Source organism: Panthera uncia, chromosome D2, assembly GCF_023721935.1.
Source record: "Panthera uncia isolate 11264 chromosome D2, Puncia_PCG_1.0, whole genome shotgun sequence".
NCBI classification, from domain to species: Eukaryota; Metazoa; Chordata; class Mammalia; order Carnivora; family Felidae; genus Panthera; species Panthera uncia.
The window spans coordinates 28,252,892-28,324,980 of NC_064818.1; the positions used below are offsets into that span (position 1 = coordinate 28,252,892).

The 72,089-nt window shown below is 37.5% G+C and overlaps 2 protein-coding genes and 1 pseudogene across 4 annotated transcripts in view; 1 reads left to right on the forward strand and 2 right to left on the reverse strand.

The window, feature by feature from the left end:
• Window positions 1-1,010: 1,010 nt before the first annotated feature.
• DNA2 (DNA replication helicase/nuclease 2) lies at window positions 1,011-58,264 on the reverse strand. 3 transcript variants are annotated; one of them, XM_049645141.1, is made up of 21 exons: window positions 58,074-58,264; window positions 56,464-56,646; window positions 54,450-54,633; window positions 52,104-52,249; window positions 44,361-44,492; window positions 37,804-38,023; window positions 32,526-32,643; window positions 31,809-31,974; window positions 29,319-29,513; window positions 27,806-28,036; window positions 25,497-25,613; window positions 25,307-25,416; window positions 24,359-24,473; window positions 22,752-22,971; window positions 12,310-12,503; window positions 12,128-12,217; window positions 11,839-12,043; window positions 7,181-7,270; window positions 6,192-6,374; window positions 3,427-3,573; window positions 1,011-2,164 (listed from the first exon to the last, which is right to left on the reverse strand). In XM_049645141.1, exons 1-21 carry the CDS (start codon window positions 58,142-58,144, stop codon window positions 2,096-2,098), a joined length of 3,186 nt encoding a protein of 1,061 aa, XP_049501098.1. In that variant the 5' UTR covers window positions 58,145-58,264; the 3' UTR covers window positions 1,011-2,095. The 3 variants fall into 3 exon arrangements, with proteins under 3 accessions (XP_049501098.1, XP_049501096.1, XP_049501097.1); XM_049645139.1 differs by lacking the exon at window positions 1,011-2,164 and having other exon boundaries at window positions 3,286-3,573; XM_049645140.1 differs by lacking the exons at window positions 1,011-2,164; window positions 56,464-56,646; window positions 58,074-58,264 and having other exon boundaries at window positions 3,286-3,573; window positions 54,485-54,571.
• LOC125933597 (uncharacterized) lies at window positions 52,442-52,519 on the forward strand (annotated as a pseudogene).
• Window positions 58,265-66,357: 8,093 nt separating the features above from the next.
• The window catches only part of SLC25A16 (solute carrier family 25 member 16), a 51,032-nt gene continuing 45,300 nt past the window's right edge, over window positions 66,358-72,089 (reverse strand). Inside the window, exons 8-9 of the mRNA XM_049645155.1 lie at window positions 70,777-70,845; window positions 66,358-68,250 (exon numbers count right to left, since the gene is read on the reverse strand). Coding sequence (XP_049501112.1) covers window positions 68,145-68,250; window positions 70,777-70,845 — 175 coding nt within the window. The 3' untranslated portion in view covers window positions 66,358-68,144. The remainder of the gene's footprint in view (window positions 68,251-70,776; window positions 70,846-72,089) is intronic.

The following is a 72,089-nucleotide window of genomic DNA, read 5'->3' on the forward strand; positions in this document are numbered from 1 at the left end:
CATGTTGGGCTCTGCATGGACAGCCCAGAGACTGCCCATCTCCCTCTCTCTCTGCCCCATTCCCGCTGATGCATGCACACACATTCTCTCTCAAAAATACATATTTTTAAAAAATAATAAAAATTTAAAAAATTAAAAAGCTCATCACATACTGAAGTATAGCAGTGAAATTAGAGGACATCTAGAATTTGCTTTAAAACATCTCAGCAAAGGGGAAAAAGAATATTGAAAATATTGCAGCAAAATCTTCTATTACATATGGGTGATGGGTATATTACATATGGGTGATGAGTATATATATATATATACAGGAGTTTACTGTTCTACTTTTGTGTCTTTTTTTTTTTTTTTTTTGAGAGAGAGAGAGAGAGAGAGACAGACAGACAGCAGGGGAGAGGAGCAGAGGGAAAAAGGGAGAGAATCTTAAGCAGTCTCCATGCCCAGTGCAGAGCCCGACAGGGATTGATCCCACAACCCTGGGATCACGACCTAAGCCGAAATCAAGAGCCGGATGCTCAACTGACCGAGCCACTCCAGCACCCCTTTTGTGTCTTTTTTATATGTGATATACCCTAATATTTTCCACTCTTTTCCTTTAAAAGCAAAGCTGGTTGTAACCTATTAAAATTGCTTTCATGGGCCAGTATTGGGAACCATGGTCTGTAATCCATGGTCTCTAATACTTCCTTGTATGTTTCTTTTAACTATACTAAACTATTTTTGCTGTTGCCTATACATTTCTTTTCCTTTTCCCATTTGTTGTACCCTCTATCTAGATTTGTCTACAATTTATGCAATTCTACCCAGTCTTTACCAGACTTTAATAAGATACCTTCTCCAAAAAGCCTTTTCTTTCCCCGCCAAAAGAATGGTTTCCATTTTTGTGCTACAGAAGTATTTATATACAGCTTAACAGCATTATCAACATTTCACTTGTTACTACCTGAAAAAATGCTGGGCAACCCTGAACTTAATTAGTAATCAGGATTAATAATTGACATACTAAGGTCTAACAGTAGAAAACAATTTATTTAATAAAAAACTTCAAGTAATTTTTAAGGAACATGTGAGGTGAGGTAGAAGCAACAATTTTAACACATTTAACATTCATTAAAAAAAAAAATACAACCTTGAGAGAGATATCCTCCCACAGAAGATGGACACAGTAAAGTTAAAATTGATCACCATTTACTTAACTTAAGAATTTTGAGGCAATTATTTTACAAAAATATCTTTATTCCCAAGGAAAAAAAAAAAAAGAGAGAGAGAGAGAAAACTGAGTAGTGTCTCAAAACAAAGGGTCATATGAACAATAGGTGAAAATAAACTTTTTATCATCAATTCAGCAAACAAAACTTCTCAAAAGAATTATTTTCTTTTATATCAAAATCTACTGAAAATAACAAGTGGGAGATTAAGGGGCAATCAGAAATTAGGGAGAAATAATAAATTTATAATTAATAGTTTAAAAGACTAGATTTAAAGTAAAAATATACCTTATACCAAAAAGCAATAGTCAGGGGAAAAATCCTGCAAAATGGTCTTTGGATCAGAGATCTCAAAACACAGAAAAGAATCACACCTGTGTCCTCATCATCATAAGGCTGTGCTTAGGTAATAAAAACAAATAATTTTCTTTCCCTAATCTCTTAAAGAATGAGCAAAATATGATAAAAACCTATAAAATCAAATTAGTATTGAAATTTTAGACTTAAAGTTTCTCAGATCCTAGAGTTAATCCATCAATAAAGCTGGTAAAAATTTGTCAAACTCTTTCTAGGTCACACAAAAACATACTTATAGTACGTATAAACATACTTTTCAGTTTTGGGTACACTTATACTGAAACAATACTGTGTTAAATTCTGCATAGTGATAGAACTTTATGTTTAAAAGATTATACCAAAAAAAAAAAAAAAACCAAAAAACTGGAACTCTGAGCAGAGTACATTTTACATTATTTCATATCCTTGGGATAAAAGTGATCTTCATAGTCTAACCAGACACTTTTCACAGCATATCCAAATTACAAATAACAGGTAATATTTAGAGAAGATCACTATGCCAGTAAAAGAAAAGCAAGGAAAACAGTGCTTTATCTTCTTTGAAAACCACCTAATACATGACAAAGACTTTCATGTTCCTCTGATGGAAGATCCATGATGTAAAATAAATTAAGGAAGATATACTTAACACAAAATGGCATTGCAGGAAGACATTTATGACATTATTCAACATTTTGTAATTTGGTTTAAAGAACTGCTAAAAAAATTTTATGGCATTCTATGGATAATAATGTACGTAAGCAATAAGGTTTATATATCATAGCCTAAGACCTTCATATAATTTTTTAAAAGATGATTTATCTTAATAACCCATAATATGACTAGGAATAATTCTCCATTTTTTAATTCTTTTAATTTAATTTTTCCACACGAGAGCACGAGCAGGGGAGGGGCAAAAAGAGGGGACTGACTCAGAGCTCAGTCTCACAGATTGGATCTCATAATCGTGAGATCATGAACTAAGTCAAAATCAAGAGTCCAGATGCTTAACTGACTGAGCCATGCAGGCACCCCTTTTTGTTTATATTAATGTTTTGTTCCAGATTAAAGAAAAATAATTATAAATTATTGTGAGAGGATCCAGAAGGGGTAACCACTTTTCCTAGATGTGTTCTAAGAAACATGCATTCTGCTCCTAGGGCAGCAGATCAAGTCCCTTTTCTTCCCTTTCTCCCTTCACAAATCATCCTTCTCCATCACCTTCATTATTTCAGTTTTTGCTTAAAATTACTTCCTGTGACAGGGCACCTGGGTGGCTCAGTTAAGTGTCCAAACCTGATCTGAACTCAGGTCTTGATCTCAGGGTTGTGAGTTCAAGCCTCATGTTGGAGTCCACACTGGGCATGGAGCCTACTTAAAAAAATAATAATGATAAAGTAAAATAAAATAGGGGTGCCTGGGTGGCTCAGTCAGTTAAGCCTCTGATTCATGGTTTCAGCTCAGGTTACGATCTCACCATTTGTGAGTTTGAACATCACAATGGGCTCCGTTGGGCTCTGTGTGCATGGACAGTGCGGACCCTACTTGGGATTCTTTCTCTCTGTCTCTGCACCCTCCCTGCTCCCTCTCTCTGTCTCTCTCTCAAAATAAATAAACAATAAAATAAAATAAAATAAAATAAAATAAAATAAAATAAAATAAAATAAAATAATAAAATAAAATAAAAAATAAAAATAAAAATAAAATAATAAATTAAAGTAAAATAAAATAACTTCCTGACAATTGTTTTCTCTCTTTCCTTTGTAAAATCAGGTCTTTGAAATATGCCCATAGAAAACACAGGACACTAAGTTTTAATTATACAAGTACATAAAATACTCACAAAGCACAAATGTGACCATATGCAAAACAAAAAGGATATTAATTTTTCTGAGTTTAGATGATGAAGTAACTTCCCCAAAGGAGGATAGCGGTTTAGTGAGGGTACACATCCCAGAAGAATCAGTTTATGTTTGGCTCTGGTTATAGCAACATTAAGACGTCGCCAATCTCTCAGGAGTTCACCAAGCTGAAAGAAATAATTTTCAATTTATTTGAGTTTTCTTATATATTTAAGTTTGTTATAGCAAAGAACAGTTTGTTGTGAACTATTTTCCTACTTTAAGCATATAGTGCAGAAAAGATTCACAAACACATTTAAAATTCTATAGGCAGTTGGAAAAACTTGTTCACAACACCAACTTACAAATATTTTATCTTGGGTGCAATATCCTAGCTATAATTTAAGGAACTGAAGCTAAATCCACTCATTATAACATTGTTGGTTACAGCAATAAAAACGTGTAATAGCAGAAGACTCAGAGGAATGATTAAACTGACTGGGTAGCTTCGTCGGTTAAGGATCCAACTTCAGCTCAGGTCATGATCTTGTGGTTCGTAAGTTCAAGCCCTGCATCTGGCTGTCTGCTTTTTCCACAGTGGCTACACCAGTTTGCATTCCTACCAACAGTGCATGAGGGTTCCTTTTTCCCCACATTCTCACCAACACCTGTTGTTCCTTGTGTTTTTGATTTTAGCCATTCTGACAGGTGTGAGGTGATAACTCATTGTGATTTTGATTTTGATTTCCTTGATAATTAATGTTCTTTTCATGTGTCTATTGGCCATCTGCATGTCTTTGGAGAAATGTCTATTCCTGTTTTCTGCCCATTTTTTAGTTGGATTGGTTTTTTTGGTGTTGAGTTGTATACAATTTGGGTTTTTTTTGGTAACCTATAATTCCTTTATGCAAACAGATATGAATCAGTATTCATATTTCCTTTTTTTTACACAGAAGGTAATGTATATACTCTAATGGACTTTCCTTTGTTCACTTAAAAAATAGCTTACAGATCTTTCCATGTCGATACACAGAAAGAGACTTCATTCTGTTCTTACAGTTGCATAGTTTCTTATTGTATATAAGTGTCATGGTTTGTGTGTATGTGTATATCTATCAAAATATCTATCTATATAGATATATGTATATGTTTTCATGTATATGTGTTTTTAGTGTTTATTTTTGAGAGAGGGAGAGAGAGACAGCATGAGTAGGGGAGGGGCAGAGAGAGGGGGCAGACAGAGGATCCGAATCAGTCTCTGTACTCACCAGAATGGAAGTTCCTCAAAAAATTAAAAATAGAATTACCATATGATCCAGTAATTTCACTACTTACTAGGTATTTAACCAAAGAATACAAAAACACTAATTTGTATGTACCCTAATGATTAAGCATTATTTACAACAGCCAAATTATGGAAACAGCCCAAGTACCCACTGATAGATCAATGGATTGGTATATATACATACGGAATACTTGTGAGCCATAAAAAAGAAAGAAATCTTGCCATTTGCAACAGCATGGATGGATCTACAGGGTCTAATGCCAAGTGAAATAAGTCACAGAAAGACAAATACTATATTATTTCACTCATATGTGGAATTTAAGAAACAAAACAAATGTACAAAGAAAAAAGACAAACAAAAAACCAGACTGTTAACTCTTAAAAAACAAACTGGTGGTTACCAGAGGGGAGGTGGGTAGAGGGATATATGAAATAGGTAAAGGGAAGTAGGAGTACATGATCACCATGGGCACTGAGTAATGTATAGAATTGTTGAATCACTGTATCACAAATGTGAAACTAATATAACACTGTATGTTAACTATACTGAAATTAAAATTAAAAAATAAAAAACAGGGGCACTTGGGTGGCTCAGTTGGTTGAGCATCTGATTTCAGCTTGGGTCCATGATCTCATGGTTCATGGGTCCAAGCTCCATATCAGGCTCTGTGCTCACACTGTGGAGCTTGTTTGGGATTCTCTGTCTCTGCCCTTCCCCAACCACCACACATATGCATGCATGCTCTCTATCTCTCTCTCAAAATAAATAAACAAACATTAAAAAAAAATTCTGATTATCTGTAAAGGTGAGAACTGAGTGGAAGAGGAACTGGTAGAAAGGAGACTTTTTACTACATATATTTTTAGAACCTTATGAAGGTATCTCATATAATCTAGAAACAGGAATCAAAAAGAGGTAAAAATGCAAAAAACAAAACAAAACAAACAAACAAACCCTGGAATTATATATAAAATCAAGAGTATATCGAAGGATGCCTCTATGTTTAAAATGCCCCAAACACAACAGCCAAAAGATGGAAGCAACCCAAATATTCACTGATGGATGAGCAGACAAACAAAAGGTGCCCTTTCCATGCAATGCAATATTATTCAGCCTTAAAAAGGAACAAACTTCTGACATACTACACAGTGGATGAACCTCGAAAATACCACGCCGAATGAAACAAGCCAAGTACAAAAGGACAAATACTGTACAAGTCCACTTAAATGAGGTGACTATGGCAGTCAAATTCAGAGACAGAAAGCAGAATGACGGTTACCAGAGACTGGAGGGACAAAGAATTGGAAGGTTGTTATTCATGGGTATAGAGTTTCAATTTCTCAAAATGAAAAAGTTCTGGAGATCTGTTGCAAAACACTATGAATAAACTTAACACCACTGAACTGTATATTGAAAAATGGTGATGATTTAAAATTTTACATTACATTTTTACCACAACCTAAAAAAAAGAAAAGAAAAAAATGTCCCAAACAAATCAGAAGAAAATACAATGAACTCACAGGTCCATCTTTATTACTTCTAACAAAAGTTACTAGAATGATACTTTTGTCTCTTCCTTGGTATTTGTCTACGGTGTTAACTTCGACCATTCCAATAGAAGAATGGGACAATAAATCATTGATGATCTTTAACTGCTGCCTGTATGGTGCAATAATACCAATATCAGAGGGTTTACATCCAGCCTAAACAGAAAAAAAACACAACGAAAATGAAAATCCTGATTTCTGTTAAAGCTTTACTAAACTTGTTAAATGTGTGCCCAATTAATGTTTATAACAGATCCTCTTGTTGCAAGGAGTAAATACAATTGCTAAATTTGCTCTAAATCTATATCTGTATTTCCTGAGATTAAATAATTTCCTCAGGGCGCCTGAGTGGTTCAGTCGGTTAAAGGATCCAACTTCGGCTCAGGTCATGATCTCACAGTTCATGTGAGTTTGAGCCCCACATTGGGTTCTGTGCTGACAGCTCAGAGCCTGGAGGCTGCTTCAGATTCTGTCTCCCTCTTTCCCTGCCTCACCCCTGCTTGTGCTCTGTGTCTCTTAAAAATGAATAAACATTAAACAAAATTTTTAAGTAATTTCCTCAAACATGGCTCCCTTGATTTTTATTGATTCATGGCAGTATAATGGTTTGCATGCCACTACAACAGTGCTGCCATTTAAAAAAAAAGTACAAAAAATACATTACACCCTGCTATCCCTTACATTGAAGTTTCCAATCCCCAACCATACTGATCATACTGACTACAACCCTACATGACACAATCATAATTATCTGATGTTACAAAAAATTAACCTAAATGGAAACCCAAATTACCATTATAAAAAATTATATCCTAGATAGTTTTCTCAAAACAGAACAAAAGCAATCAGGCTGCATCTTAATGAACAAGGATTAACGTTAATTCTTACGTTCCTTGCATTCTAACATTATACTGCATTTCACTTTAATATTAATTAGCCCTCAAAATTAAAATTTAAATTACCTTAATAAACACTGAGGTCAGGAAAACTATTAGTTTGGCTTCTGTTATATTGCTCACACCACCCTTTTCAACTTGTTCTGGTGCTGGAACCTAAAAAGAAAAATAGGTTAAGAGTACTGTCAGTACACAGGTAGCCATAGAGACTAAACAACCAGCTGTGGAGACCAGTGAAAAATATTGTCATTTTAAAAACTGAAGGTAAAAGATGGGGTGCTCGGGTAGCTCAGTTGGTTAAGCACCCAACTCTTGATTTCAGCTCAGGTCATGATGCCAGGGGTCCTGGGATTGAGACTTGTGCTCAGCATGGAGCCTGTTTGGGATTCTCTCTCCCTCTCCCCCTCTCCCCCACTCACTCTAGCTCTCTAAAAAAAATTAAAAATAAAAGTTGAAGGTAAAAGAATAAAAATGAATGACATTAGCCACTTTCAGAAAGTCACCCAGAGGCAGCCCATCTTAAACATCCTACAGTTCAGATTAAAATCTCTGTGAAAGTTGACCACACATTGGGCTTCACATAACTTCCTTTGTTATCTCCCAGTTTATAAGCATCAGAAGCTAGAAAAGATAAGTAACTTGCCCAAGACTTCACAATAAATCATAGCACTAGGATTCAAACCTAGATCTGACCCTAATATCTGTTCTCTTTCCATATTCTTGTTGCCTTTTTTTACTTTTATAATTTACTTATTTTTAAATTTACATCCAAATTAGTTAGCATATAGTGCAATAATGATTTCAGTAGATTCCTTAGTGCCCTTACCCATTTAGCCCATCCCTCCTCCCACAACCCCTCCAACAACCCTGTTTCTTCTCTATATTTAAGACTCTCTTATGTTTTGTCCCCCTCCCTGTTTTTATATTCTTTTTGCTTCCCTTCTCTTATGTTCATCTGTTTTGTATCTTACAGTCCTCATATGGGTGAAGTCATATGATATTTGCCTTTCTCCAACTGACTAATTTCGCTTTGCATAATACCCTCTAGTTCCATTCACGTAGTGGCAAATGGCAAGAGTTCATTCTTTCTGATTGCCGAGTAACACTCCATTGTATATAGATATACACCACATCTTCTTTATCCATTCATGAGATGACGGACATTTGGGCTTTTTCCACACTTTGGCTATTGTTGATAGTGCTGCTATAAACATTGGGGTGTGCATGCTCCTTTGAAACAGCGTACCTGCATCTCTTGGATAAATACCTAGTAGTGCAATTGCTGGGTTGTAGGGTAGTTCTATTTTTAATTTTTTGAGGAACCTCCATACTGTTTTCCAGAGTGGCAGCACCAGCTTGCATTCCCACCAGCAATGCAAAAGAGATCCTCTTTCTCCGCATCCTCGCATCTGTTGTTGCCTGAGTTGTTAATGTTAGCCATTCTGACAGGGGTGAGGGGATATCTCACTGTGGTTTTGATTTGTATTTTCCTGATGATGAGTGATGTGGAGCATTTTCTCATGTGTCAGCTGGCCATCTGGATGTCTTCTTTGGAGAAGTGTCTATTCATGTATTTTGCCCATTTCTTCACTGGATTATTTGTGTTTTGGGGTGTTGCGTTTGGTAAGTTCTTTATAGATTTTGGATACTAACCCTTTATTGGATAATGTTATTTGTAAATATCTTCTCCCATTCCGTCACTTGCCTTTTAGTTTTGCTGATTGTTTCCCTCGCTGTGTAGGAGCTTTTTATTTTGATGAGGTCCCAGTAGTTCATTTTTGCTTTTGTTTCCCTTGCCTCGGGAGACGTGCTGAGTAAGAAGTTGCTGCGGCCGAGGTCAAAGAGGTTTTTGCCTGAATTTTCCTCTAGGATTTTGATGGCTTCCAGTCTTACATTTAGGTCTTTCATCCTTTTTTGAGTTTATTTTTGTGTATGGTATAACAAAGTGGTCCAGGTTCATTTTTCTGCATATCATTGTCTAGTTTTCCCAGTACCATTTGCTGGAGACCGTCTTTATTCCATTGGATATTCTTTCCTGCTTTGTCAAAGATTAGTTGGCCATACATTTATGGGTGCATTTCTGGGTTCTCTATTCTGTTCCATTGATCTGAGTGTCTATTTTTGTGCCATCTTGTTGCCTTTTATACAAATAATGAAGCCCATAGTTCCCCAGGTTATACCATCCCCGGTAAAACTCTCCAAGGACTATTTTGTTCCTACATAATTCTTAAGTAATCTTGATGATGATGTTGATTATACATTATTATTATTATTATTATTATTATTAATTACAGTAGGCCCCATTGCCCAACATGGGGCTTGAACTTAGGACCCTGAGATCAAAAGTCACATGCTCAGGGCACCTGGGTGGCTTAGTCAGTTGATCATCCAACTTCAGCTCAGGTCATGATCTCATGGTTCCTCAGTTTGAGCTCCTCATGGGGCTCACTGCTGTCAGTACAGAGCCTACTTTGGATCCTCTGTCTCCTTCTCTCTCTGCCCCTCCCTGACTTGTACTCTCTCTCTCAAAAGTAAATAAATCTTTAAAAAAAAAAAAAAAAGAAGAGTTACATGCTGTGCTGACTAAGTCAGCCAGGCACCCAAATCTTGATTATTTTTTACTTATTTTTTTGCATTTTTTTAAAAGTTTATTTGAGAGAGAGAGAGAGAGAGAAGAAAGCATGCATACACATGGGGGGAGAGGCAGAGAGAGAGGGAAGAGAGAGAATTCTGCACTGACAATGTACAGCCCGATGCTGGACTCAAACCCACAAACCATGAGATCATGACCTGAGGTAAAATCGGATGCTTAATGGACTGAGAGACCCAAATGCCCCAATCTTGATTATTTTTAATACATTTTATTTGGATTCTTGATGCTAAGAAAGAAAAAAACTGAGTAGCAAAAACAAAAAATGATTGGTGAGGAAAATAATTGTAAATTATAACTAAAAAATTGGAATTGAGGTTTCTAAATGTAATCATTTGTGAAATCAGTTTACTGAAAAAATTTCCCAGAGCCCACTTGCCCCTATTTATTACTCCTTGAACCTGAAATGTTAAGGGCAATATCCAAGAGAATGAAAATTCCATCATGGCACACAGGGTGGGGTCTTATTTTTATTCTTATTAAAAAAAAAAAAAAATTTTTTTAATGTTTATTTCTTTTTCAGAGAGAGAGAGAGAGAGAGAGAGAGAGAGAGAGCGCGCACGAACAGGGGAGGAGCAGAGAGAGAGGGAGACACAGAATCTGAAACAGGCTCCAGGCTCTGAGCTGTCAGCACAGAGCCTGATGTGGGGCTCGAATTCACAAACCGTGAGATGACCCGAGCCAAAGCCAGACGCTCAACTGACTGAGCCACCCAGGCGCCCCTCTTACTTACTTAACTTACGTACTTATTTTTAAAGTAAACTCTATGCCCAATGTGGGGCTCAAACTCATGATCCTGAGATCAAGGGTTGCATGCTCTACAGACTGAGACAGCCAGGCTCCCTTGCAAGAGGGGCCCTATTTTTAACAAAGCTGACTCCATTGATCATAATAACAAAAGATGTAATTATTTTATACTATATGCATACATACAATTGATAACTATTCTTATCTGAAGTCATATAAAGACTTCCAAATCAAGTGCTGAGAAGCACTATATAAAACACACTATTGAAGTACAAGGTTAAAACTTTTTCTTAGTCCCTAGAAGTAAGAATCAAGTCATTTAAAGTCCTTGTGAAGATTTTTGTTTAATGACAAGTTTGTAAAGAGGTCTTTATGTGCATATGTGGAGGCAAGAGGTGGTATTTGGGAAATATCTGTACTGTCAAGCTCAATTTTGGTGTGAAGCCAAAACTCCTCTAAAAAAATAAAATCTCCATTTGTAAACCCAGCCCTTTGATAACATCAATGCCAATTTCTTTTCTAAGAAATGTAATTATACACTTGAGTTCACTTTCTTTTCTTTTTTCTTTCTTTTTTTTTTTTTTTTTTGGTTAACTTTCTAGCTTTCCTACTTTAAAAGTCAATTTTGACATCTATTAATTCTCAGAATAAAGTGCCTTCCAAAGATACTGGGTCAATAGAAAGAAGATTCTTTTGTGTTGAAATAAAAGAAATACACTAGTTTTAACTGGTAAGTTCTATTAAAGCATTCACTATTAAAAACTCAAGAATTTAAAATTTTTTTTTTTTCAATGTTTTTTATTTATTTTTGGGACAGAGAGAGACAGAGCATGAACGGGGGAGGGGCAGAGAGAGAGGGAGACACAGAATCGGAAACAGGCTCCAGGCTCCGAGCCATCAGCCCAGAGCCTGACGCGGGGCTCGAACTCACGGACCGCGAGATCGTGACCTGGCTGAAGTCGGACGCTTAACCGACTGCGCCACCCAGGCGCCCCAAAAACTCAAGAATTTAAATAACAAGACTTGAGGTGCCTGGGTGGCTCTGTCAGGTAAGCGTCATACTTCAGCTCAGGTCATGATCTTACAGCTCATGGGTTTAAGCCCTGTATCAGGGTCTGTGCGGACAGCTCAGAGCCTGGAGCCTGCTTTCCATTCTGTGTCTCCCTCTCTCTCTGTCCCTCCCCCCACTGATTCTCTGTTTCTCTCAAAAATACATAAAACGTTAAAAACAGTTTTTTAATGTTATAAACAAACAAACAAACAAACAAACAATAGGACAAAAGGAGAAAAACCAAAGAAAATACTTAGATTTTGTTGTTGTTTTTACCTTATCTGTATTAAGAAAACAAACAGGATTGTTTGGCTCAAATACTCCAATCATCCAAGGATTTTCAGAATAATCAGCATAAAATTCCAGTTCCAGCTTTACAGCTTTAAAGTTAGGTAGGTTTATCACTGCATTGGCCACTTTGTCTGATCCACACTCCAGCTTTCCTTCATATGTCAGTTTATTACTTAAGGACATAATTTTACTAAGGGAATTACAAAAATAATTTTAGTTCTGGTAGATGAAAACGAACATAAAAATCACTCATAGCTGACACTCTTAGAAATACCTGTTCATTCTGTACTGCACAGTTAATTGTACAACAGCATTCTTATTCTGTTCCAGCCTCTTGAATAAGCTTTCACTCATGCCAAGAGCTCTGTCAACAAATCAAATTCAGGCTTATCAGTATACTGAAATGGTTCCTTAGGAAGAATCTAATTTAAAATTAAAATGTCAATGTCTGCTTACCTTGCTTCATGGTTTAGCACCAAGGGAGGAAGCTGCTGATGATCCCCCACCAACACAAATCTTTGCGAAAAAAAAAGTGGCCCTAGGCAGACTGGTTGGCTAATTTGAGAGGCTTCATCCACAATACAAAAATCAAAAGTTTTACGAGAAAATATTGGATGGTTTATTCCCATACACGTTGTTGCAACTATACACTAAAAACAAAGAAAATAGATCAGTTATCTAATATATATAAGAAACATAACTTGCTTTTCCCATTTTTTAAATTAAAGGCTCAAAAAGAAGATTTTTGTCCCAAACAACAGGAATCCCGCAATATTATTTAATTCTGAAACATTTACAGTATGCAAGAAAAATTTAATTTTTTACTACAAATTGAAAAATCAAGTAAATTTTCTGGACACTATAACAGTGCTCAAATTGGGATATTTCCCCACGAAAATCTGAAACATTCAAGAGGCAGTAAGTTCATTTTTTTAAAGTTTTTATTTATTTAGTTAAGTAATCTCTACACCCAATGTGGGGGCTCTAACTCACAACTCAGAGATCAAGAGTCGCATGCTCTTCCAACTGAGCCAGGCAGGCACCCTGATAATTTTTTTAAATGTGAACCAGGAGTTCACTTCTGGGAAGCTGGAGTACTTTTCCTCCCTCCTCCCACAAAGCACACAACTAAAAATTCTAAAACATTATATATAAAACAAACATAAGGACTCTGAAAGGTGGAGTAAAGGTAGACCAGTTGGACACCTTGGGACCCAAGGAACAGCACAGAAGTTTGTTCCCTGGATTTTCTTTTGGCCTCACATATCCCAGCTTTGGAGCTGAAGAAGCTAGTGACCCAGGAGCGCCAATGGGTGCAGACAAAAAAACCTCAAACAAAAGCCAAAGGAACAGGAAAGACAAAGCCTTGTATGCAGAAAACTCGTATACAGCCACTCACTCTATCCTAGCCAAATACCACAGAAAACACTGTGATCTTACATAACCCCCACCGATGCCACCAAAGGCACCCCAATATCCTACTGAGGTAGTAACAGAGAAGCCAAGCAGGGAGCCAGGACTTTCATCCCTGCTAGTTGATAATAAGCGCTCACCATAAAATGTCAGTGGAGACCATGTGGGGAACCTAGACATCCACCCCATCCAGCAGGAACGAGGAGCCCCCACCCCATGTGTTAATAGAGGCTGAATGGCAACCTGCATTTCAGCTCTCACCTGGCAGCAATGAGGTGGCATACACTCCTGCCCTATCAGAGTAGTGTCAGAGGAAAGTCAGCTTAAACAGAAGTTTTAAATAATATAATATAAAAGTGTTCTGGTTTCATCAAAACTAGGAAATCTAGGAAAATCTCAAACTGAATGAAAAAAAGACAGTTAATAGATGCCAACTCCAAGGATGAAACAGATGTTAGAATTGTATAACAAAGATTTTTTTAATTTTTTAATGTTTTTTTATTTTTATTTTTTATGTTTATTTATTTTTGAGAGTGAGAGAGACAGAGCACAAGCAGGGGAGGGGGAGAGAGAGAGGGAGACACAGAATCTGAAGCAGGCTCCAGGCTCTGAGCTATCAGCGCGAAGCCCTACACAGGGCTCAAACCTGGAACCGTAAGATCATGACCTGCACCGAAACCTGACACTTAACCAACTGAGTCACCCAGGTGCTCCAAAAGTTTCTTTTTTTAAGTTTATTTTTAAATTTTTTAGTAATCTCTACACCCAATGTGGGGCTTGAAATCACGACCCTAACCAAGATCAAGAGTATATGACAAAGATTTTAAAGCAGCCATGATAAAAATGTTTCCCTGAAAAGCTATGAACATACTTGAATCAAATAAAAAAATACAAAGTCTCAACAAAGAAAAAGAAGATGAAAGCAAAAGCAAATGGAAATTTTAGAACTAAAAACACAATAACTGAAATTTTAAAATCATGGGGCACCTGGGGCTCAGTCGGTTAAGCGTCTGACTTTTGATTTCAGCACAGGTCACGATCTCATGGTTCTTCAGTTCAAGCCCAATATAGGGCTTCAAGCAGCCTATGTGGCGCCTGCTTGGAATTCTCTCTCTCTCTCCCCATCTCTCTCTGTCCCTTCCCTGCTCACTCTCTCTCTCTCTCAAACTAAATAAACTTTAAAAATATTTAAAAATCATGGAATAGACTCAATAGCAGGGGACAGGGGAAAAATACAGTGAACCAAGAGACAGAAAAACAGAAATTATACAGGTCAAATAACAGAAAGAAAACAGACTGAGGGAAAAAAAATGACTCTAGTGGAACTATCAAAAAATCCAACATTTGTGTCTTCACAGTCCTACAGGGAGAAAATAAAAAGGAAAGAGCTGAAAAAGCACTAGAAGAAATCATGGCTGAAAAAGCAATCCTGTCTGAAAATGTCCCAAGTTACTAAGGAACAGTCACGAGGAGCTGAAAAACGCTTTAAACGAAATGCAAAACAAAATGGAAACCACGACGGCTCGGATTGAAGAGGCAGAGGAGAGAATAGGTGAACTAGAAGATAAAGTTATGGAAAAAGAGGAAGCTGAGAAAAAGAGAGATAAAAAAATCCAGGAGTATGAGGGGAAAGTTAGAGAACTAAGTGATACACTAAAAAGAAATAATATACGCATAATTGGTATCCCAGAGGAGGAAGAGAGAGGGAAAGGTGCTGAAGGGGTACTTGAAGAAATTATAGCTGAGAACTTCCCTGAACTGGGGAAGGAAAAAGGCAGTGAAATCCAAGAGGCACAGAGAACTCCCTTCAGACGTAACTTGAATCGATCTTCTGCACGACATATCATAGTGAAACTGGCAAAATACAAGGATAAAGAGAAAATTCTGAAAGCAGCAAGGGATAAACGTACCCTCACATATAAAGGGAGACCTATAAGACTCGTGACTGATCTCTCTTTTGAAACTTGGCAGGCCAGAAAGGACTGGCACGAGATCTTCAGTGTGCTAAACAGAAAAAATATGCAGCCGAGAATCCTTTATCCAGCAAGTCTGTCATTTAGAATAGAAGGAAAGATAAAGGTCTTCCCAAACAAACAAAAACTGAAGGAATTTGTCACCACTAAACCAGCCCTACAAGAGATCCTAAGGGGGATCCTGTGAGACAAAGTACCAGAGACATCACTACAAGCATAAAACATACAGACATCACAATGACTCCAAACCCGTATCTTTCTATAATAACACTGAATGTAAATGGATTAAATGCGCCAACCAAAAGACATAGGGTATCAGAATGGATAAAAAAACAAGATCCATCTATTTGCTGTCTACAAGAGACTCATTTTAGATCTGAGGACACCTTTAGATTGAGAGTGAGGGGATGGAGAACTATTTATCATGCTACTGGAAGCCAAAAGAAAGCTGGAGTAGCCATACTTATATCAGACAAACTAGACTTTAAATTAAAGGCTGTAACAAGAGATGAAGAAGGGCATTATATAATAATTACAGGGTCTATCCATCAGGAAGAGCTAACAATTATAAATGTCTATGCGCCGAATACCGGAGCCCCCAAATATATAAAACAATTACTCATAAACATAAGCAACCTTATTGATAAGAATGTGGTCATTGCAGGGGACTTTAACACCCCACTTACAGAAATGGATAGATCATCTAGACACACAGTCAGTAAAGAAACAAGGGCCCTGAATGATACATTGGATCAGATGGACTTGGCAGATATATTTAGAACTCTGCATCCCAAAGCAACAGAATATACTTTCTTCTCGAGTGCACATGGAACATTCTCCAAGATAGATCATATACTGGGTCACAAAACAGCCCTTCATAAGTTTACAAGAATTGAAATTATACCATGCATACTTTCAGACCACAATGCTATGAAGCTTGAAATCAACCACAGGAAAAAGTCTGGAAAACCTCCAAAAGCATGGAGGTTAAAGAACACGCTACTAAAGAATGAGTGGGTCAACCAGGCAATTAGAGAAGAAATTAAAAAATATATGGAAACAAACGAAAATGATAATACAACAATCCAGACGCTTTGGGATGCAGCGAAGGCAGTCCTGAGAGGAAAATACATTGCAATCCAGGCCTATCTCAAGAAACAAGAAAAATCCCAAATACAAAATCAAACAGCACACCTAAAGGAAATAGAAGCAGAACAGCAAAGGCAGCCTAAACCCAGCAGAAGAAGAGAAATAATAAAGATCAGAGCAGAAATAAACAATATAGAATCTAAAAAAACTGTAGAGCAGATCAACGAAACCAAGAGTTGGTTTTTTGAAAAAATGAACAAAATTGACAAACCTCTAGCCAGGCTTCTCAAAAAGAAAAGGGAGATGACCCAAATAGATAAAAACATGAATGAAAATGGAATTATTACAACCAATCCCTCAGAGATACAAACAATTATCAGGGAATACTATGAAAAATTATATGCCAACAAATTGGACAACCTGGAAGAAATGGACAAATTCCTAAACACCCACACTCTTCCAAAACTCATCAGGACGAAATAGAAAGCTTGAACAGACCCATAGCCAGCGAAGAAATTGAATCGGTTATCAAAAATCTCCCAACAAATAAGAGTCCAGGACCAGATGGCTTCCCAGGGGAGTTCTACCAGACATTTAAAGCAGAGATAATACCTATGCTTCTCAAGCTATTGCAAGAAATAGAAAGGGAAGGAAAACTTCCAGACTCATTCTATGAAGCCAGTATTACTTTGATTCCTAAACCAGACAGAGACCCAGTAAAAAAAGAGAACTACAGGGGCGCCTGGGTGGCGCAGTCGGTTAAGCGTCCGACTTCAGCCAGGTCACGATCTCGCGGTCCGTGAGTTCGAGCCCCGCGTCAGGCTCTGGGCTGATGGCTCAGAGCCTGGAGCCTGTTTCCGATTCTGTGTCTCCCTCTCTCTCTGCCCCTCCCCAGTTCATGCTCTGTCTCTCTCTGTCCCAAAAATAAAAAAAAAATAAAAAAAAATAAAAAAAAAAAAAACGTTGAAAAAAAAAAAAGAGAACTACAGGTCAATATCCCTGATGAATATGGATGCAAAAATTCTCAATAAGATACTAGCAAATCGAATTCAACAGCATATAAAAAGAATTATCCACCACGATCAAGTGGGATTCATTCCTGTGATGCAGGGCTGGTTCAACATGCGCAAATCAATCAACGTGATACATCACATTAATAAAAAAAAAGAGAAGAACCATATGATCCTGTCAATCGATGCAGAAAAGGCCTTTGACAAAATCCAGCACCCTTTCTTAATAAAAACCCTTGAGAAAGTCGGGATAGAAGGAACATACTTACACATCATCAAAGCCATTTATGAAAAGCCCACAGCTAACATCATCCTCAATGGGGAAAAACTGAGAGCTTTTTCCCTGAGATCAGGAACACGACAGGGATGCCCACTCTCACCGCTGTTGTTTAACATAGTGTTGGAAGTTCTAGCATCAGCAATCAGACAACAAAAGGAAATCAAAGGCATCAAAATTGGCAAAGATGAAGTCAAGCTTTCGCTTTTTGCAGATGACATGATATTATACATGGAAAATCCGATAGACTCCACCAAAAGTCTGCTAGAACTGATACATGAATTCAGCAAAGTTGCAGGATACAAAATCAATGTACAGAAATCAGTTGCATTCTTATACACTAACAATGAAGCAACAGAAAGACAAATAAAGAAACTGATCCCATTCACAATTGCACCAAGAAGCATAAAATACCTAGGAATAAATCTAACCAAAGATGTAAAAGGTCTGTATGCTGAAAACTATAGAAAGCTTATGAAGGTAATTGAAGAAGATATAAAGAAATGGAAAGACATTCCCTGCTCATGGATTGGAAGAATAAATATTGTCAAAATGTCAATACTACCCAAAGCTATCTACACATTCAATGCAATCCCAATCAAAATTGCACCAGCATTCTTCTCGAAACTAGAACAAGCAATCCTAAAATTCATATGGAACCACAAAAGGCCCCGAATAGCCAAAGTCATTTTGAAGAAGAAGACCAAAGCAGGAGGCATCACAATCCCAGACTTTAGCCTCCACTACAAAGCTGTAATCATCAAGACAGCATGGTATTGGCACAAAAACAGACACATAGACCAATGGAATAGAATAGAAACCCCAGAACTAGACCCACAAACGTATGGCCAACTCATCTTTGATAAAGCAGGAAAGAACATCCAATGGAAAAAAGACAGTCTCTTTAACAAATGGTGCTGGGAGAACTGGACAGCAACATGCAGAAGAATGAAACTAGACCACTTTCTCACACCATTCACAAAAATAAACTCAAAATGGATAAAGGACCTGAATGTGAGACAGGAAACCATCAAAACCCTAGAGGAGAAAGCAGGAAAAGACCTCTCTGACCTCAGCCGTAGCAATCTCTTACTCAACACATCCCCAAAGGCAAGGGAATTAAAAGCAAAAATGAATTACTGGGACCTTATGAAGATAAAAAGCTTCTGCACAGCAAAGGAAACAACCAACACAACTAAAAGGCAACCAACGGAATGGGAAAAGATATTTGCAAATGACATATCGGACAAAGGGCTAGTATCCAAAATCTATAAAGAGCTCACCAAACTCCACACCCGAAAAACAAATAACCCAGTGAAGAAATGGGCAGAAAACATGAATAGACACTTCTCTAAAGAAGACATCCGGATGGCCAACAGGCACATGAAAAGATGTTCAACGTCGCTCCTTATCAGGGAAATACAAATCAAAACCACACTCAGATATCACCTCACACCAGTCAGAGTGGCCAAAATGAACAAATCAGGAGACTATAGATGCTGGAGAGGATGTGGAGAAATGGAACCCTCTTGCACTGTTGGTGGGAATGCAAATTGGTGCAGCCGCTCTGGAAAGCAGTGTGGAGGTCCCTCAGAAAATTAAAAATAGACCTACCCTATGACCCAGCAATAGCACTGCTAGGAATTTACCCAAGGGATACAGGAGTACTGATGCATAGGGGCACTTGTACCCCAATGTTTATAGCAGCACTCTCAACAATAGCCAAATGATGGAAAGAGCCTAAATGTCCATCAACTGATGAATGGATAAAGAAATTGTGGTTTATATACACAATGGAATACTACGTGGCAATGAGAAAAAATGAAATATGGCCTTTTGTAGCAACGTGGATGGAACTGGAGAATGTGATGCTAAGTGAAATAAGCCATGCAGAGAAAGACAGATACCATATGGTTTCACTCTTATGTGGATCCTGAGAAACAACAGAAACCCATGGGGGAGGGGAAGGAAAAAAAAAAAAAAAAAGAGGTTAGAGTGGGAGAGAGCCAAAGCATAAGAGACTGTTAAAAACTGAGAACAAACTGAGGGTTGATGGGGGGTGGGAGGGAGGGGAGGGTGGGTGATGGGTATTGAGGAGGGCACCTTTTGGGATGAGCACTGGGTGTTGTATGGAAACCAATTTGACAATAAACTTCATATATTGAAAAAAAAAAAAAAAAAGAAAATGTCCCAAGTTTGACAAGAGACATTAAATCTATATTAAATCTATAGATTCAATAAGCTGCGAAAACTTCAAACGTGATAAATAGAAAAGAAAAAACACTACAATACACACCATTATTAAAATTCTAAAAACTAAAAGAAAAAAATCTGGAAAGGAGTCCAAGAAAATAACAACTTGCTATAGGGGAAAATATTCTAATTCAAATGTCAGCATATTTCTCATTAGAAATTACAGAATACTTAAAAAAAAAAAATCATGGAATCCTTAAAAAAGTGGTAGAATATTTTTCCTGTACTAAAAGAAAACAAATTATTTACCCAGAATCCTATAAGTAACAAAATAATCCTTCAGGGATGAAGACATTCTCGCAAGGAAGGAAAACTAAGAGAATTTGTTGCCAATAGACCCACTACCCTAAAAGAATGGATAAAGGAAGATCTTTAAACAGAAAGGAAATAATAAAAGAATGGAAATTTGGAGGGAACATCAGGAGAGAAGAACATAGTAAACAAAAATACAAATAAATACAATAGGTTTTTCATTTCTTCCAAATTATGTTTCATGGTTGAAGCAAAAATTAGAACACAGTCTGACACAGTCTATGTAGGAGGAATATTTAAGACAATCATAAACAGGAGAAGATAAGGGACATAAATGGAAGTAAGGTTTCAAACCTCACTAGCACTAGTAAAATGACATAATCAATGGACTGACTATACGTTATGTATATATAATGCAATGCTTAGATCAACAGAGCATCCACTAAAAGCTATTCAAAGTGATACACACAAAAACACTATAGAGAAATCAAAATAGAATTCTAAAAAGTGTTCAAGTAACCCATAAGGCAGGAAAAACAAAACCGAATCAAAAAAGAGAGAGAAGCACCCAGCTGGCTCAGTCAGTAGAGTGTGTGACTCTTAATTTCCGGGTTATGAGTTCAAGCCCCATGTTGGACAAAAGGATTACTTAAAAACAAAAACAGAAACAAAAACAAACCACTAAACATACAACTACCAAATGATCCAGAAATTGTACTCCTGGGCATTTATCCAATAGACTTAGGTTCACACAAAACCCTGTACGTGATTATCTCCAGCAGTTTTATTCGTAATAGCCAAAAACTATCCAGATGTTTTCAGTGATTGAATGGTTAAACAAACTGTGGTACATCCATACAATGGAACAATACTCCCCAGTAAAAAAACCCAACTATTGACACACTCAACAATCTGAATCTCCAGGGCATTAGACTAAGTGAAAAACACCAACCCCAGAAGATTACATATTATACGATCTCATTTATATAACATCTTGAAATGACAAAATTGTAGAAATGGAGAACAGACAAGTGGTTATTAGGGGTTAAGGAGGGGGTGGGGCAAAAAAGAAGTGGGTGTAGTTGTAAAAGTGCAACACAAGTAATCCTTGTGGTAAAGGAGCTATTCTGAAGGAGCTATTCTGTATCCAGACAGTATCAATGTCAATATCCTAGTTCTTTACTAGTTTTGTAAAATGGTGCCATTGAGCAAAGGATATACATGATGTCTATTATTTCTTACTACTGCATGCAAATCTATAGTTATCTCAAATACTAAGTTTAATTTTTAAAAAGTCAATCAGATATACATCTTAGCCACTTCAAAATTTTTTAATAACTGCTATAGACATTTGACAAAGGACTTGAAGGAACAGCCTATTACATTTACTTTAAGAGATTTTTTTTTTCAGACAAAAATATCAGTTAATTCCAGAGGGGCACCTGGCTGGCTCAGTAAATAAAGCATGTGACTCTTGATCATGGGGGTTGAGTTTGAGCCCCATCTTAGGGGTGGAGATTACTTAAAAATAAAATCTTAAAAAAAAACCAAAAAACAAAAACACTTCCCAGAAAAATATATACAAAACATTAAATAATAAAATAAAAACTAGGTTCTATACCTATAACAAGTCTGTTCATGTACCATTGCTTTGAATTTGAACTTGCTAAAAAATCCCGATTATTAGTAATATAATAACATGTAATATAATAATGTGTTTGGTGTTCCTCTGGGTTTCTGGCACAGAGCTCCTAAAACCCTTGGAATTTCCTGAGTGCAAGGGGTGAGAGGAATATCTTTTGTTATTCATAATAAATCCCTTTCAACCACACCTCAGTTTATGCTAATGAGATGGGAGTTGGTTGCCAGAGGAACAAACCTAGAGATTAAAGAGTCAAAACTGTCAGCTCCACCCCCTCCCCTCTACCTCAGGGAAGGGGAGAGGGGTGGGGATTGAGCTAATCACCAACCACCAGTGATTTAATCAATCATGCCTACATGATGGAATCTTCATAAAAACCCTAAACAAAGGGGTTTGAAGAGCTTTTGGTTTGATGAACACCTGGTGCTGGGAAGGTGGTTCATCTGCAGAGGGCATAGAGCTCCATGCCCCTCTCCACATTCCTTACCCTATGCATCTCTTACATCTGGCTGTTCCTGAATTGTACCCTACATAATACATCCAGTAATATAGTAAGTAAAGCACTTACTTGAACTCTGTGAGCCATTCTAGCAAATTCTCGACCCAAGGAGGGGGTCATGGGAACCGCAATTTATGCCTGGTTATGCAGATAACACAGAAGGCCCAGATTTACAACTGAGAACTGAAAGGGGTAGTACAATCTCATTGGGACTGAGCCCTAACCTGTGGAATCTGCACTAACTCCACGTAGTTAGTGTCAGAAGTGTTTTTGAGTAGAGAGCAACAAGTTTTCCTTTATTAGGATATTTTAATCTAGAAGATGGGAGCCCTGAATAAGAAAGCAGAAACCTTGTCTCAGTTCAAAAGCAAACAGTAAATTATAAATTAATAAATTGGTCAACGTGACTGAATTTCCCAGAATGCCATTACTCCAATCACTCTAGCTGCAAAAATTACTGTTGGCATTATCATGCAATAATTGTACTTACATGACTATTGTAGAGTTCTTCTAGAAGAGCTAAGGATGTAATGGACTTGGATCGGCAAACTTCCTCCTCTGTGAATTTCTGGATGTCTAGATGTACCTTCTGAGTCTGACCCAAACGCAAAAATCCTATTTTAAACTTTGCTAACTTCAAAAGAATATTGTCAACAGCAGAGTGTGTATAGCTGGTCAACAAAACACTAAAGCCACAGGCATAGAGAATTCTTACCTAATAGTGAATAAAAGAAAGGAAAATAGCATTATTTTTAATTCCAGATAATTTTTAACATGCTTATGTTTTTCAAACAGAATCAGAAAACTTAATAGTTAGGAAGCATATCTTAAGAGCTGAGCCAAGGTAACTTTTTATTAAGTTAAAATGATATGTTAATAACATATTATTAGTGATAATAAAATTGAATACATATGAACTTTGAATAGTGCCTTGCACACAGTATTAGTTGATAAATATTTGTTGCCATCATTTTGGTTATTCTAAAATTAGCACAGAAATTTACTGACATGGAAGGAGAATACCAGAAAAATCTATTTCAACCACTTCTATATAATTTATCATTTTTATTTACTTTATTGTTTAATGTTTATTATTAAATATTTATATTTATATATTTATATACATTCTATAAATAATTATATTTATTTTATAAATATTATATTTATAAATATTTCATATTTACACATATATTTTAAAATTTTAAAATATTTAAAATTAAATAAATAAATAAAATTAAAATAAAATAAATAAATAAAATTAAAATAAATAAATTAATTAATTAATTGAAAATTTTAAAATATTTAAAAATGTGTAAATATAACATTATATTTATAATATATAAACATATATATTATATAATATTTAAATATATAAAAATATTTATATTTATATATTAAATATTTATTATTTTTGAGAGACAGGAAAAAAGTGTGCACACATGCACGCACATGCAAGCAAGGGAGAGGCAGAGATAGGGAGACAGAGGATCTGAAGCAGTCTCTGTGCTGACAGCAGAGAGCCTGATGTGAAGCTTGAACTCACAAACCACGAGATCATGACCTGGGCCCAAGTCAGATGCTTAGCCGACTGAGCCACCAGGCATTTTTTAAAGGGAAGGAAAACATACAATGACATACATGCCACCAACAGAAAGAGATCTCAGACAATCCTAAATGCAGGAAACCTACAACATGATTACAATTTTTTGTGACTTAGTTTTTCTATTTCTCCTGTCATTCTAAAAGGTTAATTTGAAATGAAGACTTGATTTAAAATTCAGCCCTTTTGGGGCGCCTGGGTGGCTCAGTTGGTTAAGCGGCCGACTTGGGCTCAGGTCATGATCTCACGGTCCGTGAGTTCGAGCCCCGCGTCGGGCTCTGTGCTGACAGCTCAGAGCCTGAAGCCTGTTTCAGATTCTGTGTCTCCCTCTCTCTGACCCTCCCCCGTTCATGCTCGGTCTCTCTCTGTCTCAAAAATAAATAAACGTTAAAAAAATTAAAAAAAAAAAAAATTCAGCCCTTTTGATAGCAGACATCACACTGTCTGAACTGAGAAGCTAATTTAAATACTTAGTTTCTAAGCAAAAGAATAATAACCTTACGAGAGTACATATGGTAGTTGTTTTTCCTGTTCCAGGCATGCCCACGATGAGTGTGTAGTCTTTTGAAAGAAGTACCTTTTTCATTGCTTGCCTCTGAGGTTTATTCAAACCTGCATTTAAATTTTAAAATAATGGGAAAAAGAATGTTGGATTTCAGTGAGCAAATTAACTAGAAGAAAAGTAGCCTTGGGGTGACTGGGTGGCTCAGTCCATTAAGCCCCGTCTACGGCTTAGGTCATAATCTCACAGTTTATGAGTTCAAGCCCCACATTGGGCTGTGTGCTGACAGTGTAGCCTGGAGCCTGCTTCAGATTCTGTGTCTCCCTCTCTCTGCCTCTGCCCTGCTCACAGTCTGTCTCTCTCTCTCTCTCTCTCAAAAAAGAAAGCAGCCTCTATTCAAGTCTGTTCTTCAGTACATCTGTTTGTCTCTTTCTTTTTCTTTTCTTTCTTTCTTTCTTTCTTTCTTTCTTTCTTTCTTTCTTCCCTCCCTCCTTCCTTCCTTCCTTCCTTTCTTTCTTTCTTCCTTCCTTCCTTCCTTCCTTCCTTCCTTTTTTAAATGTTTATGCATTTTTGAGAGAGAGATATAAAGCACAAAGAGAGGAAGGGCAGAGAGAAAGGGAGACACAGAATCTGAAGCAGGCTCCAGGCTCTAAACTGTCAGCACAGAGCCCTATGAGGGGCTTTAACTCAAGAACTGTGAGATCATGACCTGAGCTGAAGGTAGATGCTTAACCGACTGAGCCACCTAGGCACCCCCAATAGGTCTTTTCAAAATAAGAAAATGTGACAGTGATGTTAAAGTGTATATGTAAACTGTTTCCTAAGAGAATCTGTCCAAAAATTATAACTGCAAGTTAAATAACAAACACGACAGACTATGACATACATTACATTATAAATACAACCAAGAACAGTGGTAGAAGACATGCTCATTATCACATACCTTTCAGAATGCAGGCAACTGTATCCTTTGCATCATGTGGAAGAACAGAACTGAGGTAGGATATAAACTGAGGTTCACGAAAGTCAATGATCAAATCTCGAAGTTTCTGACTGACAAGGAAAAAAAATGCTTTTAGTAATATTCCTTAGGAAAGTGGGGGTAAATTTCAGATTTATTCATTGTTACAAACCTGACACGAGTATTTTCCATCAATTTAGAAAGATTTCCTAATGGGGTATCTATATCACAATTCTTTTCTTCCTGGTCCAATCTGAACAAAGTTGATTCTGGGAGTACTGACAAGTTCCTACAACAGCAAAACACATGTACATAAATGTTTTTCATTTAACACGGTCAGTCTATGTAAGAAATACACTGCTGTTTGCTAAGAGTAAATGGGCCAGAATAGCTATTAAAAATGGCTACTAGGCCCTAAAATTCATACTTGCCAATCAGAGACAATATAAGAAGGGTGAACTGGCAGGAAAAGAGAGAAAAGTAGGGTACAAGACACTAAGGTCAAAGCAGTTAATCAGGAACCTACATCTGCTGACAATTCACTAGGCCTTGCTTTACAGTCTAGCCTGGGCTCACCACCCCCAGAAGGATCCTGAACACATGGCCCTTCTCTCTTCTAGCCTGGAGCACAGGTCTCTTTCCTGATGCCTTCTCCCACTCTTCCTCCAGCTCCTCAAACCCTAGGGTTCCTTTCATGGTCCTGTATACTGCTCTTTCTTAGAATTTCCCTTTGGTTCCAAGCCCTTATGTGGCTCTGACCTCATATTCCTCTTCCAACTGGTTGCTTACCCAAGCTTCAGGTTTGGATATACAGCAGGCAGCAGTATCTTTCCACGTGGCCAAACCAAGGCTATGAAACTGAATATATTCAAAACTGAACAAATCTTCATCCCTGCTGAACCTGATCTTCATTCTGTGGTTCTGATCCCAGTTAATAGCACTTGCTTCTATACCACTGCTTTATCCTTCCCTCTCCCTTAACCTCACCCTCTTCCCAACCTGCATATTCAACCAGCATACATTGTAAAAGGAGAAAATGAAATGGTGAGAGCTCAGAATAAGCTTCATAGCTGACAAAGGGGGTCTAGCCTGCCTGCCATTCATGTGGTTGTGAGAACTAGATCAGATTATGTCCACATAAGCATTATAAAACAGAATATGCTAGATAAATGTTTGGCAGTTTGGTAGCTCCTCAAAATATTAAACTCAAAATAGTGCATAGCCCAGCAATACCACTGGTAGGTACCTACAAAGGAAAATAAAAAATATATTCACATATGGGGCGCCTGGGTGGCTCAGTCAGTTGAGCATCCGACCAGCTCAGGTCATGATCTCACAGTTCGTGAGTTCAGGCCCTTCATCAGGCTCTGTGCTGACAGCTCAGAGTCTGGAGCCTGCTTCAGATTCTGTGTCTCCCTCTTTCTCTCTGCCCCTCAAAAATAAAGAAAACTAATAAAAAAATATTTAAAAAATATATATATATTCACATAAAAATTTGTATGTGTATATTTATAGCAACACTAGCTATAACACCCAAAATGTGAAAACAAGTCAAATGTCAATCAGCTGATAAATGGAGGAGCAAAATGTGGCCTATCCACATAACAGAATATTATTCAGACATACAGAAATAAGGTACTGGTAAATGCCAAAACTTAGATGAACCTCATAAACATTATACCAAGTAAAAGAAGCTAGGCAATAAACAACAACAACACATATTTTGATTCTATTTATATGAAATATCCAGACTAGATGCATCCATAGAGACAGAAAACAGAATAGTTGTTGCCAGGGACTGAGGGGAGATAGACTGCTTAATGGGAATGTTTCCTTTCAGGGTGATGAAAATACTAGATAGAAGTGACAGTTACACAATATACTGTGAATGTATTAAAGGTCACTGAACTGTATGTTTTTAAATGGCTAGTGGTTAATTTTGTGTTATGTGAATTTTACATTTTTTTTAAGAAAAGGGAATGAAGTGGGGCACCTGGCTGGGTCAGTCGGCGGAGCATGCAACTCTTGACCTAGAGGTGGAGAGTTCAAGCCCTACGTTGGGCATAGAGATTAGTTAAAAAAAAAAAAAAAAAAAAGGAAGGAGTGGGGGAATGAAGTATTGACATGTGCTACTCCATGAAGATGAATCTCAATAACAGTATGCTACGTGAAAAATGCCAGTCACAAAAGACCACATATTGCATAATCCCATTTATAGGAAATGTTCAGAACAGGCACATTTAGAGAGACAGAAAAGAAACTGGTGACTCCCTAGTGTAGGGGGTGTGAATACCAAAGGGTACAAGGGTTCTTTCTGGAGTAATGAAAATATGCTAAAACTGACTTTGGTGATGGCTGCACAACTCTAAGGATATACTAAAAACCATGGAATTGTATACTTTAAACGAATGACTAGTATAGTATGTAATTTACATATCAATAAAGCTGTCACCCACCCCCTCCAACGGAACTTTTCATTACCTGTCTAATAAACAGGTTACTGATGTCATGTTAATCTCCTTCACATATCCCCTAGACAAAGCAAACAGTGTTCTCTCTTCTCCACTTAAAATAACTCTATCACCTGCCATTAGATTTGTGATAGGCATGGCACCATTTTTACGTTGAAAATTATGTAAATATTGCCCATCACAAACTGTCTTTACACATTCTGTTCTAATCAGGTTTCCAATGCAGTTGCCACTCTCTTCCCTATGAAACAGAGAGAAAGAGAAAAAGCTTCCATTTACATCATATATATAAATACTGTATTTGCATTTTTCCACAATTTACTTGTTCCTCTGACCCCTGGAAGTTATAATGGTAACAATGAGTCCATCATTTTTACATTTTCTACAATCTACATTGAAGTGTTAGAAATGCTAAGGAAACATTCGGTTAGTTTTAAAATAATCTCTCACCAAACCATCCCTAGACAAGTGCTAGGAAGCACATCCCTTGTTGCACCCACAGGCTGGTTTCTCTGAACAACATGTATCAGCACTTTGAACTCTGAACAATACCTCAACTTCGTATGCTGATACATGTAACATTACAGAAAACAAATGGTAATAACGTTTCCTGAACCTGATGTGAAGAAAATAGTGCCTATTTCTTTAGTATTTATAAAAGGATTTGTAATTATTCTTATTAAAATAATGGCAAGCAAACTGATAATTCCACTGTTTCTAAGAGATAAGTATTAAGCATTTACAATCTCTCAGGCACTACTATTAAATACTATACAACTTCAGAAGCTTGTTGGCATGTACACTTGACATATTCACTATACTTATGGAGTCTATCAAAAGCTACTTACACTTTATCCACTGTAATGACTCCTTGTGTTAAAATTTACTATTAAGAAAATGATTCAATTATTTCTAAAGTCACATTAAAATCAATATTCATTCTCAAAAGTTATAAACAAGTAGATCAAAAGCAACTAAATACTAAAGAAAAATACTATGTAAAGATAACAAAATTACTTATTTATAAGCAACTTGTAAAAAAAATAGATATCACAAAATGACTGACCAACTTTAGAAAATTTGAATCCATATTTATAAGCAACTTGTAAAAAAACAGATCTCACAAAATGAAAGATGGACCAACTTTAGAAAATTTGAATCTGTATCAGAACTTACTAAATATATAAACTTTATAAAATACTAAGTGAAACTTCATTAACTTGTACTCTACTAGGATGCTAAAATTCACCTAATGATATATTAAACTTTATGCTGTTTTCAATGATAAACAAGGACTTACCAATAATTATTAAAATAAGATTTCTCAAGTCATATTTAACCTACTAAAAGTAACAATTGTGCTCTACTTAGAAATAATTCCTTCATAGCCATCTAGAGTTGGCATGAATATATGAAACTGCACATCTCTGAAATGTTATTACATATCCTGACATTTTTCCAAATGTCATCCCGTTAGCTAATATAAGTTACTGACGTTTTACTGTATTAAATGGACCACTCACATTTCTGAAGCAGGTATTAACCATATATGTTGGTGATTCTTTTTATTATCCTTTGATTGTGACTCCAGGGTTAACATTAGACACCAAAGGCTGAAATACTCCAAGTGTGAAAGCTTCAGATGTTGGGTTTCTTCTTTTATTTTGGGCAGCATGCCAATCGGGACTGAACTGTCATCCATCTGTTGTTCAACTGCTCTAAAGATATAGCTCCAAGTCAGAGATGTATATAAAATATTAGACTGGCTAGCTATAAAAATGAGGCTATTTCTAAAATAAGCACATGTATATGATGATCACCATAGCTTATAACCAAAGCTCCTAATTTTCGTTAAAAGTCATTTCAACATGTTATAAGCAAAATGGCTTTTTATAAAACAAAATGCATAAGAAACCCAGTACTGCATTATTTTGCTTTTAAGGACTATCACCCTAACTTAAGTTTGGGATACTCTAGTTTTCATTACTGTATGTAGCAAATCTTGGCTTTTTATACAATTGCATTTCTCAAAATCACAATATTGTACATCCAGCTCTGTATCATAAGAATGTCAACATAAAAATATAGAGAATTGTATGGAATATAAATTCTGCTTAATACCAATTTTGGGATTATTATATAGAAATAAATGTTATAGAGGCATACAAAACATAAAGAATAAAATAAGATTTCTTCTGCCTTTAAGAGATCATTTATTTGATAAAATACTTTTAAAAGTCCTTTATGGGGACCTGGGTGGCTCAGCTGGTTAAGTGTCTGACTTCAGCTCAGGTCATGATCTCAAGGTTCGTGGGCAGCCTGGAGCCTACCTCTGATCTGTGTTTCCCTCTCTCTGCCCCTCCCCCGCTCACACTCCGTCTCTCCCTCTCAAAAATAATAATAATAATAAACATTAAAAAAATTAAAAAGTAAATAAATAAAAGTGCTTTATGTGGGAGCACTTGGGTGGCTCGGTTGTGTCCAACTTCGGCTTAGGTCATGATCTCATGGTTCGTGGGTTCGAGCCCTGCAAACAGTTCTGTGCTGACAGCTCAGAGCCAAGAGCCTGCTTTGGATTCTGTGTCTCCCTCTCTCTGGCCCTCCCCTGGTCACGCTCTGTGTCTCTCTCAAAAATAAATAAACATTTTTAAAAAAAGTCCTTTATGTGAATAGACTGAATTAGAACTTTGGACTTAAACAAAAGAACTTTGGTCTTGCTTTGATATTGTTTCCTACTCTGTATTTACATCTAACTACTTTTTTGTGTCTTTCAAGATTTCCACTGGCCTACGAAGGTCCATAAGACACCTAATAAACTCCCCATACATAGAAAAATACACATATAGGCACCTGGCTAGCTTAGTCAGTAAAGCATGCAACTCTTTATCTCAAGACTGGAAGTTAGAGCCCCATGCTGGGTATAGAGATCACCTAAAAAAAAAAAAAAAAAAAATCTTAAAAAAAGAAAAGAAAAATAGACATCTATAAACAAAACAAGTCTGTTGAATCATACCAAAAGAAACAATTTCCCTGTTTTTAACTAGACAAGGCATGAAATTAAAATAGCAACTAAGAACTGGAAGATTTCTTAAATATCATTTAAGAAAAGTTACTTAGAATTCCTATACTAATTCCCTTTTTCTCTTTTTAAGATTTTTTATTTTGGGGTACCTGGGTGGCTCAGTCGGTTGAGCGTCTGACTTCGGCTCAGGTCATGATCTCACGGTTCGTGAGTTTGAGCCCTGCGTTGGGCTCTGTGCTGACAGCTCAGAACCTGGAGCCTGCTTCAAATGCTGTGTCTCCCTCTCTCTCCCCCCCTCCACTGCTTGCACTCTCTCTCTCTCAAAAATAAATAAACATTAAAATTTTTTTTTAATTTTTTAAATATAAATTATTATTTTTTTAATGTTTATTTGAGAAAGAGAGAGAGAGAGAAAGAGAGAGGACATCAGTAGGGGAGGGGCAGAGAGAGAGGGAGAAAGAGAATCCCAAGGAAGCTCCACTGTCAGTGCAAAGCCCGATGTAGGGCTCAACTCCACAAACAATGAGATCATGACCTGAGATGAAATCAAGAGTCAGATGCCCAACCAACTGAGCCACCCAGGTGCTCCAAAGATTTTTTATTTTTAAGTAATCTCTACACGGGGTTCAAACTTACAACTTCGAGATCAATTCGCATGCTCCACCAGTTGAGCCAGCCAGACGTCCCTTAACCAGATTCCATTAAGTCCTAAAATTATTTCATTTCCCCAGAAACTATTTGCAGCAAAAATAAGTAACCACTTTTGGAAAAAGCTTAGAATGCATTCTATTATTCCCCAAGGAAAAAGGCTGCTTACAAAATATGAACTGTGCTTTTATTCCCCCTACTCTCTTCATTTTAGGAATACTACCCACAAAGAAAAATAACTAAAATGAAATCATCAATGCCAGACCATACAACAAAGTTAAATCCTTTTAAGTTGAGTAAATACTTAACTGGAACGAATACTTTTGGAAGGCAATGTTTTTACCTGCTATAAAGAGCACAGTTGCCAACATGTGAACAGTATTTACAAGTTTGCTCTTCCTCAATTATTTGTGGCAAAGGAGCAAGGTTTGTCTTCTCCTTTCCAACAGAAGATTTGCTAATACGGTTAGACAAAGAGAATGCCATCTGGTTTCTTAGCCTTAATAATTCTATGGGGGAAAAAGAGGGGTAGTTTAAGAATTAAGTAAAGCTTATTACATATCCTTCTCACATAAAGCTTTCAGATTTAAAAACATAAAATAAACAACATTCGTATTTCCCATGACACTAGAATAACCACTGTTAACAAATTGGCATATATTTCCTTCAACTTTTGCTCACTTGATAAGTTCTTTTAAACAACCATATATCTCATAAACAGTAAATATTGTGAAGTTGGTATTTATAATTAAATTTTAAGGATGAATACAGGTATCTAGAATGTCTCAAATATAAGACAGGAAGCTTAAAATAAATTTTTGAATAAAACTTTAAAAGGTTAATGTTTTCATCTATACAGTATATTGTTCAAATTCTTTTAAAAATATACCACAATCAATCAATCAGTGAATCAATCAATCCACAACTACACATTACAACCTGTATTAGGCCTAGCAAATATAGTGGATACTGCCAGGTATATACACAGATTGCCAAAGGTTAAAGGAAAAAAACAAACAAACAAAACCCAGGGAAGTAAATTGAGAGAGAACAGCTCAACCTCTTTTATCAAGATGTTTGGCGGGCACAGGGTACATGTGGCCAGTCTTGAGGTAAAGGAGCAGGCCGGCCTCTGGATCAGCTCTCCTCTCTTGACTTAGCAGTGTGTACAGAACAAGCTGTGAAAAAACATTGTACATTTTGTCAAATAAAACTTGAGCTCTCATATTTCCATGCATGTTTAGCAATCAACACATATTGTAATTTTAAAATCAAAAGGTCAATGAAATTATTTCCATTTTGAAAACAATACAAGGCAAATTAGTAGAGGTAACAGGATAATTCAATGACAAATATTTAATTTCCACAACATGACCACTGTTTATACTTCTCAGTTTTACACCAAAAAGAGATACATAGAATTTTTCTTAGTAAATATTTAGATTTCCAATAAATTAAAGAGGGAAATTAAGCAAACTATATTTCACATTCTGAAGTTAACAGACTTTAGACACTATTTTCCCTGTTTAAAATAAGTGAACTAAATAAAATAAATAAAATAAGTGAACTAAACACAAAAATACGTATTACTTATGTCATAGTTACTGGGACAACTAAGTGAGACTAACTCTACAGCGTTCACTGCTTTTTGCAGAGCATGAGTCATTATTAACTGCGTTAAATTTATGTGGTGCTCTCCTGGGAAACCATCTAAGACAAGTTAGAAACAGCTGGTTTACAGTTCATGAAAACACCTTAGCAGTAATGGCAAGTCATTCAGTCACAGACACCCTACTAACAAGTTAGCTTGTTTTCCAAGAGATTTCCAAGATGAAAATGTTGAATGATTTGTCTTTAAATCATTCTAAAATACCAACACCAGTCATTGTAATTAACATGCCTACATAGGTCAAATTATAATTACATTCTTGTTTTCTAAGCTATATTTAAAATATAATGGGGCACCTGGCTGGCTCAGATAGTAGAGCATAAGACTCTTGATCTCGGGCTTGAGTTGGAGCCCCCCATTGCATGTAAAGATTACTTAAAAATAAAATATATATTTTAAATTTTATTTATTTTGAGAGAGAGAGCATGCACACAAAAGCTGGGGAGGGGCAGAGAGACAGAGAGAGAGAGAGAGAGAGAGAGAGAGAGAGAGAGAGAATCCCAAGCAGGCTCCTGGCTGTCAACACAGAACCTGATGTGGTGCTTGATCCCAAATCAAGATGCCCTTACATAATATCCTGATGAAGGGCTGTTGCTTCAATATTTGAGCCTATGAAGCATGTTTTGGGAGGCAGTTTTACAAACATACTACTCGTGTTCGTGTTCCCTGATACAGCATAGGTACCAAATAAAACTTTTGAAAAACTTTTTTAAATTAAAATGAATCCATAAGTGACAGGGTAGAGCCTTGGGGCTGTAGACCAAGGGAGTCATCTGAAATTGTTTCCTTCTGTGCTATTTTTCCCTCCTAAGGAACTGAGGCAGAAGGAAGGAATATAAATATATAAAGGAATATAAAATATAAATATATTTATAAATATATAAATATAAAGGAAGGAAGGAAGTTCTGATGCTGGAACTTATTAGAAGGGAAAAGTATCTGAAATGACATTTTCTTATATTGTAACAAAAGGAAATTGGGTTGAAATTTTACAGTATTATTATAATTCAACTGTATCACAAGTTAAACAGGTTTTTTCTTTTTATAAGCTGGTTTAGATATCATAGCTCCATATAATATTTTTCCTTTAAAAAATGTGTTTTGGGTGCCTGGGTGGCTCAGTCAGTTAGGCATCTGACTTTGGCTCAGGTCATGATCTCATGGTTTGTGAGTTTGAGCCCTGCATCAGGCTCTGTGCTGACAGCTCAGAGCCTGGAGCCTGCTTTGGATTCTATGTCTTCTCTCTCTTCTGCCTGCCCCCCCCCCCCCCCCCCCCCGCCCCCATTCATGCTCTGTCTCCATCTCTCTCTCAAAAATAAATAAACATTACAAACATTTTTTTTTTTTTAAATGTGTTTTAGGGGTGCCTGGCTGGCTCAGTCAGCAGCGCATGTGACTCTTCATGTCAAGGTTGGGAATTCAAACCCCATGCTGAGAGCTTACTTTAAAAAAAAAAATTGGGGCTCCTGGGTGGCTAAGTTGGTTAAGCATCTGACTGGCTCAGGCCATGATCTCATGATTCATGGGTTTGAGTCTCACATCAGACTCTGCACTGTCAGCACAAAGCCTCTGTGGGATTCTCTCCCTCCTTCTCTCTCTGCCCCTTCCCTGCTCTTTCTCTCTTTCAAATAAATAAACTTAAAAAAAAAAAAAAGACAAAAATAACAAAATTTAGGGGGGCCTGGGGAGCTCAGTTGTTTGAGCATCTGACTCTTGATTTCTGCTCAGGTCATGATCTCATGGTCCATGAGATCGACCCCACATGGGGCTCCGTGCTGAGTGTGAAGCCTTCTTGGGATTCTCTTTCCCTCTCTCTCTGCCCCTTCCCCACGTGCTCTCTCCTGCTCTCAATAAATAAACAAACAGAAAAAAAAAAAAAAAAAAGAAAAAAGACATGAGTTTTGGTAACATTATCCATTTATAAAGACTTTCCTTAAATTAAGTTAGTCCATAACATGAGCTTTTTCTGCATTACCAAAGTGAAACAGTTAGATCTTCTAAGAGGGGATATATATGTCTTTCCTCATCCCCAATACCTATATAACTCAATGGTTTACTATAATTTCTTCAATGTCTCTTTTTTACTTTTTGTTGTTGTTAATTTTAGAGAGAGAGAGAGGGAGAGAGAGAGAGAACACACACACATGACTAGGGGAAAGTGGCAGAGGGAGAGAGAATCATAAGCAGGCTCCATCTTCTGCCCAGAGCCCAACCTGGGGCTCAATCCCACGACCCTGGGGTCATGACCTGAGTGGAAATTAAGAGTCAGATTCTCAACCCACTGAGCCACCCAGGCGCCCCTCCTTCATTCTTGAATAGTGAATATGCAATATAAATTCCAATATTTTTGTTTGAGCCTTGCTCTAATCATTTTCCTTATGTTTTAATACAAGAAATACTATTTTATTCTTAAAATTCTTCTTGTAGCTTCTCTTCTTGCAAAGATAAAAGTTTCAACTGACTAAAATTAATTATAATTAATATTCTGTGTATACAATAATATTCTTGAAGGTAAAGTCAGAATGGCAACCTTAGAATGTCTTTGAATCTTGACAACTTTAGATGCTAAAATGCTTTTATATTTCTCTTCCTTTTAGCAATCAAAAGTGATTTCAATCAAACTTGTCATTAAAAAAAAGTAAAATTTTCAGTCACATGTACATAGAACACTTTTTTTCAAATCTTTGACTTCAAAAACAGTTTTTCTTATATCTTGGCATGATTTTCCTTCCTCAAGAGAGCTTTAATCTTTAATTAATTTAATCTTTAATTCATTATTTTAGCCATTCCTGTATTGCCAAAGTGAAAAGTTCAAGTCTTCTAATAGCAGAAATCTATTTTTTCCTCTACCTCCAATATCTGTAAAACCCAATAAGGGGTGAAACACCAATTCCCAAATGGAAAAGCTTGCATGGGAACATTTGGTGATGGGTATACAATTAAGAATGGTGAGACAGATTTAATGAGAAAAAGTCCCTTTAATCACTGATTAAGTATTTTGAATCCGAACAGTACTTTATGTAAAATCTGTTGAAACTAAAAAAAAAAAAAAAAATCTGCTGAAATATCATGTAAAATTCCAAGGGCAAAAGGAAATTTAAGTTATATTACAAATGCTATGTTGTTATATTATTTATTCCCATAATATATATTATACCATAAAAATACAATAATAGTACTATCTTTTAGTTTTACCTTTGTTGGTATAAAACTGTCTAGAACATAAATAAACTTAAAAAAATATTTGGGGCATCTGGGCTCAGTCGGTTAAGCATCCAACTCTTGATTTTGGCTCGGGGCATCATCTTGCAGTTGGTGGGTTCAAGCCCCACATTGGGCTCTGCACTGATAGTATGGAGCCTGCCTGGGATTCTCTCTCCCCTTGTCTCTCTCTCTGCTCCTCCTCCACATGTGCGCTCTCTCTCTCTCTCAAAATAAATAAATAAGTTTAAAAAAAAAACAACTGTTTAGAATATGCCACAGACTGCCAATGTGGAGATGGGCAGAGGGAATGAAAATAATGAGAAAATTGGGAGGGGGGGGATGGGCTAAATAGGTAAGGGGCATTAAGGAATATACTGAAATCACTGTTGTACTATATGACAACTAACTTGAATGTAAATTTAAAATAAATTAAATGAAAAATAAAAAAATTTTTAAAAAGAAAATAATTAGAAAACAAAATAAAATTTCATGTTAATTGCTTTAAGTCATTATAAATAATATAACTTCCAGATCGTTTTGAAAGACAATAAAAGACTGTTGGGTTTATACATACCTAATACAAATCCATATTACTTTAAGATTTCTCAGAAACTTTAATACGCTAACATGCATCATTACATCTTCAAATATACTTGGTTTCTGCAACTTTTATGACCAAAGAATTATTTTTTTAGGAGTATCTGTTTCATAGTTTGGCAGCATAAACTTGGCAACACTGGCCTACAAATTCAGCTATCATATTTCTTTGCTGGGGAAAACTTTCTGCTATAGCTATGTATACATTTATAAACAAATTGAGTACTCTGGGTACGTCCCAAATTGAAAAGGACTGAGGGGCTCCTGGCTGGCTCAGTTAGAAGAGCATATGACTCTTGAGTTAGGAGTCATGAGTTTGAGCCCCATGTTGGGTGTAGAGATTATTTAAAAAAAAAAAAAAAAAAAGTACTATATGAAACTTAAATAACAATTATACAAATTGAACCAAAATATGTAAGCAGACCTACATTTTTTCAGACCTATTTTTTTTTTTATTGTTTTAATGTTTTATTTATTTTTGAGAGCGAGAAAGAGAGGGAGACAGAGTATGAGCGGGGAAGAGGCAGGGAGAGAGGGAGACACAGAATCCGAAGCAGGCTCGAGGCTCTGAACTGTCAACACAGGGCCCACATGGGACTAGCACCCACAAACCATGAGATCATGACTTAAGCTAAAGTCAGACGCTTAACCGACTGAGCCACCCAGGCGCCCCAAATATATGTATTTTTTAAATGTGTATTTATTTTGAGAGAGAGTGCAAGTGGAGAAGGGGTAGAGAGAATCTCAAGCACGACACACGACTTGATCTACAAACCATGAGATGACTTGAGCCAAAATCAAGAATCAGACACTTAACCAACTGACCCACCCAGAAACTCCCAATTTTCTTATTAAGACTTATACCCACCTGACTACGATGTTCAACAGAATTTAATTCTTTGCCAGTTTTAAGTTCCAAAGGCATTATCTTATATTTCGTTTTATATCCTCGATGTATTTTCACACCAACTGTGACATCTATTTTGCCTTTCAATCCAAACCTAGGGGACCAAATGCTTTCTTCAATATCCAATGAATTTATGACTTCAATATTACACGTTGAATTATTGTTACTACCATCACTTGGCCTAAAAAACAAAACACAAAAATACTTAATTAGAACACTTAGCTCATTTCTCATATGCTGGCATTAACTTCATTTTACAACAGAGAATGTGGGGATGGGAAACCATCCACATACCTTTATAGCAGTGATTCTCAAAGTGTGGCTCCTAGACTGGCAGCATCAGCATCACCTGGGAACTTGTTATAAAAGCAAATTCTCAGGCTCCACTCCAGACCTACTCAATCAGAAACTCTCTAGATGAAGCCGAGCAATTTGTTTCACAAACTCTGCAAGTGATCCTGATGCATGCTCAAGTTTGAGAACTGCTATCCTATAGCCTCTAACTAATGTAAATTTTCTTAATGTTTATCATCTATCTTTTTCAGTTCATTTCTACTACAATCTTCCTAACTTGGGCCTTCAAATTCCCCAGTCCTAGATTACTACAGAAGTCTATTTAGACTATGGAAGCCACAATACCAATCTGAATATTCTGGTATACAATTATTACACTGATTAATATAAAATGGCTTGAATATGGTTGCACCCAGGGTAGCAAAGGTGTGTTGTTCATTAACACCATATTAAACTGTGTATGAGCTACCTTTCCCCATCACCTATGCAGTGTGTGTCTTGATTATCCAACACTTCACCGCTATACTCCCCACAACTATCTTCAAAAGGACCTCATGTGCTCCTACATTTCCTCATTGTTTTCTTTACTTAATCATTAAATGAATCCATCTCTGTCACTATCAATATTTAAAACTAAGTACTCAGCATTGTTGTTTGTATTACAAGAGGTTCTGAGTTTAATATCTTAACTGTTAAAAAAGCCAAGAGCACAGGAAGGAGGAAAAAAAAATCTATAAACATCAAAGGAATCAGGGGATGAAAATAACTTTCCAAGCCTCTTATACTTTTCTTAGATCTAAGATTTATTTTCAGAGCAGTAAGTTATTCTTCAGGAGAAAACTCAGATAAGCACTAACTTTTATTAATCTTATTTCAGACTCAAAGCCAAATAAGATATTAAATCTAATGGAAATCTTACATGAAAAGGAAAATTTTTCTAGTAATAAAATGTAGTTTAAGGGCACCTGGGTGACTCAATCAGTTAAGCAGTCTTAATTTCGGCTTGCGTCATGATCTCACGGTTCGTGGGTTTGGGCCCCACATGTGGCTCTGCAATGATGGTGCAGAGCCTGCTTGGCATTCTCTCTCTCCCTCTCTCTCTGCCCCTTCCTGGTTCACAGGCTCACTCTCTCTCAAAAAAAAAAAAAAATTTTTTTAAGTATTTTATGACATATAAAAATTGAGATTTATTATAACCATCAGAATACATGATTTAGTTGACTCTGGTTTACTAATTTTATGTTATTTATTTATATCAGCAGCTATTTCTTAACAAATGAGAATATTTTTTAAGAGAAAAATTGCCACCTTCAGTAACTTTTTTAGCTGTTTCAGGATGCTTCAAATATAATCTCCAGATATGTATGAAATTCAAGAAAGCTACAACTTATCTGAAATTTCTTAAATATTATTGTTTTCTCTATCCAAATGTTATCTGATCGTGTTATATATTCAAATATGCTGTGAAATAACACAAACTTTATTATTCACAAAATGTTACATATATACTTAATAGAAGATAGGTAATGAAACTGTTAATGTTGCTAATAAAATTCATTCCCCTAGAAGAAAGAGTAATGTGATTTTACACCTAGATCTGTGGAATAAATGACAGTATTTGAATTCAACTACTATGATTTTAATCAACATAATGCTATAAAACTCCTTCAAGAAGGACCTGATGGAGAATAGAGTATCATGAAAATGAAGAAAATATACATTTACCACCAATTGATGAGAAAGTTGTCTCTTTAAAAGGCTTTTAAAGGTCTCATTCTTGGGATGCCTGGGTGACTTAGTCGGTTAAGCATCTGACTTTGGCACAGGTCATGATCTCACGGCTTGTGAGTTTGGGCCCTGCATCGGGTTCTGTGCTGATAGCTCAGAGCCTGAAGCCTGATTCAGATTCTGTGTCTCTTTCTCTCTCTGCTCCTCCCCCGCTCACACAGTCTCTCTCTCTCTCTTTTTCTCAAAATAAACATTAAAAAATTAAAAAATAAATAAATAAAGGACTCATTCTCTGTGCTATATACTAAATTTTTTGTTGTCGTTGGTTTTGTTTTGTTTTGTTTTTTTAAAGACTGGCTATAAACTGCTGGGAAAAGGGCACAAGCTAAAATACAGAGGAGCGCCTTCTTCACAGACATATAAGATTCCATTAGAAATAACTGAGACAAAGAAAAATCTTATACCAAAACACAGAGATGAGAACACTGAGCTGGGAATCTTGATTCCTACTATAGACTCAACTCCATCACTGTTTTTCATATAAAACCTAAACAAGTCACACTACATTTCAAGTCAAAGACAACTCTGAATCCCACCCTTTCCCCAGCTTCCTGATATACTTCTTCCAGCCTACCAAATCCCTTGTTGATCCATCCTAATCCCTCAGCCTCCTTTGATGGAGTCTACTCATCTCCCCCTCTGTCCTTACATAGCACACCCTTACCTCCCAGAGTTCTGTGCCTCTTCTGTTGCCCTGCATGTTTTCTTTGAGCAATGCCCTCCACTCCTATGTTTTCAACTACCAGCAACAGAGTTTTGGAGAGAGATAGTCTCCCTGTAACACTAGTACCTAGCATAATCCTGAGCACAGACACAGCATACGGAATACATGTTTGCTGAATAGGTTAAGTCCATGAGTCTATGAGAAAATGCAGCTTATGACTGCAAAAACAGTAAGTTTTAACCAAAAGAAAAAAGATGGAGACAAAATGCTAAAACAATTAAAGAGTAAAAGAAAAGCTAATATCTGAAACAACCATGAAAATGGATATTCACTACAATTTTAACTTTCAAGCAAATTTAAAGGACTCCAAAATAAACAAGAAAGGAAAAGAAAGGTGTGTAGTGAGGGAGGGTAAATAAGGATAAAGAAACAATTAGGAACAAGAGAAATCAAAAATTCAGCTTGTAATTATTACAGAAAATCAATAGAGACCAGAATGACAGAAATACTACAAAACAATGCAAGGAATCAAGAAAAGAATGACTACTTAATAAACACTTAGTTGTTTATCACAATGAAGACTAAAGTACCAAGATCCATGCCCCATCCTAGACACAGGCAATCTGCTCCAAAGAAATAACAAAGAATGAAGCATTTATAAATTTATAAAAAACACTACAAGGAGAGGCTGGGGGTTGGGTGGGGGACACCTGGGTGTTGGACTTTGGCTCAGGTCATGATCTCACGGTTCACAAGTTCGAGTCTCACATCAGTCTCGCTGCTGTCAGCACAGAGACCACTTTGGATCCTCTGTCCCCTTCTCTCTACTGCTGTCCAGCTTGCATGCACTCTCTTTCTCAAAAATAAATAAACATTGAAAAAAAACAAAACACTACAAGGGGGCACCTAGGTGGCTCAGTCAGTTAAGCATCCTACTCTTGATTTCAGCTCAGGTCATCATCCCAGGGTCGTGGGATTGAGCCCTGGAGTCTGCTTAAGATTTTCTCATTCCTTCTGCCCCCCTCCGTGCTCAAGTGTTCTCTCTCTCTAAAAAAAATTAAATTAAATTTAGTTTATTTTTAAAGTTTAATTTATAAATAATTATATATTTCAAAAATCAAAAAAATAATAAATAAAATAATATAAAAATCTAAATCCTGGCAAACTGATTGTGGTAATGGTGCACAACTCTACAAATATACTGAGAGTCACCGAACTGTAAATAATAATAATAAAATAAATAAAAATAATTAAAATCCTGCTGGCAGATATAGGATTTCTTAAATTATCATTTTTTTAAAGCTTATTTATTTATTTTTGAGAGACAAAGAAAGAGGGTGAGCAAGGGAGGGGGCAGAGAAAGGGAGGGAGAGAATCCCAAGCAGGCTCCATGCTATCAGCACAGAGCCCAATGCAGGGGGAAGAGCAGAGAGACAGACAGGAAGAGAGAATCCCAAGAAACTTCTGCGCTGTCTGACTTGGGGCTGGATCTCAACTGTGAGATCAAAACCTGAGCCAAAATCAAGAGTCTGACACTTAACCGACTGAGCCACCCAGGCACCCCAGACACAGGACATTAAACATTACTAGCAACCTTCTAAAATGATTACAAAATTCTCAGAGAATTCTAGCAATATGTAAAAGGTTATAAAATTTCTTAATATCTTTGATGAAATAGTCCACTTCTGAGATTTCAATGCCAGGAAATAAGTGTTCTCATAGTCAACCCTTCCACTAGTGTACCCTCATTCCTTCTCCATACTCAAGACATAACTGAACTCTCCCATCTCTCAGGATGAATTCTGCCTTCTCTGTGGAACTCTCCCTGTCAGCATATGAACATGTCATACTTCCCATCTTCAAAACAACAGCAAATCTCTCTTAACCCCACATGAGCCTCTGCCTACCATTCCATTTCTGTGTGTTCTTTCATAGAACAACCTCTCAGTATGGTTGTCTAACTCCCTGTGTCCAAATCCTCCTCTACCAGTCTCTCTTGATGCCCTTCTAAACACACCTGCTCCCCTAGAATCACTGCTGACTATTCTTTCCCTTTTACTCCACATCCAATCCAAAATCTATCAGTTCCACCTCTCAAGTCTGACCAAAATCCAACTGATTCTCATCACTTCCACAACTCTCACTGTGGTCTAAGCCACCAGCTTCTCTTACTTGGATTCTTGAAAGAGCCTCCAAATTGGTCTACCTCTGCCCTTATCCTACATCATAGTCCCAAAAAAGCAGCCAGAATGAGCCTTTTAAAAGTAAATCTGAGCAATGCATAAACTAGTACAGAGGTTAAGTCACACAGCTAAATTGTGGCAAAACTGGGATTCACATCTGGTCTCAGTATCTCCTTTTTTCTTTATTAAAAAAAAAAATTTTTTTTTAACGTTTATTTTTGAGAGATAGAGTGCAAGAGGGGGAGGGGCAGAGAGAGAAGGAGACACAGAATCTGAAGCAGAATCGAGGCTTAGAGCTGTCAGCAGTGCCTGATGCAGGGCTTGAATCCATAGAAATGCAAGATCATGACGTGAATCTAAGTCAGACACTTAACCAACTAAGCCAACCCAGTCACGGCTGTCCTTTGAACCAGGGAACTTTAGACAACAAATTGATCAAAGGAACTGACGGTTCCCAAGATTTCTGTTGCACAAGTCTTAAACAAGTTATTCAGATCACAAAATGGCCTGAGATAAAATACTAAGAATATTGAAAAAAAAAATTAAGAATATTAAGAAAAAGTTAAGAATATTTACATGAATGGAAGCCGTGCCTATTCAAAAAAAAAAAAAGAAAAAGAAAATGTTGCTCATTTAAAAAATAAAAAAAAGTTAAATCAAAACCCTCTGTGCAAACTCTCCAGTGGCTTCTTATCTAATCAGAACAGCAGCCAAAGTCCTGACATGGCTTCTTCCAAGGCCCCAGGAAAGCTACTTCTGCTCCTTCCTGTCTTACTCTGCTCCGGCCACCCTGGCAAGTGTGCATCACCCAGGGCTTTTACCTGGAACGTTCTTCCTGGAGACAGCTGCACGGTTACCTCCTTGATTTCCTTCAGGCTTCACCTCAACACCAGCTTATTACAGAGGCCTTTCACAACCATTCAGTGGAAACATGTCCCACCACCACCACTACCAACTCCACTTTCCTTCTCACATTATTCCACACTGGATTTATCACAATCCAGCCCCCTGTTATTTACTTGTTCAGTAGTCTAGAAGCACCTTGAAGTCAGCTGTTTTTTTTTCATACGATAATCCCAGCACATAGAACATCATTACTTGGCACGTATTAAGCATTCAATAAATATTTGTTGAATGAGTAAATAATGAAAGAGAAAAAAAAAGTATTACCTATTATCAATGCTACTTTAAGGGGGAAAACAATAAAATCCCAATGTCAAACAGCATTAAATGGTTAAACGCAGGATTTAAACATAAAGCACAAATCCACAGGACAATCAACAGATGATATAGTCCATATATGATAGTAATAGAAATATATATGAAATTAGGACCCCCACAATATTTACAAATCGGTTATTTAAAAAACATACTGACATACAAAAATCAGAAGAGTTTATTATAGTGAAAATAGAATTTTTATTCACTAGATTATTTTTGGTTTTGGAAAGACAGAACTGTAATTTATAAAATAAGCAAACAAAAGCTAGTTGTAATAACTTGACCTTTTAAAAAGCTTTAATTCAACATACAGAATAAAATCCTAATCTGAACATATGAACACCATATAAACAAAATGAGTTTCTTACAGAGAGAGCTGCATCTGAGGGAAGTCAGTTGAAATATATTTATGCATGAAATCTCCGGCCCATTTAGAAAATGAAGGAAGATACTCCTCTACTTCTTGTTTTATCTCATCTTGATTCAAATTTAAGCGATACCTGCCAAAATAAGAGGTTAAACATGAAAGCATGAATATGAAAAAAGTAAGTAAGGACAAAAATATCCAAATAAGCAACTTAAGTTACCCAGCAACTAATTAACGGATATATAACGCGGTGTATACATGGGGCACCTGGCTGGCTCAATCATAGAACATATAACTCTTGATCTCAGGGTCATGAGTTCAAGCCCCACATTGGGGATAGAGTTTACTTAAAAAATAAATAAATAAAATCTTCTGTGGGGGTGCCTGGATAGCTCAGTCAGTTAAGTGCCTGACTTCAGCTCAGGTCATGATCTCATGGTTGGTGGGTTCAAGCCCCATTTGGGGCTCGCTGCTGTTAGCACAGAGCCCGCTTCGGATCCTCTGTCCTCCCTGCTCTCTGCCCCTTCCCTGCTCATGCACTCTCTCTCAATAATAAACAGACATTTTTAAAAAAATCTTTTTTTTCAATGTGGTACGTATGTACAATGGAATATTATTCAACCTTAAAAAGAAAGAGAGCAGAACCCTCTGAGCCCTCCAAAAGAACTGGTTCAGCAGGGAAGACAAAATTAGCAACCCTAGCTCTGCCAAGATTGTGTCTCCTGGGCATAGCAGCAACCTCAAGCTGAAAGAGAAGCTGAAATTCCTCAAGCCAGAGAGCAACTGCTAATACCAAAATACCCCAAATGATCATACATTCAGAATACCAGAGGCAAAGGTTATCCTTACAAAAGGCTGTTTCAAATCTGGCAACTTCCAGTTGATAAAAGAAGATGTAGGCGAGAATGTGGGAAAACAAGGATTCACGTAAACTAGGACAATGCCTATAGAGAACAATTTGGCAATAATTATCAAAAATGTTATTTATTTTTGGGGCGCCTGGGTGGCTCAGTCGGTTAAGCATCCAATTTCAGTTCAGGTCATGACCTCACAGCTCATGAGTTCAAGCCCCATATTGGGCTCTGTGCTGACAGTTCAGAGCCTGGAGCCTGCTTCAGACTCTATGTCTCCGTCTCTGTCTGCCACTACCCTGCTCATGCTCTCTTTCCTTCAAAAATAAATATTTCAATAAATATTTGTTTTAATGTTTATTTATTTAAATAATCTCTACACTCAACATGGGGCTCAAACTCACAACCCCAAGATCAAGAGTCACATGCTATTCCAACTGAGTCAGCCAGTCTCAGTATTCAAAATACTAGATGTACCCAGACTAGATCCTGTCCTGGAGGGGAAAAGATGGTATGAAGGAAGGACATTATTGGACAAAAATGTGGACAGATCAGACAAAAGTATTTTACCAATATTAAATTTCCTGACATTGAAACCATATTGTGATTACATAAAAGAAAAGCCTAATCTTAGGAAACACACACTATACGTTATGATTTTTTACTTCAGGGGCACAAGCCCTGAGCCCATCTGGCTCATCATTAGTGACAACGAGCCATGAGCAAAGTCCTTGGCTAGCAGCAAGCTGCCTCATCAAGCACTTAGGCCCCTCACCCAGCCATCAAACATCACCACGTGCCTGGCCCCAACCACAGAGAGTATGGGGAGTAAAGGCCTGAAGGCAAGGTGAGCAAGATCAGCTCTGCCCATTGCAGTAAGCATCCTGAGCCCACAGGGCACCCCAGGATGTCCAGGGCCCTGCTCAATCCGTTCTATGGCTAGCATCTTCATGGTATACAGCCCATTGTGTATACCAGATGTATACTACACAACCTTAGGGGAAAAAAAATCTATACACACGCACACACACATTTAGCAGATGAATCTGAGTAAACAGTACATGAGTGTTGACTGCACTAATCTTGTAACTTTTCTTTAAATTTGAAATTATTTCCAAATAAAAAGATTTTTATGTTTTAAGTGTACATATTCTGTGGCCCAACAATTCCACTTCTAAGTATTTAACCCAATATATGCCTCACAGGTGTGAAATAAAAGATGTATAAAGGTATTTCTTACGGGTGCCTTACTTAGTACAGCATACAACTCTTGATCTCAGGGTCGTGAGTTCAAGCCCTGCATTGGGTATGGAGCCTACTTTACAAAAAATCTTGGGGCACCTTGGTTGAGCATCTGACTTTGGCTCAGAACCCACAGTTCATGGGTTCAAGTGCCATATCGGGTTTTGCGTTGACAGTACAGAGCCTGCTTAGGATTCTGTCTCCCTCTCTCTCTGCCCCTCACCTGTTCAAGCTCTCTCTCTCTCAGAAATAAATAAACATTAAAGAAAATGTTTTTAAATCTTTAAAAAAAAAAGTTATCTCTTATAGGATTGCTAATAAAACCAAAGATTGAAATGCCAAGGAGATACTTAAATAAATTACAGTACATCCATACAATGAAACATTATGTCATTATTAATTAAAAATGAGACAGCTTGATGAGTACTGATATGGAATGATCAGCAAGATTTAATCTTTAACGTGAACTTAAATCTTTAAGTGAACAATAATATACATGGTATTCTACAATTTACCTAACGAAAAATATATAGGTGTGTGTGTGTGTGTGTGTAGGTGTGGATGTGTGTATACACACCTACACACACACACACACACACACACACACACACACACATACATTGTCACACATAAATGTTTGAAATCTCTGTGAAAGGATATATAAGAAACTGATAGCAATGGTTGTCTTTAGGGAAAGGAAGTAGGTAACAAGTAGGACACAGGGAGAAAGGACTTACTTTTCTACCATATACCTTCTTGTACTATTACAATATGGTAAACACAAATTTATAATCTGTTTAGAAATAATAACATTATTTAAAAAATACCTGTACAATTGGGTACTCATTTCCTTTTTTTATTATTATTTAATTTTTTTAATCTTTATTTTTGAGAGAAAGAAAGAGAGAGAATACAAGTGGGGAAGGAGCAGAGAGAGAGGGAAACATAGAATCCAAAGCAGGCTCCAGTCTCAAGCTGTCAGCACAAAGCCCAATGTGGGGCTCACTCATGAACCATGAGATCATGACCTGAGCCAAAGTCAGATGCTTAACAGACTGAGCCACCCAGGCACCCTGGGTAATCTTTTCCTAAGTAACTTTCTCTAACCATCTTGGAGCCATTCTTTACTGTCGTAATCTCCTTAGGCAGATTCTTCCAAGTGTTTTATTTCTTACAGAGCAGGACTCTATTTAAATTCTCCAAACCAGTTCATACTCATTACTTAATGTCTTCTGCATTTAAATTCTCCCTTTTTACCAAAAACCATAAAATACCTAGGAATAAACCTAACCAAAGAAATTAAAAACTATTCACTGAAAACTAAAGAAAGCTTATGAAAGAGATTGAAGAAAACACAAAAAAATGGAAAAACAGGGGCGCCTGGGTGGCGCAGTCGGTTAAGCGTCCGACTTCAGCCAGGTCATGATCTCGCGGTCCGTGAGTTCGAGCCCCGTGTCAGGCTCTGGGCTGATGGCTCGGAGCCTGGAGCCTGTTTCCGATTCTGTGTCTCCCTCTCTCTCTGCCCCTCCCCCGTTCATGCTCTGTCTCTCTCTGTCCCAAAAATAAATAAAAAACGTTGAAAAAAAAAATTAAAAAAAAAAAAAAAATGGAAAAACAGTCCATGCTTGTGGATTAGAAGAACAAATACTGTTCAAATGTCAATCCTACCCAAACCAATCTACATATTCAATGCAATCCCTTTCAAAATAACACCAGCATTCTTCACAGAGATAGAACAAACTATCCTGTATGGAACCAGAAAAGACCCTGAGTAAGCCAAAACAATCCTGAAAAAGAAAACCAAAGCCAGAGGCATCACAATTCCGCACTTCAAGCTGTATTACAAAGCTATAGTCATCAAGACAGTATGGTACTGGCACATGAACAGACACATAGATCAAGGGAACAGAATAGAGAACCCAGAAATAGACCCACAAACATATGGCCAACTAATCTTTGACAAAGCAGGACAGAATATCCAATGGAAAAAAGACAGTCTTGGTGCACCTGGGTGGCTCAGTCGGTTAAACTTCCGACTTCAGCTCAGGACATGATCTCACGGTTTTTGAGTTCGACCCCTATGTCTGACTCTGTGCTGACAGCTCAGAGCCTGGAGCCTGCTTTGGATTCTGTGTCTCATTCTCTGTCTGCCCCTCCCCAACTTGTGCTCTGTGTCTCTATATCTCTCAAAAATAAATGTAAAAAAAAAAAAATTTTTTTTTTAAAGTCTCTTCAGCAAATGTTGTTGGGAAAACTGGACAGCGACATGCAGAAGAATGAACCTGGACCACTTTCTTACACCATACACAAAAATAAACTCAAAATGGATGAAAGACCTAAACATAAAACAGGAAGCCATCAAAATCCTATAAGAGAAAACAGGCAACAACCTCTTTGACCTCAACTGCAGTAACTTCTTACTTGACATGTCTCTAGAGGTAAGGGCAACAAAACAAAAATGAACTACTGAGACCTCATCAACATAAAAACCTTCTGGGGGTCCCTGGGTGGCTCAGTTGGTTAAGCTTCCAACTTTGGCTTAGGTCATGATCTCACGGTTTGTGGGTTTAAGACCCGCTTCGGGCTCTGTACTGACAGCTCAGAGCCTGGAGCCTGCTTCAGATATTCTCTCTCTCAAAAATAAACTTAAAAAGAAGTTTACTAAGAAACTTTAAAGAAAATTAAACATCAAAAGCTTCTGCACAGCAAAGAAAACAATCAGCAAAACTAAAAGGCAACTGATGGAATGGGAGAACATATTTGCAACAACATATCAGATAAAGTGTTAGGATCCAAAATCTATAAAGAACTTACCAACTCAATACCCAAAATACAAATAATCCAGTGAACAAATGGGCAAAAGACATGAATAGACACGTTCCCAAAGAGGACATCCGGATGGCTAACAGACACATGAAAAGATGCTCAACATCACTCATCACCAGGGACATACAAAAAAAAAAAAAAAAAAAAGGCACTATGGTTTCCTGCCTGCTCACTTCCTTAGACGCTTTAATCTGAAGTAACACCTGCCATGTTGTGAGAACACATTAGACAGTGCTACAGAGAGGCTCACGTGGCAACAAAATGAGGCCTCATGACTACAACAGCCAGCCAGGAATTCAGGCCTCATGACAACAGCCATGTGAATGCATCATCGTGGAAGCAGATCCTCCCTTCAAATGACCAGCTCGACAAGGGAGACCCCACGGGAGACCCTGAGCCGGTACCTTCCAGCTAAACCACCTCTGAATTCCTAACCTAACATAGTTTGCTAACAGAAACTATGAGGTAATAGATTAGACATGAGTCATTTAAAGCTACTAAGTTTTGATGTGATTTATTTCAGGGGAATAATCAATACAACATGCAACAGATAAGGCATCACTGTATGTTGACTAGGATATGACCAAAAAAAAGTTAAAACTCTGAAGTGCAAAAAACAAGTGTTGGCAAAGATGTGGAAAAACAAAAAACAAAAAAACCCAAAAAAACCCCTCTGTGCACTGTTGGTGGGAATGCAAACTGGTGCAGCCACTGTGGAAAACAGTATGGAGGTTCCTTAAAAAATTAAAAATAGAACTACTCTTTGATCCAGTAATCACACTACTGGGTATTTACCCCAAGAATACAAAAGCACTAATTTGAAAGGATTTATGCACTGCCTATGTTTATAGCAGCATTATTTACAATAGCCAAATTATAGAAGCAGTCCAAGTGTCCATCGATAGATGAATGGATAAAGAAGATGTGATACACACACATAAACACATGCGCACACATCCGTGTATAATGGAATATTATTCAGCCATAAAAAAGAATGAAATCTTGCCATTTGCAACAACATGGATGGTTCTAGAGAGTATAATACTAAGTAAAATAAGTCTGTTAGAGAAAGACAAACACCATATGATTTCATGCATATGTGGAATTTAAGAAACAAACCAAATGAACAAAAAACAAAGAAAAGAGACAAATCAAAAAAGACTCTTAACTATAGACAACAGAGGGTTACCAATGGAGGTGAGTGGTGGAATGGTGAAATAGGTGAAAGGGATTAAGTGGTACACTTATGATGAGCACAGAGTAATATACAGAATTGCTGAATCACTATACTGTACACCTGAAACTAATATAACACTGTATGTTAACTATAGTGGAATTAAAATTTTAAACTTAATTTAAAAAATAAGTTTCTAATTTTAAAAAATTTTCAAATTTCTAATTACAAAAAAGAAAAATGGGGTGCCTGTGTGGCTCAGTTAACTGTCCCACTGTGGATTTCGGCTCAGGTCATGATCTCAGTTTGTGAGTTAGAACCTTGATCAGACTCTGCATTGAGAGCATAGAACCTGCTTGGGATTCTCAGTCTCTCTCTCCCGGCCCCTCCCCTGCTCATGCACACACACATGCTCTCTCCCTCTCAAAATAAATGAATAAACTTTAAAAAATAAAAATAAAAAGGCAAAATGTAAATAACAGCTGTGTTTTACTGCAATGCAAAGTGGCAAATAAGGCAATAAGTAGAACTCTTTAAAGCAAAAGCTTTATGAAATCTACTCATATCCTGAATGTCATGCTATGTAGTCATGACCAAGGGACAGCTTCTGTGTGTTTCAGTTTCTTTCGGTTGCTATGAGATTATATAAGATGTCTAAAAGCACTGAACACAATGCCTGACACGTCAGGGATCTAAAATGTTTTTAGGACAATAGGTCATATGACATTAGTAAATAAGTTGTGTGGCATTTTGGAACACACTTTTTCCATATAAACAGCGAAACAGAATTACATCTGGGAAAAGCAGATTTATGTCAACTAGTCTGGAAATCAAAATTACCACTAATAAAAATACTTCTGTGAAAAAAAGACAGTCTGCAATAGGAGTGATGACAGAACAGCAGATCATGCCAACCCCTCTGCATGTAGTCACTCACAAAATGCCAACAATTAGGGGCACCTGGGTGGCTCAGTCAGTTAAGCACCGACTTTGGCTCAGGTCACGGTCTCATGGTTCGTGAGTTCAAGCTCCACGTCAAGCTCTGTGCTGTCAGCTCAGAGCCTGGAGCCTGCTTCTGATTCTGTGTGTCTCTCTCTCTGCCCTTTCCCTGCTTGCACTCTGTCACTCTCTCTCTCAAATATAAATAAAACATTAAAAAAATAAAAATAAAATAAAATAAAAAATGCCAACAATTAGCCATTTGTGGGTTTATATGTATTTTCTCCACTGTCACAAAAGTCTGCAAAATAGGATTTATTGCCTTTTTCAAAACCTTTCAAAAATAGTAACCTGTTCAATCCTAAAACTAGCAAAGCTAGAATGTAAAACCAAGTCCATCTGATTCCCAAAACCATACAATTTTCAGTATGTCACATAACTAGAAGTAAGGCAAAACATTTTTTACACTGAGAACAGCTGAAGAATCTATTGCACACATGTACAGAATATTCAGATATTTTTAGCTCAAGAGTTTCTATTCTGCAATTTCAGAAGCTCTTCACAGAACTGCAGTGGGGTACTACAACCCTGGAATCTATATTCTAGTATTACTCTGATTTATATTTAATAGTCTAATAGCCAAATACCTTCTGGATTCCAGGAATAGATTTTATAATAGAATTGTACCTACAGCATGTCTTGTACTACTTACATTTCCTTCAGATGTTTTATTTCTTGAATAGTTTGAAAAGCATATTCTTGTAGTTTTTCTGGGGCAAAGCTATTGCTTATTGCTTTTTGAAATACTTCATGAAGAACTGTACCAATCAGCATTTGACGTGTGGCTGGATTACAGCTCTATTTAAAAAAAAAAATCATATATTTTATTCCACACTATTAACACACATGATCTCATATTTATTACCTATTTTAACTACCATAGCCAAACTGCACTAGTGAGACAAATGCTAAAACATTAAACAATTTTTATTCTAGTAAGTAGAATTACAGATGACTTTCACTTTCTTCTATTCAGAACTACCCGAATTAAAGACTATACTTTCAGGGATCATTTCTATAGTTTGTTATTAGAGAAGTTTCTCTGAACGTAAAGAATTACCCAAATTATTTTACAAGCATGTTATTTTTAAAGAAAATCAGTAATTTCCACTTTGAAAATATTAAAAATAACCTATATGAAAAATTTCAATGTATTTTCAAATACTTAATATATTCTTTTCTAATTTCACTTTATAATCTACCGAAATAAAATGCAATAAAGCCATGGCTCATAAACTCATGTAAGTAAAAGACATTATTCAAACATAAAATTTAAATTTACAGCACAGATTTTTGACAAGTTCTCTCCACTCAAAAAGAAATAGTATTTAAAAAAAGAAAAGGGCGCCTAGGTGGCTCAGTCTGTTGAGTATCTGACTTCTGCTCAAGTCATGATCTCACAGTTCGTGGGTTCAAGCCTTGCATCGGGCTCTGTGCTGACAGCTCAGAGCTGGAGCTTGCTTCAGATTCTGTGTGTGTCTCTCTTTCTTTGTCCCTCCCCCGCTCATGCTCTGTCTCTGCCTCTCAAAAATAAACATTATAAAAAATTTTTAAAGAAAAAAAAAGGCATATTATTTCTCAATTAACCCTTTTCTTAGCCTAGACATCCCCTTTAAAGCTATCAAAAAACTAGATAAAGTCCACCAAAACATGCTTCAGGAATTTAAAAAATTAATTTACAGAGGGATTCTCTGTACTATTCATGCAAGTTCTTAACAAGTCTAAAAGAACTACAAAGTAAAAAGTTTTTAAAACAATTTTGGTTTTCTACATAGATATAAATTGTATAATTTTTAAAATACACTGAAAGGAAGAGGAAACTCTTAATAAAAACCCAGGTTCTTCAGTAAATGGAACTGAAACAAAGAGGGTAAGAATAGGTAGAATACAGATTAAAAGAAACTTAGGAGACCTATCAAAACATAAATCAAAGACTCTGTTTGGGGGTGCCTGGCTGCCTCAGTTGGTAAAGCATCTGCCTCTTGATCTCAGGGTTGTGGGTTCGAGCCCCACACTGGGTATAGATATTACTTACAAATAAAATCTTTTTTTTTTTTTTTTTTAATTTTTTTTTTCAACGTTTTTTATTTATTTTTGGGACAGAGAGAGACAGAGCATGAACGGGGGAGGGGCAGAGAGAGAGGGAGACACAGAATCGGAAACAGGCTCCAGGCTCCGAGCCATCAGCCCAGAGCCCGACGCGGGGCTCGAACTCACGGACCGCGAGATCGTGACCTGGCTGAAGTCGGACGCTTAACCGACTGCGCCACCCAGGCGCCCCTACTTACAAATAAAATCTTAAAAAAAAAAAAACAAAAAACCTTGTTTGAATTCTGACAAACCAACTGAAGAAAAAACTACTTTCTATTAAAGACATTACAGAGAAATAATGGGACATTATCTATCTGGGCATTATAGATAAACTGGGCATTATATTAATGAAAGGAAATACTTTTAATTTTATGGTGTATGATAAAGGTATCATATTTATATTTTTAAAAGATCCACCTTCATTTACATGCAAAATAATATAATGTTTGAGAACATCAAAATGGGTATATGGGAAATTATTCGAATCATCTATTTATGTATGTTTGAAATTTTCCAGAATATTTTTTTATGAGAGACAGTCACATTTATTTTTAGTTTATTGGAAATCATATGAAGCCAAGTTTGGAAATTCCTAGAAGCATTAAAAAATATCATCGCTTACATTACTTTTATCATCAGAATTAATTATTTTATTAAGCACTGATCAAGATTCAAAGGATTCAGTCACCTGGACTTGAGTCCTAGCACTGCCACTTATTAGCTACAGTAACTCTCAGCAAGTCATTTAACATTTAACCTCTGAGCCTGATTTTCCTCATCTGTAAAATGCAGCTGATTATTACCATCTACCTCACAGGAATTTGTGACGACTAAATGAAATAAGAGTATAAAAGTGCTCTGTAAACTCTAAGACCCTGCAGAAACATTAGCTGTTAATATTATTCACCCTAAAAGTTTCACTTAGGACAGCTCTTCTCATACATCGAATACTACTGGCTATGCTTGTGCCAGAAATCAGTATGTCTGGATATAGAATCAAATATCCAAAATCTTCATCTATTATCCAAGTATCAGATATGCAGTCTCCCTCCAAATGAATGATGTCCCCCGGCTCCACTGGTAAAGAGCACCTAAAAATAAAGCAAAATATACATAGTTTAGGTTCCTATATTTAAACATGTTAAGGAAGCTTCAAAAAGCAAATGAGTACTTTATCTGAAGGAATAGTATTTGTAAATTTCTGGGTCTTTCAAAATAATTTAATACTAGGATGCAGTCTTCAGAATCAACTCCTACTCATTCTACTCCTTTCTACCTTTGAAATACAACTGAGAACACTCAGGGGTCTTCCTTAAATACCAAAAAGGAAAACTGCTTAGTGTTAGCATCATTTACTGCAAAAGCTATCAAATCTTTAATAGCGTCAATACATAGCTCCACTTATGGATTAGCTTATTTCAATAATAATTCTCTCATTCTTAAGATTTCTAGCATTTCTACAGTTTCTGTAAGTCTTGAGACATGAAGACAAACCCAATGTGTTAAGAATAAAAACATACTGGGGCACCTGGGTGGCACAGCTGGTTAAATGTCCAACCTTGATTTTGGTTCAATCTCATGAACCGTGAGATTGAGCCCTGATTTGGGGCTCCAGCATGGAGCCTGCTTGGGATTCTCTCTCCTCTTTCTCTGTTCTTCCCCCAAGCTAATGTGCACACACAACTCTCTCTCTCTCTCTCTCTCTCTGAAAATAATAAATAAATGCTAAAAAAGAAAAAAAAAGAACAAAATCATATTTATCATTCTTATCTAGACAAAGAGCCTAAATAGACAAAATTAGACCTCCACTTTCTCTGAATTTCCCCTTTACCCCTCACATACCATACTTTGCTTGTGTAGAGAAACCTAGAGTTTCAGAATGTTCTTATGCTGTAATTAATTTTGCTTTTAGTGAAAATAATTACGAGTTTTAAGCTGCAATCTTAAAAAGTACTGGGAAGGGGCGCCTGGGTGGCTCAGTCGGTTAAGCGGCTGACTCTGGCTCAGGTCATGATCTCGCGGTCAGTGAGTTCAAGCCGCGCGTCGGGCTCTGTGCTGACAGCTCAGGGCCTGGAGCCTATTTCAGATTCTGTGTCTCCCTGTCTCTGACCCTCCCCCCATTCATGCTCTGTCTCTCTCTGTCTCAAAAATAAATAAACGTTAAAAAAAAATTTTTTTTTAAAGTACTGGGAAACTTTGGAAGTAGTCATCTAATAAGGCCATTTATTGGGTTTGGGCCCCGTGTCGGGCTCTGTGCTGACAGCTCAGAGCCTGGAGCCTGCTTCGGATTCTGTGTCTCCCTCTCTCTCTGCCCCTCCCCTGCTCATGCTCTGTCTCTGTCTTAAAAATAAATAAAAACATTAAAAAAAAATTAATAAGGCCCTTTGTAGTTAATTTTCTTTTTTTATGCTTATGTTTTTGGGTTTTTTTTTAATGTTTATTTATTTTTGAGAGAGAAAGTGAACAAGAGAGGAGCAGAGAGACGAACCCACAAACCATGAGATCATGACCTGAGCTGAAGTCAGACGCTTAACCAACTGAGCCACCCAGGTGCCCATATGTTTATTTTTGAATGAGAGAGACAGAGCGTGAGTACGGGAGGGGAAGAGAGAGAGAGAGAGAGAGAGAGAGACAGAATCTGAAGCAGCCTCCAGGCTGAGCTGCAGCACAGAGCCTGACATGGGGCTTGAACTCACAAGCTATGAGATCATGACCTTGGCCTAAGTTGGACACTTAACTGACTGAGCCACCCAGGTACCCCGTACTTAATTTTCAAATGACAATAAAGATCAAGTTTCAGAATAAGGGCTTTGAGATGCTGAGGTAATAAGCAAAATGTTTACATGGAATTAATTCAGGTTCATATCTGCTCCCTTAAGACTCTTAAGCCAGATCAGTACTCAAAGTCACACAAAAATTACCAGTCATTCCTAAGGATACACAGTTCTTTATATTCTAGTGACTGAGAAGCAGTGATGATTAGGTGCTTTTCATGGTTTCCTTCTTCATTCTGTACAGTATTGACTGCTAATACCAGGTACCGGTTATCCATTCCTCGGCTCAGAACTGTTTTAGAAAAGGAAGCTTCCACTTTCTTCTGAAATCTGAAGCATACACAAACAGAACTACTGTAGCATGAAATAAGATATCCAATTTCCTTTATCTACAAACCAGCCTTCTAGTTTTCTAGGTTTGTTTCTTCTAGAAAGCTTATCACAATGACCGTTAGCTAAAATACGTAAAAATTAAGAGAGCAAGGGCATAGCAGAATTCCGATTATAAAACTTCCCAAAAGTAATGCCATTTAAAACATGCTTATGATACGAGTTTTTCCAAACACTGTATAGGTTCTCAGGAGCCCTGTGAAACATCCATGATTATGAGGATTAAGGATAAATTGAGAAATATCAAATAACAAATTCCTACCACTGGTGCAAGCCCTCCCAAAGTACAAATAAAAGCAAATGTCTTGTACACCATCTTTTTTGTAAATGAAAGGTATTGTTAAGGAAAACCATAGTGGAGGTGGTTTGCTGAAATCCTACCTTGAGCCACAGTATTATATCAATCTTTAGGAGCCTACTTAGAAATTATCTAGTCGTACCTACTATTTAATGAAGAAAATCTTTCTGTAAAATCTCAGTATGAATCAACTAGCGCCTACTTCCTAGAGAAAAGCAAGCTTAATACCTGTCACATTAGTTCATTCATACAGTGACTCAACTCAGAAATTTCTTATTTATAATGGGCAAGTCAACTGCACAATACTTTTATCCATTGATCCTAGCCGCCTGAAAACTATGCAGGACTGCTCTAACCGCTCTAGAAAATATTAAGTCCCTCTTTAGTCCTTCCAGTTTGATTGCAGTCTTTATCAGTGACAGTACAAGAGTCCACAGTCATTACCTCTCTAATACCAAATGCCTTCCTATTACCCTGAAATTATCTTTGTCACCCAACCCTAGACTCTTACTACTTTGTAATCGCCTCATTCACCTACTCCAGGGAGCCTCAGGCTGTGAAATTCCCAAAGGTCAGTTGGGACACCTTGAGGATCTCGCAAAGGTATTGCTGATCAAAACCCAAAACGCAAAGATCCGTCAACAATAATTATCATTATTATTAATTGAAAATAATTCCACATTATGCTGGTCAAGTTGCCCTGACCATTTAGTCCAAGTTGAGGATGTAGAGTTCTCCGTGGGATAAGTTTCTCCAACTACATAAGAAGAAAAGCATCTAGCAGTTGCAATTTCCTTTTATGAAGGCTAGTTTAAGGTGACTGGCACTCCCCGAATACGGGCAGGAATGAACGGCTGAGTAAGCAGTTTTCGGGCTTTGGCCCAAGTGCGGACCCAAAGAGAACCCTATGAAACAGATCCCAGCTCGGGAAACTCGTCCGGCACCCTGGGACCCGAGCGGGATCATTTTATCCCAAGCCTGGCTTCCCGGAGGCGTGGGTGCCGCCTCTCCCGCTCCTTTCTTTCAAATCTCCCGCCTTGCTCCCAAACCCTCCCTCCGCTCCGCTCACAGCTCCGCCGGAGGACCAGCCTCTCCCTCTAGACTCTTCTTCAACAGCTCCAGTTCTTCCAGCTGCAACATCCCGGGGGAAGACACTGCAAACACACGCCAGTTAAAACCAGGGAAACGGAGAACCTCAGAAAAGGAAAAGAAGCGCGAGTCCGCGAGGCGCCGCACGCATGCGCATGTCCGCCTGCCCACCGCAGTCCCAAGTGACCTGCGCGAAGCAGCCCCTCCCAGCCCGGCATGCTCCACGTGGAGAGCGGCACTTGGGCGGAGATTTTAAAAGATCCTTGCTCCCTTGCTTATGCATTAGGAAAATTGGGGGTGTTCTTAATCTGGCCCAGACAAATATTCTCGCATTTTCTCTAGACACGCCAACGCATGCTCAACACACAATCTTAGAACAGAACCAATTACCCAAACCCAGGCGTCCTTTGTTAGCATGCAGAATTTTCTATTCTTTTGGGAGAAAACCTCGCCTTTTTTTTCCGGAAAATTGAGAAAATAGAATTCATCAGGTAGGAATTTCCTCATGATACCACGACTTTCTACAAAAGTACTAATATCCGTGCTTGTCTTATATCCTCTTTCCACTTTTTCAACTGTGGACAAAGTCCACTGATCAATGAACAATCCTATTTGTACTCTTTCAAGGGCCTTTTTTTCTTCAGCTACTCCGTCATTCTCTTGTATCATCAATGTGGACCTCACTAGTAGGTTCCTCCCAGACTTGTAATGTGGCCCAGTGTCTCCCACCTTTAAAAGATGTTACCTTGGGGAGCCTCGGTGGCTCCCTTGGTTGAGTGTCTGAATTTGACTAAGGTCCTGATCTTGCTGTTGGTGACTTAGAGGCCCTGCATTGAACTCTTTGCTATCCCGGAAGAGCCTGCTTTGGATCATCTGTCCCCCTCACTCTCTGCCCCTTCCCTGCTGGTTCCATCGCAAAATAAATAAACTTTAAAAAATAAATAAAACAAAATAAAATAAAAGATGTTGCCTTGATGGATTTACTCCATCTCTCTCTTGGCCATCCTGAGAGCAAAACTTTATTTTTTTATTTTTTCAGTAATCTCTACACCTAACATGGGGCTTGAAGTCACACTTTGAAAGAGTCACTGGCTCCACTGACTGACCCAGCCAAGTGCCCCTATCCTCCCATTTAAAAATAATCTTTATGGGGGCGCCTGGGTGGCTCAGTCGGTTAAGCATCCGACTTCGGCTCAGGTCATGATCTCGCGGTCCGTGAGTTCGAGCCCCACGTCAGGCTCTGTGCTGACAGCTCAGAGCCTGGAGCCTGTTTCAGATTCTCTCTCTGGCCCTCCCCCGTTCATGCTTTGTCTCCCTCTGTCTCAAAAATAAATAAACGTTAAAAAAAATTTAAATAAAAAAAAATCTTTATGGGGCAGCTGGGTAGCTCACTGGGTTAACCATCTGATTCTTGATTTTGGGTTAGGTCATGATATCATAGTTCTTGAGTTTGAGCCCTTCATGGGGCTCCCAGCTGACAGCATGGAGCCTGCTTGGGATTCTCTCTTTCTCTCCCTCTCTCTCTGCCCCTACCCTACTCTTAATTTTAAAAAATCAAAATAATTGTTATTAAAAGTTGTCTTTTATATTCGTGTTTATTCATACAAAATTATGAGAAATTTCTTGGGGGGGGAAAAAAAGCCTTGCCTGTAATAGATACAGATTTTCTTTCTTTCTTTCTTTCTTTCTTTCTTTCTTTCTTTCTTTTTCTTAACTTCTTTCTTTCTCTTTCTTTCTTTCTTTCTTTCTTTCTTTCTTTCTTTCTTTCTTTCTTTCTTTTATGTCTGTTTTTGACACAGAGAGAGAGAAAGGGAGAGAGCAAGCACATGTGGGGTAGGGGCAGAGAGAGAGAGGGAGACACAAAATCCAAAGCAGGCTCCAGGCTCTGAGCTGTCAGTACAGAGCCCCATGTAGGGCTCAAACACATGAACCATGAGATCATAACCTGAGCCAAAGTCAGAGGCTTAACGGATAGAGCCACCCAGGCGGCCCAATACATACAGATTTTCTACCTGTGACACAACACTTATCTGGTTTTCCCCCAACCTCACAGGCCCCCTTCAATCTCCTGTATTGTCTCTTCATTTTCTGCCCAATCTCTAAATGTTGGAAGTCCTCAGAGTTCAGTTTCTGGACATATTTTTCTATCTACCAGTTCCCTAGGTTTTTTCAGACATTGTCATGGCTTAATTTTATTATTATTTTTTTATTCTCGTGGCTTTAAATACCATCTCTATCCTGCCAATTCTCACATTCATGTGTATAGGCAAGGCTTTTCCTCTGAATTCAAAAACACAACTACTGCTTGATATCTACACTTAGCAATATGGGGGGGGGGGGCGGAGTCTTTAATTATAACATGGCCAAAATGGAATTTTTTATTTTCTTGACAGACCTATTATTCTTCTCAGTAATAGCACTATCCACCCAGAAGACAAGGCTAAAAACTCAGAAGTCATCCTGATTCTTTTCTGTTACTACTCACATCCAATCCATAGGCAGACACATAGATTCAACTTCTAAAACTATCTTAAATCTCTTCATTTGTTTCCGTCTCCACTGCCACTACCCTATCATTGTCTCTAACCTAGAAAACTGCAACACACTGTTTTGTTCTAAGTTTATTTATTTATTTTGAGAGAGAGGGAATGCATGCATGTAAGCAGGGGAGGGGCAGTGATTTTATTTTTAAGTAATCTCTAAACCCAATGTGGTGCTGGAACTTACAACCCTGAGATCAAGAGTCACTCTGTCTTCTGACTGAGACAGCCAAGTGCCCCGGTCTCTTCTGTTCTAATGTGATTGTTTTTTGTTTTTGTTTTTATTTTTATTTTGAGAGAGAGAGAGTGTTTGAGTGGGTGGTGCGGGGGGGGGGGGGTGCAGAGGGAGAGTGAGAGAGAGAATCCCAAGCAGGCTCCACACTCAGCACGGGGCCAGAAGTGGGGCATGATCCCACAACCGTGGGACAAAGACCTGAGCCAAAATCAAGAGGCAAGTGATCAACTAACTGAGTCACACAGGCACCCCTAAAGTGATTAGTTTTTATAATGAATCAATGGTGAATTTTGCTAAGTACTTTTTCTGCATCTATTGAAGGATCATGTGCATTTTCTCCTTTATTCTGTTATTATTGAAAATTACTGACTTTATTAAACAATTTGGCAATCCTAGGATAAACTCGGATGTATCTCTGGGTTTGATTTGCTAATATGTTGACTACTTTATTTTTTATTTATTTTATTTTTAATTTTTTTAATGTGTATTTATTTTTGAGAGCAAGAGACAGAGAGTGACTGGAGAGGGACAGAGAGAGGGAAACAAAGAATCCAAAGGAGGTTCTAGGCTCCGAGCTGTCAGCACAGAGCCCAACATGGGGCTGGAACTCACAAACCACGAGATCATGACCTGAGAGGAAGTCTGACACTTAAACGACTGAGCCACCCAGGAGCCTCTATTTTCTTTTTTTAAAGTAATCTCTACACCCAACTCATGACCCTGAGATCAAGAGTCACATACTCTACTGGCTGAGTCAACCAGGTGCCCCAATTTGATTATATGTTGTTAAGGATTTTCCAATCTTTGCTTTTGAAAGATACTGGTCTATAATTTTCTTGTAACAACTTTGTCAGGTTTGGATATCAAAATTATGCTGGCATCATAACATGAGTTGGAAAGTGTTCTTTGTCTTTTAATTTCTGAAAGTTTATAGATTCTTTCTTTCTCAGATGTTCATTAGAATTCACATCTGAGTCTGGAGTTCCTTTTTTTTTTTTCCTTTTTTAAAGATTTTATTTTTTAATGTTATTTACACCCAGAATAGGGCTTGAACCCACAAACCCAAGATCAACAGTTCCACACTCCACTTACTGAGCCAGTCAGGGACCTGGAGTCTGGAGTTTCTTTCTGGAAGAATTTTTGATGAATTCAATTTTTTAAATTGGCTGTGAAGATTTGTTTCATCTATGGTAGTTTCTATGGTGTGATTTTCAAGGCATCTGTCCATTTCATCTAAATTGTTAAATTCCTTGGCAAAGAGTTATTTAAGAATGCTTTGTTATCTTTTTAATATTCGTAGGATCCACGGGCGCCTGGGTGGCTCAGTCGGTTGAGCGTCCGACTTCAGCTCGGGTCACGATCTCGCGGTCCATGAGTTCGAGCTCCACATCGGGCTCTGGGCTGATGGCTCAGAGCCTGGATCCTGCTTCTGATTCTGTGTCTCCCTCTCTCTCTGCCCCTCCCCCGTTCATGCTCTGTCTCTCTCTGTCTCAAAAATAAATAAACGTTAAAAAAAATTTAAAAAAATATTCGTAGGATCCCTAGTAATGTCCTCTTTTTAATTTTTTTTAATTTTTAATGTTTATTTTTTTATTTTTTTTTAATGTTTATTTATTTTTGAAGGAGAGAGAGGCAGAGTGTGAGTGGGGGAGGGGCAGAGAGAGAGAGAGAGAGAGAGAGAGAGAGAGGCACAGAATCTGAAGCAGGCTCCAGGCTCTGAGCTGTCAGCACGGAGTCAGACGCAGGGCTAGAACTCACAAACCGTGAGATCATGACCTGAGCCGAAGTCGGACGCTCAACTGACTGAGCCACCCAGGTGCCCCATTTAATGTTTATTTTTAAGAGAGAGAGCACAGGAGTACTTGTGCACACACAATTGGGGGAGGGGGAGAGAGAGAATCGCAAACAGGCTCCAGGCTCTGAGCTGTCAGCACAAAGTCTGATATGGGGCTCGAACTCACTGACCAAGAGATAATGACCTGAGCCAAAGTCAGATACTCAACCAACTGAGACACCTCTTTTTAGTTCTTGGTGTTAGTAATTTATATTCTTTCTTGTTTAGTTATCAGTCTAGCTAGGAACTTACCAATTTGTTGATCTTTTCAAAACACCAATTTTGGGGTTTGTAATTTTATCCGTTGTCTTAAATTTTGTTGATTTCTGTTTTCTTTTTTTCCTAAATGTTTATTTATTTTTGAGAGAGAGAGAGCGTGAGCAGGCCAGGGGCAGAGAGAAAGGGGGACAGAGGATCCGAGGTGGGCTCTGCGCTGCATCTGCAAGCCCAATGTGGGGCTCAAATTCACAAACCATGAGATCATGACCTGAGCTGAGGTCAGACACACAACCAACTGAGCCACCCAGACACCCGAGTTCTGTTGTTTTTTTTTAATTAAAAAAAAAGGTATTTATTTATTTATATTTATTATTATTATATTTATTTATTATTTATTTATTTATATTTATTTATTATTTATTTTTGAGAGAAAGAGACCAGAGCATGAGCCGGGGGGGGGGGGGGGGGTGCAGAGAGAGAGGGAAACACAGAATCTGAAGCATCCAGGCTCTGAGCTGTCAGCACAGAGCCCGAAGTGGGACTCAAATGCACAAACCATGAGATCATGACCTGGGCCGAAGTTGGACACTCAACTGACTGAGCCACCCAGGTTCCCCTTCTGATTTCTGTTTTACCTGCAAACTTTGTGGACAAAGTAGAGTGATCTTTGTAAAAACATAATCAGACAGTTTTATTCCCCTGCTGAAAACCTTCAAGCATTTCCCATTGTATTTAGGATAAAAAACAAAATTATTACCATATCCTTTAGAGCCCTCAGTGGTCTGGCCTTTGTCTATTTCTCCAACCCCATTTGTTGCTACTCATTCACTCACAAAGTTTCATTCACAGTGGACTTTTGACAATTCCTATGCAAGCCAAGCTGTTTCCTGTTTAAGGCTATTCTCTTCACCTGAGGCCATTCTGCCCCCACAATTCTGCATAGTTATTTCCTTTTTATCCTCCATGTGTCAGCTTAAAGTATAGCATATTAAAGAAACTTTTCCCTGATGATTCTAAAGTAGCTCTCTGATCCTTACACCCAACAATTATTCTCTATAATGTGGCCTATTTACTTAAAAGCATTTTCCATAAACTATCATAATTTTATTGATTAGTTTATGTTTATTGACATGTTCCAAATTTATTTGACGTTAGAGTGTCATCTAAATAGGATATTACTGGGGCGCCTGGGTGTCTCAGTCGGTTAAGCATCCAACGTCCGCTCAGGTTGTGATCTCCCAGTTCATGGGTTTGAGCCCCACATCAGGCCCTATGCTGACAGCTCAGAGCCTGGAGCCTGCTTCAGATTCTGTGTCTCCTTCTCTCTCTACCTCTCCCCCGCTTGTTGCTCTCTCTCTCTCAAAAATAAACATAAAAAATGTTTTTAAATAGGATACTACTGTGTTGAAATATAGCATCATGGCTAGTAGAGTAGGCTGTAGATTCACTGGCTGAATTTGAATCCTAGATCCACCACTAACTGTGTGAATTTGGGCAAGTTATTTGATCTCCCTGGGCCTCCGTTATTCCATGTGTAAAAAAGGGGTATCAAATAGTACCTATCTTATAGTTGTTGTAGAGATAGAGTTAAGGCATTGAAAGTGCATAAAACAAAACCCGGAACATAGTAGGTCCTCAGGAAATATGCATGACTTATTTGTCATCAATTTCTAAGGCCTAACGGTGTCTGTTATTCAAAGAATTGATGTGAGGAATTGTGTAAAGTGTTCAGTTGTTATCCAAGTATGTCAGGTATCATTGGCCCAACTCCTCAAGGCAATGCGTTATTCACATAATACAGGTTTTATTATTTGCCATTCATCTTTGCTCAAATTAGCAACATTTCCTTCCTTCCTTTCTTCCTTCCTTTCTCTTTTCTTCTTTCTTTCTTTCTTTCTTTCTTCTTTCTTGTCTTTCTCCTTCCTTCCTTCCTCCCTCCCTCCCTCCCTCCTTTCTTTCTTTCTTTCTTTTTCTTTCTTTCTTTCTTTCAAGACAGAGACAGCATGAGCAGGGGGAAAAGCGAGAATCCCAGCACAGAGCCCAATGTGGGCCTCAGACTCATGAAACTGTGAGATCATGACCTGAGCCGAAACCAAGAGCTGGATACTTAATTGGAGGAGCAACCCAGGCGCCCCAGTAACAAGACATTTCTATGAAACAAAACAAATGAATTTCTTAATTGTTCTTCCCATGGTCTAATTGTGCCTTATTTCTGCCTACTGAACATAAGGTCTCCAAAAACGGGACTGAGCCTTCCTTTTTCCCATCAGTATACATCACTGAGCACCTATTATGGTGCCACATCCTGTGCTCCTTATAGGAAATGAAGGCATGGCTCTGCTTTGGAGAGAACCAGTTCAGGGGACACAGGTAAAAAGGTAATTACCATAAAGCGTGGTACATACTGTATTAGAAAGATACCTGGTGTTAGATGCTACTGAACATTTAAATCAGACTATAAGTACAGCTAACAGATCTCCCAAGGTAAGCCCCCCATTATGCTGATACAATGCCTGACACACAATGGATGTTGAATACCCAAGGGGAGAATAGTGTAAGATATTATTATATATACCCATTAAACTTTCTTTTTTTTAAAGTTTTATTTATTTATTAAAAAAAAATTTTTTTTAACATTTATTTATTTTTGAGACAGAGAGAGACAGAGCATGAACGGGGGAGGGTCAGATAGAGGGAGACACAGAATCTGAACCAGGCTCCAGGCTCTGAGCTGTCAGCACAGAGCCTGACGCGGGGCTCGAACTCACGGACCGCAAGATCATGACCTGAGCCAAAGTCGGCCACTTAACCGACTGAGCCACCCAGACGCCCCTAAAAGTTTTATTTATTTAATGTTTATTTATTTTTGAGAGAAAGAGCGTGAGCCAGAGAGGGACAGAGAGAGAGAGAGGGAGCCAGAGGATCCGAAGCAGGTACCAGGCTCTGCACTGACAGCAAAGAGACCAATGTGGGGCTTGAATTCACGAACCTCGAGATCATGACCTGAGCCAAAGTCGGACACTTAACTGACTGAGACACTCGGGCACCCCTACCCATTAACCATTCTAACTCCATACCCTTGAAAACTAGGAGTGGTACCTCACTTACTGCCTAGACCAGACCACTGTCCCATTCTATAGATCAAAGGGGTATTCTCAAAAAAAGCAGTAAAAGAGTAACAATGGAAATCAAAACAGAAATAGTCAATCTTCAGTGGAAGATAACCTGGCAAGATACACTTTGGGTCATCAATCTGAAATAAATCAAATATAACTATAGTCATTATTTTAAATATTCTTACATTCTGACTATTGATGTTTATCATTTGTGCTTTAATAATGTGAATAGTTAAAAAAGAGAAATAATGATCCAAATATGAATAAAATTCTGTAACATAGAATGCAAATTTTTATTTAAAAAAATATTTGCAGTCCTCTTTTATTGATAACATAACTGAGATATTTATTTCGTACATTTAAATTATCTTGTGACTTGATAACAATATTTAGCTACAATATAGCCCAGAAATGAAAATATACAAAATACTTTCAAGAACACACGTATTTCTACCTGTGGGGTACACTTACAAATCATACAAAGACACATATTTATTTTAAAATAAAGACTTTGAAAATGAAACCAGTTCATCTAATTTTTACCAAAGTATAACAAGAAATCTTTTATGCAAACAAAATTAAAATTGAAGCAGAAGTAACACTTTTCGATTTAGTTTTCTAATGTCCTAAAAATCACATCAATTAGATGGTAACTAGACTATTGTGGTGATTGTTTTGCAGTAAATACAAATATTGAATCATTACATTGTGCACCTGAAACTAATATATTGTTATATGTCAATTTTACCTCAATAAAAAAAATTATAAAGTTAGAGCAGTTAAAATAGTTTGCATTGATCAAAAAAAATCACATCAATTCTACAAATTGCTATGTCTGAGGACAGAACTGTATTTGTTCCCTTTCCACTTCTGTCATGCTTACAGTAAAAGATAAAAGGTACTCTAAACACAATAAATGGAATTCTTATATTTTAAACCATTTTAATATAAAGGATAGCAAATCAAATCAGTTTTATGTTTCTACTTAAGTTTATATTGCACTAAAATTATTTTACATGGAAGAACTAGTTGATGTATCATGACAAAATACCTTAGAAACATTCTTTGACATTCACATCTATATTAATAGATATTTCACAGTTCACTTAAATAAGTTTTCTAGTATATACCAAATCATCTAACAAAAACAAATCTATAATGCTAATCTGTTTTGAGAGCAAAGATATTCAGTATTTATTATTACTGCCTTTGGGAAATATATTGACTTTTAAAAACAAATTTAAGTCAGTCATAGTACCTAGTAATAACATTTGAGCAACACCTGAAAATTCTTCATTTATTGTTGAGCTTCTACAAGGCTAATTTTTAAATACAGCATTTATTTTATTTAAAAACAAAGAGAAAAAGTGTCAGTCCTTTTATGCAGTGGAGCAGAATTATGAGAAGAGAGATACTAAGAATAATGTTCAATGCTGGCTTCTAAACTACTTCCCTCCCACCCCCCCGCCGCCCCAGTAATCTCTACACCTAACATGGGGTTGGAATTTATGACTCCAAGATTAAGAGTCGCATGCTCTTCTGGCTGAGCCAGCCAGGTGCCCCCTAAGCTACATTTTATAAACATAAAAATTCAGTTCTCATCATTCTGCTGCAATATAACCAAGCCTGTTTATTACAATAATAATAACCAATGTTAGAGTCTTTGAAAATCATGATTATACTTAAAGCTTGGAATTAAAGCATGATAAAGCCTAATGGCAACCTCTTGAATCCCATTTTAAGTTAGTGCTACTCCCAAAAAACATTTTAAAACAGTTTCAAATAACCTAACTGATTAGCCAGCATCAGCTTAGGAATTTTTTTCAATGTTCTCAGTTATAACTTTTGGCATCAAAAAGCACGGTAAGCACTTTTGATTTGTTATGAATAAAAAAATCAAGTACTAAAATACCAGTGGTTCCTGTGACTAGGCAAATAGCCCCCTTCAAGTAATGTTCCCCTCAAAATTAAAAGAACATTTATGTCTCCCTGTGAGAGTTTACTCAGGAAAAGAAATCACGATTTTCTTCAGTTGAGGTGAAAAAACTGCTTCATAAGTTCGTATGTTGTAAAAGCCACTGCTTGAGAGGGAATACAGCGAATGTAATTAAGAGATAAGCCACGATATAATCCTCTTCGAATTCCATGGTGTCCATAGACGTACTTCATAGTCTCCCACATGGTACTGAAAGACAATAGTTAAATGATGACACCTTTATGCCCACTGATGAGATATTTTCAGGATCCATAATAGCATTTTTAAAAGAAGTCAAAATGTCAAGGGCACCTGGGTGGCTCAGTCAGTTGAACATCTGACTTTAGCTCAAGTTATGATCTCACAGGTTCGTGACTAAGATCCCCACATAGCTCTCTGTGCTGACAGTGAGGAGCTGCTTGGGATTCTCTCTCTCTCCTTCTCTCTCTGCCCCTCCTCTACTCACCAGATCTTCTGTCTCCCTCTCAGCCCCTCCCACACACCCTCTTTCCCTTTCCTTCAAAAATAAATAAACATTTAAAAAAAAAAAGCCAAAATGTCATCTTGAATAGCTTTTGGAAAGCAAGTGTTAAAACAAGGTGAAAAGTCACCATAAAACAGCAATTCATTCCAAACAAGTACAAGCATTATACACAGAATTGCCGGCTGATTAATACAATTTACTTTGTTTGGACTATGTAAAATTTACTGGCAACACTATATCATAAAAATATTTGAAATATTTATGTATTCTTTTTGACGGATGTATGCTCAGTTGCCCATCAAGCTTCCATTTCAACTCAACTTTTATACTACAACTAGCAGATGGTTATAGAACTAAAGGTTAGAGGACTATCAGATATAGGCAATAAAGACTTTCTAGTTTCAGTGTTCCTTCCTTTCAAACATTTTGGCTTTTGCCTTTCTCTTTTGATAGGCAATCTGGACTAAAATCTTCAAAAAACCTTTTAGGCAATTCAAAGGCAATTCAAAGTCCTGAGCAAATATTCTGCTCTTGCCCTGAGGAACAACACACCACCCAGAAAACAGAATGATTCTAAATCTCTACAGATTATAGAAAACTCTAGAGCTGTGCTGGGTAATGATGGTAGCCACTAGCCATACATAGTTAGTGAGCACTTAAAATGTGGCAAGTCCAAATTGAAATGTGCTGTCAGTATTAAATACACCCTGGATTTCAAACACTTAGTTTCTTTATTTTTTTAATTTTTTAAAATGTTTATTTGTTTTTGAGAGAGAGAGAGAGAGCGCGCCAAGAAGGGGCAGCGAGAGAGAAGGAGACACAGAATCTGAAGCAGCCTCCAGGCTGTAGCCGTCAGCACGGAGCCGGATGTGGAGCTCGAACCCACGAACCGTGAGGTCATGACTTGAGCCAAAGTCTGGCGCTTAACTGACTGAGCCACCCAGGTGCCCCTCAAACAAAGTATTAAAAAAAGGATGCAAAGTCTTGAGATGTTGAAGTGATAATATTTTTGATATATTAGGTTAAATTAAAATATTTAACTTTTTTTTAAGTTTATTTATTTAAGTAATCTCTACACCCAACATGGGGCTCGAACTCACAACCCCAAAATCAAGAGTTGCATGCTCCTCACAATGAGCCAGCCGGGTGCCCCTAAATTAAAAGATTTTAAAACAGTCATCTGTTTTTTTATACTTTTTTTTTAATGTGGCTACCAGAAATTTTAAATTATATAAGTGGCTCACATTATATTTCTATTTAACCAAGCTGCTCTAAAGTGATTTTTTAAATGTTTTTTTTTTTTTGAGAGAGAATGAGAAAGAATGCGCACGAGCGCATGTGCAAGTGAGTGAGGGTGGGACAGAGACAGAGGGAGAGAGAGAATCCCAAGTGGGCTCAGAGCTGTCAGCGCAGAGTCTGACTCAGAGCTCAGTCTCCCAAACCATGAAATCATGACCTGAGCCAAAATCAAGGGTCTGACACTTGACCAACTGAGCCACCCAGGTGCCCCTAATGTGAATTTTTAACAAACTTTTAAATAATCTCTTCACCCAACATGAGGCTCAAATTCAGAACCTCAAGATCAAGAGTTGCACACTCTTCCAACTGAGCCAGCCAGGTGCCCCTAAAGTGAAATTTTTAATAGGGATTGGGACTTGGGGTGCCTGGGTAGTTCAGTCAGGTAAGCGTTGGACTTCAGCTCAGGTCATTATCTCACGGTTCGTGAGTTCGAGCCCCGCGTCAGGCTCTGTGCTGACAGCTTGGAGCCTGGAGCCTGCTTCGGATTCTGTGTCCCCCTCTCTCTCTGCCCCACCCCTGCTTGTGCTCTGTCTCTCTGTCTTTCAAAAATGAATAAACATTGGGGCGCCTGGGTGGCTCAGTTGGTTAAGCATTCGACTTCGGCTCAGGTCACGATCTCACGGTCCATGAGTTCAAGCCCCGCGTCCGGCTCTGGGCTGATGGCTCAGAGCCTGGATCCTGCTTCCGATTCTGTGTCTCCCTCTCTCTCTGCCCCTCCCCCGTTCATGCTCTGTCTCTCTCTGTCTCAAAAATAAATAAACATTAAAAAAAAATTAAAAAAGAATGAATAAACATTAAATATATATATATTTATGGAATAAATATATATATAGGGATTGGGACTAGATTGAAAGTTTGTAAATTTACCAAAGGATACTATGGAAGATCTGAACTACTGGTAAGACCACAGTCCTATCTCTATACCTACTTTACACATTACATTTCCTAAAGAAAATGAACAATGACAAATGGAAAACTTACAGGCACTTTTCAAATTCTGGAAGAACGGTTCCTAATTGCATTCGCCGACGAGTTACATCAAATGGGTAGCTAAAAGAAGAAAAAGGCAGAAGGATATAAAAATGATTTCTAGCATTCTACTCAACAATTATTGAATACAAAGTCCTACATATTATTTCCCTAGGAAATAATGTGTTCTTATACCTTTATTGTTTTGTCTAATTTAGGAGTCAGGACATAAGCACATGAATACAATCAAACAGCAATAAAGAGGTCTTGCCTTTGCTTATGTGGTTCTATTGGGTTAGATGATTCTCTCTCATCACCACAATATAGAGTTCATTCCTCAAGGCCAAATTCAATGCCACTTTCTGAAGAAACAAACTGGGTATTTTTCATTGTTGGAACCCTAGGACAGGGTTTCTCAACTTTGGCACTATTGACATTTTAGGTTAGATAATTCTTAATTGTGAGGATCTATCCTATTCAATGTAAGATGTTTAAGCACATCCCACTCTACCCACTCTGGCCTCTACCCACTCCATGCCAATAGCATAACCCCAGCTGTCACAGCCAAAATTGTCTCCAGATATTAATAAATGTCCACTGGAGGCAAAATCACCTCTAGTTAAGAACCACTACTCTAAAAATATTCAGCAAGCCCCCTTGTATACAGTAGACCAACAAAAAATTTTCCTTAAAGGCAAAAATTAACAATACAGATACTGCATTTAGAGAACAGAGAAAATTCTGTTAAAAAATTTGCCTGAGGGGCACCTGGGTGTCTCAGTTGGTTGAGAGTCCAATTCTTGGTTTCAGCTCAGGTCATGATCTCACAGTTCATGAGCCTGAGCCCCACATTGGGCTCTGTGCTGACAGTGTGGGACCTGCTTGGGATTCTCTCTCTCTGCCCCTCCCCTGCTCATGCTCTGTTTCTCTCTCAAATTAGGTATACTTAACTAAAATAAAATAAAATAAAATAAAATAAAATAAAATGCCTGAAATGAAATATACAAAAGGAATCTCTCTTAAGAGTGGGACCCCAGGTGATTTTTTTAAATTACTTTTATTTTGCTAATATTGACTACTTGTCAATGTAGTTAAACAATTTATGTAATTTATCTCATTCCATCTTCATAATTGCATGAAATAGGTATTGCTATCCCAACATTAAGAAAATTGAATCCTACATTCTCAAGTGTCACAAAGCTGCTTTTTACTTTCCTATTCAAAGATCTCCATGGTACCTAACATATACTTAAGTGATATATGACAAAAATAGTGATAAGGTGATTTTATCAAAGCATGGGGACAGGACCCGTGGGCAGGAAGAG

What these genes read in the sequence shown, in the direction of transcription:
- DNA2 (XM_049645139.1), bottom strand. Translation starts at nt 58,144, where the DNA reads ATGTTGCAGCTGGAAGAACTGGAGCTGTTGAAGAAGAGTCTAGAGGGA. An exon ending in AACTGTGCTCTTTATAGCAG is followed by an intron (nt 29,514 to 31,808) that starts GTAAAAACATTG and finishes CTATATCTTTAG; the next exon opens with AGCAGTTGAACAACAGATGG. An exon ending in TGACCTCAGTGTTTATTAAG is followed by an intron (nt 6,375 to 7,180) that starts GTAATTTAAATT and finishes TTTTCTGTTTAG; the next exon opens with GCTGGATGTAAACCCTCTGA.